Genomic DNA, 72,089 nt, shown 5'->3' with positions numbered 1-72,089 from the left:
TGACTGGCCCCTGTTTTTGGGGATCTGCTGTTCAACCCAGGGCCGGCTCCAGGCCTACTAGCACCCTGAGCGAAAACATGTAAAAGCGCCCCCCCCCCCGCTCCAGGAAAAGTGGGCGTGGCCTCTTGGAAAGTGGGCGTGGCCTCATAACTTCATATTATTAGACTATAAAATAAGAATTTACTTACCGATAATTCTATTTCTCGTAGTCCGTAGTGGATGCTGGGGACTCCGTAAGGACCATGGGGGATAGCGGCTCCGCAGGAGACAGGGCACAAAAGTAAAAGCTTTAGGATCAGGTGGTGTGCACTGGCTCCTCCCCCTATGACCCTCCTCCAAGCCTCAGTTAGGATACTGTGCCCGGACGAGCGTACACAATAAGGAAGGATTTTGAATCCCGGGTAAGACTCATACCAGCCACACCAATCACACTGTACAACCTGTGATCTGAACCCAGTTAACAGCATGATAACAGCGGAGCCTCTGAAAAGATGGCTCACAACAATAATAACCCGATTTTTGTAACAATAACTATGTACAAGTATTGCAGACAATCCGCACTTGGGATGGGCGCCCAGCATCCACTACGGACTACGAGAAATAGAATTATCGGTAAGTAAATTCTTATTTTCTCTGACGTCCTAAGTGGATGCTGGGGACTCCGTAAGGACCATGGGGATTATACCAGAGCTCCCAAACGGGCGGGAGAGTGCGGATGACTCTGCAGCACCGAATGAGAGAACTCCAGGTCCTCCTCAGCCAGGGTATCAAATTTGTAGAATTTTGCAAACGAGTTCGCCCCTGACCAAGTAGCAGCTCGGCAAAGTTGTAAAGCCGAGACCCCTCGGGCAGCCGCCAAAGATGAGCCCACCTTCCTTGTGGAATGGGCATTTACATATTTTGGCTGTGGCAGGCCTGCCACAGAATGTGCAAGCTGAATTGTACTACACATCCAACTAGCAATCGTCTGCTTAGAAGCAAGAGCACCCAGTTTGTTGGGTGCATACAGGATAACAGCAAGTCAGTTTTCCTGACTCCAGCCGTCCTGGAAACCTATATTTTCAGGGCCCTGACAACATCTAGCAACTTGGAGTCCTCCAAGTCCCTAGTAGCCGCAGGTACCACAATAAGCTGGTTCAGTTGAAACGCTGACACCACCTTAGGGAGAAACTGGGGACGAGTCCGCAGCTCTGCCCTGTCCGAATGGACAATCAGATATGTGCTTTTGTGAGACAAAGCCGCCAATTCTGACACTCGCCTGGCCGAGGCCAGGGCCAACAGCATGGTCACTTTCCATGTGAGATATTTCAAATCCACAGATTTGAGCGGTTTAAACCAATGTGATTTGAGGAATCCCAGAACTACGTTGAGATCCCACAGTGCCACTGGAGGCACAAAAGGGGGTTGTATATGCAGTACTCCCTTGACAAACATCTGGACTTCAGGAACTGAAGCCAATTCTTTCTGGAAGAAAATCGACAGGGCCGAAATTTGAACCTTAATGGACCCCAATTTGAGGCCCATAGACACTCCTGTTTGTAGGAAATGCAGGAATCGACCGAGTTGAAATTCCTCCGTGGGGGCCTTCTTGGCCTCACACCATGCAACATATTTTCGCCAAATGCGGTGATAATGTTGTGCGGTCACCTCCTTCCTGGCTCTGACCAGGGTAGGGATGACCTCTTCCGGAATGCCTTTTTCCCTTAGGATCCGGCGTTCAACCGCCATGCCGTCAAACGCAGCCGCGGTAAGTCTTGGAACAGACATGATCCTTGCTGAAGCAAGTCCCTTCTTAGTATCTCTTGAAGTTCCGGGTACCAAGTCCTTCTTGGCCAATCCGGAGCCACGAGTATAGTTCTTACTCCTCTCCGTCTTATAATTCTCAGTACCTTGGGTATGAGAGGCAGAGGAGGGAACACATACACCGACTGGTACACCCACGGTGTTACCAGAGCGTCCCAGCTATTGCCTGAGGTTCTCTTGACCTGGCGCAATACCTGTCCAGTTTTTTGTTCATACGGGACGCCATCATGTCCACCTTTGGTCTTTTCCAACGGTTCACAATCATGTGGAAGACTTCCAGATGAAGTCCCCACTCTCCCGGGTGGAGGTCGTGCCTGCTGAGGAAGTCTGCTTCCCAGTTGTCCACTCCCGGAATGAACACCGCTGACAGTGTTATCACATGATTTTTCGCCCCGCGAAGAATCCTTGCTGCCATTTCCCTCCTGCTTCTTGTGCCGCCCTGTCTGTTTACGTGGGCGACTGCCGTGATGTTGTCCGACTGGATCAGCACCGGTTGACTTTGAAGCAGAGGTCTTCCTAGGCTCAGAGCATTGTAAATTGCCCTTAGCTCCAGTATATTTATGTGGAGAGAAGTCTCCAGACTTGACCACACTCCTTGGAAATTTCTTCCCTGTGTGACTGCTCCCCAGCCTCTCAGGCTGGCATCCGTGGTCACCAGGACCCAGTCCTGAATGCCGAATCTGCTGCCCTCTAGTAGATGAGCACTCTGCAGCCACCACAGAAGAGACACCCTTGTCCTTGGAGACAGGATTATCCGCTGATGCATCTGAAGATGCGATCCGGACCATTCGTCCAGCAGATCCCACTGAAAAATTCTTGCGTGAAATCTGCCGAATGGAATCGCTTCGTAAGAAGCCACCATTTTTCCCAGGACTCTTGTGCATTGATGCACTGACACTTGGCCTGGTTTTAGGAGGTTTCTGACTAGCTCGGATAACTCCCTGGCTTTCTCCTCCGGGAGAAACACCTTTTTCTGGACTGTGTCCAGAATCATCCCTAGGAACAGCAGACGTGTCGTCGGAATCAGCTGCGATTTTGGAATATTTAGAATCCACCCGTGCTGTCGTAGAACTACTTGAGATAGTGCTACTCCGACCTCCAACTGTTCTCTGGACCTTGCCCTTATCAGGAGATCGTCCAAGTAAGGGATAATTAAGACGCCTTTTCTTTGAAGAAGAATCATCATTTCGGCCATTACCTTGGTAAAGACCCGGGGTGCCGTGGACAATCCAAACGGCAGCGTCTGAAACTGATAGTGACAGTTCTGTACCACGAACCTGAGGTACCCTTGGTGAGAAGGGCAAATTGGGACATGGAGGTAAGCATCCTTGATGTCCAGGGACACCATATAGTCCCCTTCTTCCTGGTTCGCTATCACTGCTCTGAGTGACTCCATCTTGATTTGAACCTTTGTATGTAAGTGTTCAAAGATTTCAGATTTAGAATAGGTCTCACCGAGCCGTCTGGCTTCAGTACCACAAATAGTGTGGAATAATACCCCTTTCCTTGTTGTAGGAGGGGTACTTTGATTCTCACCTGCTGGGAATACAGCTTGTGAATTGTTTCCAATACTGTCTCCCTGTCGGAGGGAGACGTTGGTAAAGCAGACTTCAGGAACCTGCGAGGGGGAGACGTCTCGAATTTCCAATCTGTACCCCTGGGATACTACTTGTAGGATCCAGGGGTCCACTTGCGAGTGAGCCCACTGCGTGCTGAAACTCTTGAGACGACCCCCCACCGCACCTGAGTCCGCTTGTACGGCCCCAGCGTCATGCTGAGGACTTGGCAGAAGCGGTGGAGGGCTTCTGTTCCTGGGAAGGGGCTGCCTGCTGCAGTCTTCTTCCCTTTCCTCTACCCCTGGGCAGATATGACTGGCCTTTGCCCGCTTGCCCTTATGGGGACGAAAGGACTGAGGCTGAAAAGACGGTGTCTTTTTCTGCTGAGATGTGACTTGGGGTAAAAAAGGTGGATTTTCCAGCTGTTGCCGTGGCCACCAGGTCCGATGGACCGACCCCAAATAACTCCTCCCCTTTATACGGCAATACTTCCATGTGCCGTTTGGAATCTGCATCACCTGACCACTGTCGTGTCCATAAACATCTTCTGGCAGACATGGACATCGCACTTACTCTTGATGCCAGAGTGCAAATATCCCTCTGTGCATCTCGCATATATAGAAATGCATCCTTTAAATGCTCTATAGTCAATAAAATACTGTCCCTGTCAAGGGTATCAATATTTTCAGTCAGGGAATCCGACCAATCCACCCCAGCGCTGCACATCCAGGCTGAGGCGATCGCTGGTCGCAGCATAACACCAGTATGTGTGTATATACTTTTTAGGATATTTTCCAGCCTCCTATCAGCTGGCTCCTTGAGGGCGGCCGTATCTGGAGACGGTAACGCCACTTGTTTTGATAAGCGTGTGAGAGCCTTATCCACCCTAGGGGGTGTTTCCCAACGCGCCCTAACTTCTGGCGGGAAAGGGTATAACGCCAATAATTTTCTATCGGGGGAAACCCACGCATCATCACACACTTCATTTAATTTATCTGATTCAGGAAAAACTACAGGTAGTTTTTTCACACCCCACATAATACCCTTTTTTGTGGTACTTGTAGTATCAGAAATATGTAACACCTCCTTCATTGCCCTTAACATGTAACGTGTGGCCCTAATGGAAAATACGTTTGTTTCTTCACCGTCGACACTGGAGTCAGTGTCCGTGTCTGTGTCTGTGTCGACCGACTGAGGTAATGAGCGTTTTAAAGCCCCTGACGGTGTTTGAGACGCCTGGACAGGTACTAATTGGTTTGCCGGCCGTCTCATGTCGTCAACCGACCTTGCAGCGTGTTGACATTATCACGTAATTCCCTAAATAAGCCATCCATTCCGGTGTCGACTCCCTAGAGAGTGACATCACCATTACAGGCAATTGCTCCGTCTCCTCACCAACATCGTCCTCATACATGTCGACACACACGTACCGACACACAGCACACACACAGGGAATGCTCTGATAGAGGACAGGACCCCACTAGCCCTTTGGGGAGACAGAGGGAGAGATTGCCAGCACACACCAAAACGCTATAATTATACAGGGACAACCTTATATAAGTGTTTTCCCTTATAGCATCTTAATATATAATAATATCGCCACATACAATGCCCCCCCTCTCTGTTTTAACCCTGTTTCTGTAGTGCAGTGCAGGGGAGAGCCTGGGAGCCTTCCTAGCAGCGGAGCTGTGTAGGAAAATGGCGCTGTGTGCTGAGGAGAATAGGCCCCGCCCCCTTTTCGGCGGGCTTCTTCTCCCGTTTTTCTGACAACCTGGCAGGGGTTAAATACATCCATATAGCCCCAGAGGCTATATGTGATGTATTTTTAGCCAGCATAGGTACTTTCATTGCTGCCCAGGGCGCCCCCCCCAGCGCCCTGCACCCTCAGTGACCGTTGGTGTGAAGTGTGCTGAGAGCAATGGCGCACAGCTGCAGTGCTGTGCGCTACCTCATGAAGACTGAGAAGTCTTCAGCCGCCGGTTTCTGGACCTCTTCTCTCTTCGGCATCTGCAAGGGGGTCGGCGGCGCGGCTCCGGTGACCCATCCAGGCTGTACCTGTGATCGTCCCTCTGGAGCTAGTGTCCAGTAGCCTAAGAAGCCAATCCATCCTGCACGCAGGTGAGTTCACTTCTTCTCCCCTAAGTCCCTCGTTGCAGTGAGCCTGTTGCCAGCAGGACTCACTGAAAATAAAAAACCTAACAAAACTTTTACTCTAAGCAGCTCTTTAGGAGAGCCACCTAGATTGCACCCTTCTCGGCCGGGCACAAAAACCTAACTGAGGCTTGGAGGAGGGTCATAGGGGGAGGAGCCAGTGCACACCACCTGATCCTAAAGCTTTTACTTTTGTGCCCTGTCTCCTGCGGAGCCGCTATCCCCCATGGTCCTTACGGAGTCCCCAGCATCCACTTAGGACGTCAGAGAAATAAATATGTTTTCACACCCCCTCTACGCACACAATTAGCAGCCTTACACATAACAGCCACAGTAGTGTTCCTTACACACAATGTCTCCAGTATAGTGTCAGATACACATAATGTCTCCAGTATAGTGCCAGATACACAATGTGCAGTGCCAGATAGACATGATATGCCCCCCAGCAGTGCCAGCTACACACAATATGCCCCCCAGCAGTGCCAGCTACACGATAGTGTTCACTTTTTAGGGCAGGGAGGGCACATTTTTAAGTTAGGAGGGCAAAATGATGTACATACTGTAATGCTTGGTGCTCATCTACCTACATGGTAAAGCATGGACAGTGCGCGCCGAAGCAAAAATTTAGGGGCGTTGCTTCGTGGGGAAGGTGCGTGGCCACATAATAGTGGCAATTCGCATGACACCACACAGTAGTGCAGTTAATACACACTGCACCAGGTAGAACCTCCTAGACACTTTGCGCCAGGCAGAGCACGTTAGACACTTTGCGCCAGGCAGAGCACGTTGGACACTTTGCGCCAGGCAGAGCACGTTAGACACTTTGCGCCAGGCAGAGCACGTTAGACACTTTGCGCCAGGCAGAGCACGTTAGACACTTTGCGCCAGGCAGAGCACGTTAGACACTTTGCGCCAGGCAGAGCACGTTAGACACTTTGCGCCAGGCAGAGCACGTTAGACACTTTGCGCCAGGCAGAGCACGTTAGACACTTTGCCTAGCCACAGACGCCTAACGGGAACACTACATGATATGCTCCCCAGCCGTGCTAGCTACACATGACATGCCCCCCAGCAGTGTCAGCAACACATGACATGCCCCCCAGCAATGCCAGATACATAAATGGCCACACAGTGCCAGATATGTAGATACAGAAAAGCCCCCACAGTGCTAGATAAATGCCCCCACAGTGCCAGATAAATGTCCCCACAGTGCCAGATAAATGCCCCCACAGTGCCAGATAAATGCCCCCACAGTGCTACATAAATGCCCCCACAGTGCTACATAAATGTCCCCACAGTGCCACATAAATGTCCCCACAGTGCCAAAATGTCCCCATAGTGCCACATAAATGCCCCCACAGTGCCAGATAAATGCCCCCACAGTGCCAAAATGTCCCCATAGTGCCAGATAAATGCCCCCACAGTGCCAGATAAATGCCCCCACAGTGCCAGATAAATGTCCCCACAGTGCCAGATAAATGCCCACAGTGCCAGATAAATGCCCCCAGTGCCAGATAAATGTCCCCACAGTGCCAGGTAAATGCCCCCACAGCCACAGTGCCAGATAAATGTCCCCACAGTGCCAGATAAATGTCCCCACACTGCCAGATAAATGCCCCCACAGTGCCAGATAAATGTCCCCACAGTGCCAGATAAATGCCCCCAGTGCCAGATAAATGTCCCCACAGTGCCAGGTAAATGCCCCCACAGTGCCAGATAAATGCCCCCAGTGCCACAGTGCCAGATAAATGTCCCCACAGTGCCAGATAAATGCCCCCAGTGCCAGATAAATGTCCCCACAGTGCCAGGTAAATGCCCCCACAGTGCCAGATAAATGCCCCCAGTGCCAGATAAATGTCCCCACAGTGCCAGATAAACGCCCCCACAGTGCCAGATAAATGCCCCCACAGTGCCATCCATAAATGATTCACTCAGCTGCCCCCCCCAAATACCTGCGGCGTTGGAGGGGGAGGAGTACTGCTGTCCGGGTGCGGCAGTGCAGGTCCGGGTGCGGGGGTGCTGGCGGGCGGGCGGCCAGGAAGCCTCCAAGTCCAAGGCGCTTGAGTGCGCTGTGCGTGCGGCGCCGGCGTCTGACGTTAGACACCGGCGCCGCTCAGCGCGTATAGCGCACTCAAGTCACACGATGCTGCAGAGCAGGGCCGGCTCCATGTTCGAATATGGCGGCGCCAGCGCGCGGCGCCCATTAAGGGTGGCGCCCTGCGCGGCCGCTCTATTCGAACATGCCTAGAGCCGGCCCTGGTTCAACCACCCATCTCCAGATGGTTTCAAAGGATCGATTTTTATATGGCCATGGAGGATCTTACTTCCTCCTTGAGTTTACCCTCCTCTAATTTCACAGCTACCTGGTCTGAATGGTTGAGCTACAAAGAAACTTACGAATTTCATGCCCATATGGTAACCCTCTCCCGTCCTGATGCTCTAAGTTGTGATGACGATGCTTTTTCTTTTCTTCTCCCTCTCTCTCTCTCTTCTCTTTATTCCTACTATTGTTATCTCTTTCCTTTCCGACTGTCAAGTTCTCTTCCATCTGTACTTACGGGGCTAATTCAGACCTGATCGCTAGCAGGCGATTTTTGCACTGCTGCGATCAGATAGTCGCCGTCTACAGGGTGTGGGTATTTTAGCTGTGCAAGTGTGCAAACGCATGTGTAGCAGAGCTGTACAAACAGATTTTGTGCATTCTCTGCGCAGCCCAGGACTTACTCAGCCGCTGCGATCACATCAGCCTGTCCGGGACCGGAATTGACGTCAGGAACCCTCCCTGCAAACGCTTGGACACTGCGTTTTTCCAGACACTCCCTGAAAACGGTCAGTTGACACCCACAAACGCCTTCTTCCTGTCAATCTCCTAGCGATCGGCTGTGCAAATGGATTCTTCGGAAAATCCATCGCTCAGCAATGATCCACTTTGTACCTGTACGACGCACCTGCGCATTGTGTTGCATACACATGCACAGTTTGGACCTGATCGCTCGCAGTGCGACAACGCACAGCAGCAATCAGGCCTGAATTACCCCCTTACATCACATATTTTCTTTTTTGCTACTTTTCATTGTTATTGTTACTTATACCTCTGTTACTGATATTTCTAGATGGCTCCAAAGCTTTGACATATATCAGACTGGTTTTAGAGCTTAAGTCAGACCTGATCGCAGCAGCAAAATCTTTCTGTAATGGGCATCTGACTTTATCTTCCATAGGCTGAGATATTAGCACTGTAGAATACCTCCAGATGCAAAGAGATGATCAAGAGCTCAGTATATGAACTCCAATTGTAAAATACAATGGAATATGATGCACTATATAAAAAACTTAATAAATAAATAATAATAATAATAATAATAATAATAATATGAACTGTGATGGCAAGGTAGGGAAGCATTCATATACCTATCTTTTTACAGGTGGGAAGTCATTATACATGTTTATAAAAGGAGCTATAAACATTATACAGATCTGGCCATAAACATGAGATGTGACCTGGGGGTAAATTTACTAAGATGGGAGTTCTATTTAAGATGGGATGTTGCCCATAGCAACCAATCAGATTCCAGGTATTATCTTCTAAAAGGTGCTAGATAAATGAGAAGTAGAATCTGATTGGTTGCTATGGGCAACATCCCATCTTAAATAGACCTCCCATCTTAGTAAATTTACCCCCAGGTCTGTATATTGGTACAGATGAATATCCTCATACAACTAGCCTCAGTTACGCCATGTGATGTGAGACATATTGGTGCGAGTGAGCTGCCAGGTCCCGTGCGGCTCTGCTAGTGTAGGGAATCTTTTTTGCTTTTTACCCAAAAATCTAAAGTCTAAAAGTAGTGCCACACTGGACAATATTTTAAACGATATTGCTCATTTTCACCCTTCTGAGCGACATTGTTTAAAATATTGACAGTGTGGCTGGTGTGAATGATGGGCCTGATTCAACATGAGTTGTAGTTTTGCTAACAGTAGCAAAACTACAACTCTTTTGGCTAGCATGCTGGGGTCCGCCCAGCATAGAGCAAGGCCTCCCCGCATGCCAAGTCCTGCTCCCCCCCGCTAACATGCAAGTGCATCGCTATACACCAATGTTCTCACATGATTAGGGTTGCCCACTGCCTATGCAGCCTAGCTGCAAAGGCAGTTGGAGGGCATCCATTTTTAGTGTTTTTGTGTGACTTCACGCAGTTGCCCAGGCCCATTTCGCAAATGGTCTGGACATGCCTGCGTTGTCCGGACCACGCCTCCCCAAACGGTGTGTCGACACCCACAAAACGTGACGACTATGCCCTGTCACTGGCCCCTCGCTGGCTCTTAAACTGCAAACACGTGTGATCGCAGTTTAGACCTCGTGCATGTGCGCACCGCCGTGCACATGCACAGAAGTGCGGAAATTGGCAGATAGTAATCGTTGAAGACACGGTGCCTATCGTTCAGTGTCTCCAGTGCGAACAATGAACAATTAGTGATGGCATGTAACTGCAGAACAAATATTTAAATAAAGGTGCCAAAACCGTAGTGTCAAACGATAGGCATATCTTTCAGACGTTCATGAAATCGCTCAGTGTGGCCGCTCTATCTCGTTCATTATCGTTTTATCCGGAAATCCGGGAAGTTCAAGGGAAAATAATGGGGGTCATTCCGAGTTGATCGCTCGCTAGATACATTTTGCAGCCGTGCAAATGCATAGTCGCCGCCCACAGGGGAGTGTATTTTAGCTTTGCAAGTGTGCAAATGCCTGAACAGCCGAGCACTACAAAAATAGTTTGTGCAGTTTCTGAGTAGGTCTGAACTTACTCAGCTACTGCGATCACTCAGCCTATCCGGTCCCGGAATTGACGTCAGACACCCGCCCTGCAAACGCTTGGACACGCCTGCGTTTTTCCAACCACTCCCTGAAAGCGGTCAGTTGACACCCATAAACGCCTTCTTCCTGTCAATCTTCTTGGGATCGGCTGTGCGCATGGATTCTTTGTTAAATCCATCGCCCAGCAACAATCTGCTTTGTACCCGTACGATGCGCCAGCGCAATGCGGTGCATACGCATGCGCAGTAGTGACCTGATCACTGCTCTGCGAAAAACGGCAGCGTGTTGTAACCCTCCCTTATCTGTTATCTAAATATATATATGTGGGCTACTAATCTATGAAACGTGCCTCCACCCAGACCCAGTGTTTAATTAGGGCTTGCCTGGGTAAACCCTATCTAATACCCCTTTCACACCGCAGCTTGAACCCGGTAATTTGCCATTTTAACTGGCTTCCTAAACGGTTCGAGCTGCGATGTGAAAGGGTCACCTTCAATTTACCGTTTACAAAATACCGGTATTTTGAAACGGTAAAAAAGCAGGGTCCTACTCGTTTCAGACCCGTTTCATTGTGCAGTGTGAAAGGGTCTGAAACGGTATTTGCAAGCCCCAGAAGGTGATAGGCTGTCTCCATGTGTGATGTCACCAGGCAGAAGCAGGAAATAAACATTTAAAATGACAACCACTGTTTTGTATGGGTGAAACGGGTTCAGTGTGAAAGGTACCAAAACGGTAATGAAATGGTAATATACTGGTTACAACATGCGATGTGAAGGGGGTTTAACTGCTCAGACCCAGTTTAAGAACCGTTTAAAGAACCGTTTCAAAAGCAGGTTTTGCGATGTGAAAGCAGCATAAGTAGTGTACCTTTCTGGTTAAGTGTTTTCTCCTTCTATTTGTGTAAACCTTTGCAATTTACCTCATACCCATTCTTCTTTTCTCTTTCAGGACTTCAAGAAGTTTCAACCAACATCAATTACGGTAAGTACATTAGTTGTAGTTTAATATAATTACTCTATACAATTTTATGTCAAAACATTTGGATTAACCTCACATAACATAGCCATTAACCTCATTACTACACTCCAACATATTCTTATAACTTCTATAAATACCCTTTAACAGTGTATTACAACAACTTTATAATGAGTTACCCGGGTAGTCTTTAACCTGGAAAATATGCGCAGTTGGGGCCCAATACAATAGTTGTAATCCAAATCGCATGTATGGTTCTTTTCCTTTACTTTAAGTCTGAAATCCCTCTCTCCATGCTATTAATGTTGAATTATGTCTCCTTCCTCTGTCTGAAGTTTATATTATTTTGTATCCAGTGCTTGTACAATAATGATACTTCCAGATAAATTGTATCTTTACTAGACACAATGTAGCCTCCTTACTGCTAGCAACCCTCCAGTAGGAATGGAAAAACTCTGATATCTCCTTTGTTATTAATTACACACACACACACACACACACACACACACACACACACACACACACACACACACACACACACACACACACACACACACACACACACACACACACACACACACAGTCTTTAAATGTGTCCAGGGATTATTCCTTCAAGGTAACCAATCTGTATTAATTCACCATTATGTATATAAATGTATATAATTACTATTTCCATTTCCTTAGCATATAGTGTCTTGCCCAGCTCCTGCTATTTTGTCTATTATTTTCTGTAGACTCTTTGTTGATCTATCTATTCAGGGCTGGTTGGGATACCACTGTACATATAACTGAAACTGTGCAAAATGTACAGATATTAGTTTTATTTTACTTGTAGATTTAAACCACCACTGTGCTTTTAGCAGTACGTCTAATAATATACCCCTTTGTCTATATCTCAGTTCATAGTCTCTAGTCTCTTAGGGGTTAAATCAGAGTTATGACTTGAATGATGCTATATCTTTTACCATCTCTTGAGTATTAATATATTTTCCTTTATCAAAGCTAATGTCAGACAGTGAGCATAAAATGTCGTTATATTAAATAGTGCTCAAAGCGTGGCCCACATATTATTCCTTCTTACCGATATAGGTATATATAGCATTGGCCAGTCACTGGGCTTCAAATACAATATGCCCACTATAGTCCCAGTTAATTCCACTATAAGCTTATCAATAGCTGCCACATATCTCTGTCATATGCTGCCTCATACTAATCATAGCATAGTGTCTTATGCAGTCTGATGCTGAGTGTGGTGTAGGTATTTAGTTGTTTCACTTACACCTTCCATGCTGCTCAGCGGCGTCTGTATGGTGCTCCCCCGACTCCTCCCTGAATGCTCTGATAGGCTTAATGGAACCGATCTGCCCCCGCTGCAGGCGGTTCTCTGGTCTGCAACACCCCGTCTGGGCTTGACAGGAGGTGACCTCACTTCAGCCCCCTTTGGTTGCTACGGAGCTATTTACGCTTCCCTCGGCCACCTTCAGCACAGGACACCCGGAGCAACTCCTGCCACCTCTTGCTGCCACCTCCAGTAGGCTCCCGTCAGTGGAACCTCCATGCTCCTGTCACCAGCACTTCTCGCTCCACCTCCGCCCCTAGTTACAGGTAAGCCCAGACAAGGTAGTGCTACCCAGCTCCAGTGGCACCGCTGTATGTCTACAGCATACAGCTCTTCAGGGGCGCGCTGGAGAACTGAGCGCACACCTCCGCCTCTGCCCCCGCTACAAGTAAGCCCGGTGTGGGTAGCACTACTCAGTCCCAACGGCACCGCTGTATGTTCACAGCATACAGCTCTTCAGCGGTGCGCCGGAGAACTGAGTGCGCACACTAACTGGGGAACAGCAGACTGGCTTCTGCTAGCGGGAGCGCCTTTTATATCCCTTGAAATACCCACTCGCGGACTCCCTCTCTGCACCCGGCACTCATTTACCGGCTCGCGGATCCCCTCCTATACTACCAGCGCGCGCGGGTCCCTTTCCTCTGCACACGGCCCCCTCCTTCTGCACACGGCTCTATTTACTGGCACGGGGACCTCTCTTATAACAACGGCAGCAGCATTTTAGCTTTAAGCGCCCTCCCTCTCTATTTTTCAATGTACACAAGAAATACATATCCCCTCCTTCTGAACCAACACAACCCCCCTTTCTAGTACATCCACAATTAAATATATTCATATATATTATTTCATATACATAGACAAGTGTATAATTGTTTATATATATATATATATATATATATATATATATATATATAGATTTATACATTAATTATATTAATATAATTTTATTTACACATTTATTAACTAAACCTAATATTAGGCTACAGTGTGATCAGGTCGGAATGACCCCCAATGAACAATATCATTCATCATTCATATCGTCCAGTGTGGCACTGCCTTTAGCCTCAATGCGATGCAAATAGAATGCACCAAGAGACTGCTGTTTAATTGTATATACACCACTTGTATATCTGTGTGCAAGTAATTTTGTATACAGAGCACAACAGAACTTGGAGTGGTAAAAAGCCACGGCTACTGCATCTTTGCACTTTGTATACAGATTCAGACTCAGTTGCACACAGGTTTACAAGTGTCTTATGACAGGTTAATCAACAGAGTGGTAGATTTATGAAAATACATTATGGGGGTGATGTGCTATTCACGCACATTATGTGCCGCAGATAGAGCATCCCCCAATGTATGAACACCGTGATGCATGTAGAAAGCTTGGGGCGATATGCGCCTCAGGCTTTATTGGCGCTTCTATCTGTGAGACAGAATAACAATATTCTACCTAAGGTATAAACAAAAATCACACCCAAAATTGTCTCTGGACCATGGTGGGCGCCATGTTTCCGGAGACCTGTGCATGCACTGATACTCCGGCACAATGCTGGAGCCAGCGGCATTGTGGGGAGGAGGGGGCCCACCCGGATTCTGCACACGGACCCCTTCCTTTCTTAAAACGCCGCTGACTGTCTGCTTGGTTTTTGTTGTTGTCTGTCAATAAACTTTATTGTTCTCATATATTAAAGCAGTAGCACCATCCCTCACCTCCCAACCTCTGTGCCACCGCTCTGTTCACCTCTGGCATCCTCATACATTGAACGCGCATGCACCAGTTCACAAGCGAAAGGACCCACATTTAAGGATCGATATTTCAGTTATAATAAATCTTCCCTACAGTCTCCGAGTCCTGGTGCACCCCAGTTGCATTGCGTTGCAATTATTATTATTATTATTATTATTATTATTAATAATAATAATAATAATAATAATAATAATCATTTTATTTATATAGCTCTTTACAGACATAAAACCCTGGGTGGAATAGGTCGCACCTAGAGTAGATTACACAAAATGTGGTGGTTGCAGTGTCCTAACACTCATAGTAGGGTCCTAATATAACCATCAGGTCCATTATTTTTCATCCCATCCACAAATGTACTAGGTGAGGCATCCATGTTGGTGCACTATAAAGATAACTGTGAGAAATAAGTCATACAAGGACACAAGTCATATATGGGAAAATTGACGTGTGTAATATGATATACTCTATTTGAATAGATCAATATGTGGTACACCCTGCCCATTTTCAGATAAAAAGACACAAAAATGACACCTGGTGCTAGCAGAGTCCCATGAGACCTCTGAATCGGGCACTCTGATTGGTTGCATTTTGTGGAGCCTGGTTCACAGAACATCACTGCCCAGGAAAAATTTGTTTGATGTGGACATTATTATTGATTATATTTTTGACCACCTTGATGCCTGCTTGTGGTTAGGAATTAGTACCTACAGCCCTATTTATTCAAAGCTTGCTGACGCCATGCAGTACAAGTCATCTCATCAACACATTTTGCATTAAGTCAATGCACTGGCGCCATTAGATCACCATGAACAAAACGTAGATCTCAGGCACAAAAGTCTGGCCACCCCTGTCTGCAGGCTGGCGCAGCTGTCCAGTCAATGCGCGCGGGGCCTGGAAGTAAGCAAAAAGGCTATAATTTATACAGTGCGGTCGCCGGGCCCCCCAAGATCCACCGGGCTCTAGGCAGCCGCTTGTGTTGCCTAGTGGTAAATGTACCTCTGTCAGGTGGTGTGGCCCACCCTGCTCCCAAGACCTTGGCCAGTACTCTGACATTAATCAAAATGGTCGGATGGCAGGCCAGGGTAAAACTTATTGCTGGTCTGAACAAAAGTGAGCTCCAGTTAGTCCCCAGTGGCCCCAGTGCAGTCACCTGCTGTTAGTCTGCCCTTGATCTTAACTATGGTGGAAACATGTATTATGGTTGAAGATATCTGCTATGTTCTCCTGTGTGGAATAGTAGTGTGTAACAGTCCATAGTGTGACAAAAATCCATCCAGAAATTAATATAACATTTCTGACTTACAGAGCCTTTAGTTCTGTGGGGAAAACAATAAGACCGCATGGATAATGGGGGGTCATTCTGACCCGTTCGCTCGCCGCCGTTTCGTGGGAGCAGTCCAGTCAACACAGGCGTGGCCGGACCAAACGGGGGACGGGCCTCAGCGGCTGCGTGATGTCACATGCAGCAGCTGCGGGCCGGGGAGCGATGAGTAGCTCCCGCCCAGCACGCTAAAGCTGCGCTTGCCAGGAGCTACTCTTGAAGTGCAAAGGCATCGCCGCTGTGTGATGCCTTTGCACTTCTGCGGGGGGGGGGGGGGGGGGGCAGCACTGACATGCGGGGCAGATTAGCCCTGTGCTGGGCATCCCCCCGAATGTCTGAGTTCATGATCGTAGCTGTGCTAAATTTAGCACAGCTACGATCAACTCGGAATGACCCCCAGTGTCTTACCCACTGGAGTTTGGGTTAAATAAGTTGTTTATTTTGGGATAAAATAAACAACTTAAGATAATACATTATTATTTAAAGAAACAATTGATTTGAAATGAGTGCGAAAGAAGGCAGTAAACAAATAAAGTACAGAGTCACAAGGGAAGTAAATCTAGGGGATGTGAAGAGGTGTATTTAATTGAAGGATTGAATGCTTTAAGTAACTATTAGTATCTTTCTTAATTAACTGTAAGGAATATAGGGTCCATTTATGATAGGGAAGCCCCTTTCTGGTGATAGTCTTTGCTTCCTACTTCTGGTGATAGCTCCCGATGCTGTGCTATTTGGTATGCAGTCAGTAGATCTACAGTGTCTAGTTAGACAGTCAATAGGTCAACACCATATGGTCGACATACTAAGGTCGACATGGTTGAAAAGTCAACATGGTCATTAGGTCGACCTATGAAAGGTCGACAGTGCTTATGGCCAACAGTTATAAAAGTTCAACAGGTTCAAATGGTAGACATGCCAATGGTCAACACACATATCGTCGACATGAGGTTTTTTTTCAACTCTTTCATACTTTACCATCCACGTTGACAACGATTGGAAATAGTAGCCTTCCTGAAGTATGGCGAGCAAAGCGAATCATGGTGGTCATTCCGAGTTGTTCGCTCGTTGCCGATTTTCTCTATATTGCGATTAGTTGCTTACTGCGCATGCGCAAGGTTTGCAGAGCGCATGCGCTTAGTTATTTTACACAAAAGTAAGGTATTTTACTCACGGAATAACGAGGATTTTTCATCATTCTGGTGATCGGAGTGTGATTGACAGGAAGTGGGTGTTTCTGGGCGGAAACTGGCCGTTTTCTGGGCGTGTGCGAAAAAACGCTGGCGTTTCTGGGAAAAACGCGTGAGTGTCTGCAGAAACGGGGGAGTGTCTGGGCGAACGCTGGGTGTGTTTGTGACGTCAAACCAGGAACGAAACTGACTGAACTGATCGCAATGGCTGAGTAAGTGTGGAGCTACTCAGAAACTGCTAAGAATTTTCTATTCGCAATTCTGCTAATCTTTCGTTCGCAATTCTGCTAAGCTAAGATACACTCCCAGAGGGCGGCGGCTTAGCATGTGCAATGCTGCTAAAAGCAGCTAGCGAGCGAACAACTCGGAATGAGGGCCCATGTGAGCAGACGATGTGCAATAATTGGGGGTCCATGTGCTCAGACATGAATGTTGTGTAAACCTTTTCCTGTGTCGACCATTTTCCATGTTGACCTGTCCATGTGTTGACCTTTTGTACATGTCGACTTTTTTCAGTGTCGACTTTTCATAGGTTGAACTAATGACCATGTGAACCTTTTGTCCATGTTGATCATTTCACTATCGACAATTTGGTGTCAACCCAATGATTGTAGACCTTCTAACTGTCTAGCTATTGATCCGTGACCGTAACCTCTTACTTAATAACAGGATGGCTATAGCAGAGGACTCACTGAAAAAACAAACAAAAGATCTTTAATTTATTTATTAATAGTTTCTTATATAGCGCAGCATATTCCATTGTGCTTTACAATTGGAACAACGGTAATAGAACAAAACTGGGTAACAACAGACAGACATAATTAAAACATATTTATCCTTTAAAAATTATATATTTGTTTTTACTAATAGTTATAGCTTTTTCTATTGTCTATCCAAATCTACTGCAAAACACTACTCGACTTCTCCAGCAAACTTTTATTGGTAAATTGCAGCAATAGACTTTTTATTGCTGCAACAATCGGTGATAGGAAATCTTTACTATCACCACAAATTATGACAAGACCCCTAAATGGCCAGTTAATCCGTTGAAGATGGATTTCACTATTGGGTAATCTCTATATTGTTCCTCCAGGGAGCTTCATTCCCTGCACCAAGATGGCCACCAACCTACGTACCATTTTGTCACTGTGTCAGAGCACCACAGTGGATTACAGTAGTCTTCCACTTGACTCCAGAGAGACCTGCAATTACCTTCCTTCCAAACACTTTGCAGTGATCCTGCACAGCTGTCATGACTGTAGTTTTGTGAACCCAGCGTATATGTGAAGTCCGTGCGGGTAACTGGAGGACTGTGTGTCAGGTCTGTGTAAATGTCTATTCCCGGAGGGGGCACTAGTGGGTCAGTGGTGGTAAGATGGATGAAACGAGGAGGCCGCAGTAAGTTCCTGCGCATGTGCGCAAAGATGTTTATAAAAGACACACAACAATATAATGATTACTGGAACAGGAATATCAAATACAGAAGATTCACAGCGTGGAAGCTGACATTGGTTCTTAGTACAGTCACGATGAATGAGCTGATCTGGAAACCAGCAGTAATTAGAGAACAGTAATGACCGGCCTGGGAGCCGATGGCAAACAATCGATGGTCGGTCTGGGAGCCGATGTGAAACAGAGTCTTCTATATCCAGAAGAGAAATTATGTCACAGAGGATCGGCCTGGAAACCGATGGAAGAACGTGATGGAACAACACAGGCAATCAGTAACTTGTGGTATTCAGTCTGGAAACCGTTAGCAACTTGCAATAGGTACACTACACAGAGTCAGTTAAATATGCACAGTGTCCACAGGGCCAAGCAAGGCTATAGCAGGAGACAGTTGGTAGTTTTAAGTGCTGGCTGCAACAGCACAATGCTAAATGCAGGATAACTACACACAGGTGAATATAGAAAGGCGGCACCTGGAGAGAGTCTCTTACTGCAGGTAAGGTGGTAGCAGACTGTGGAAGGAGCTGTAGCAAACTGTGGAAGGAGCAGTAGCAAGGCTGGATGGCTGGTGCCTGTAGTTACATGGAGAAGCTGAACTGGAAAACCTCAGGAGACCGAAAACTGGAGCCAGGAGACGCAGTGCATTAGATGTGACGCGTTGTTCAAGGCGATGAGACTGAGCCGGTGTTCTAGCCTTATACCTCCTGGTCAGCAGGGATTGAATGCTGGAATCATGTGTGCAGACACAGTGCAGGATTGGATGTTTACAGGTTAGCTGACCGCAAGTGTCATGGCGGTGCCTATGCAGTACAGATGGCGGGAAAACAGCGGGGTACACACCAGATGGAATTCAGGGGTGCACAGTAACAATGGGTACAGTGCACCATGGACAGAGTACTCATGCAGCATTAAGCTGGGGACATGACCTCCGGAGGCCCGTGCACCAGCGTGCTGGTAAGTGAGATACTGCTGAGCACTGATTCCTGACACTGTGTGTATATTGGCTGGTCTGTGGGAATCAGTGAGATGGAGAGCTCAAGGAAGTAGGTACAAAAAGTAAGATTTAATGGAGTAACGATAATTCACAGAGGCTGAGGTTACCCCAATGACTGAACTGAAGAATGGAGTTAATAACTGTAAAACGATGCTGTAGCACTCTGTATGAAGAACAATGACTGTGGCTGTGTCTTTAAGACGAAACTGAAGAATACTGTGACTGTGTCTTTAAGACGAGACTGAAGAATACTGCGGACGTGTTTTTAAGCTGAGACTGAAGGATACTGCGGCTGTGTCTTTAAGACGAGACTGAAGAATACTGCGGCTGTGTCTTTAAGACGAGATTGTAATCCGGGCTGGGTACCGGATATAACTGGTAATGCAACTGGAATCCGGAGGGGATAGCAAAGAGCAGAAGTTAACTCACACTGAGCTGTGTGACTCAACGAACTGTCAGCTTCTGTAACACAAGTCTCTTTACTTATACTTCCTGGTCCTTGGTGATTGGTGAACAGAGTCAGGTGATTCAGAGAGTCTCAGGCTGGCACAGGATTGGATATCTCCAGGTCAGGTGATCAGGCCCTGTCATGTCAGTACTCCAGTTCAGGCTCTGATGTGGAGTGAGGCCTAGCAGTCCGAAAAAACACTGAAGCCTGAACTTCTACAAATGAACAGAGGATGCTGCCTTTAGGCCTAAACTCCAGATTGCTGATCACAGTGAAGAATCAAATGCTGCTCACAGCTGAATACTGATTCCTCAGTGGAATTCCTACTCAGGTGGTTAATCAAAAAGCAACATAGATTTGCAGTCTTTATGCTGAGCTGAAGCAAATGCATGTTACAGGATATGCTGAGGTAAGCCACAGAATATGAGAAATACAGTCAGGATCATGACAACAGCTACACGCTACCTGCATACACTCACCAGTTGGTAAATTTATGACACCCCACTACGCTCAAGCTGTGCTCCCTCTACCAGTGTGTATAACAGTGAGTATGGCTGTAACTACTTTATCTACAGTAAAAGCACTACACTGGCTAAGTAACTCAGCTATTGGTTGTCTCAGGGGGATCCAGTCAGGAATCCCGACAGCTGGCATCCAGAACATAATTATTCCATGGCTGCTTAGCGTTAAGCCGGGATGGTGGTGGTGGGGGGTGGTTAGGTTTAGGGTGCAGGGAGTGGGTTAGAGGTAGGCTGCACGGGGGTGGGGGGGGTAGGGTTAGGCTGCACAGGTGGGAGGGTTAGGTTTAGGTTGCGGGATGGGGGTTATGTTTAGGCACCAGCCGAGTGGGTTAAGGTTAGGCCGTGGGGGGTGGGGTTAGATTTAGGCTGTGTGGCCGGGGGGGGGGGGGGTTAGGTTTAGGCACCATCAGGAAGGGTTAGGCTGCGGCGGTGTAAGGGTTTAGGGTCAGGTTACGGGAAGGGGGTTAGGGAGGTAGGAGTTTGGGATTAGTATAGTTACCCAGTTGGTGTTGGGATCCTGCCTGTCTTAGGGCATCTGCTGGTGTATATAGAAACTCTACAACATAATCAAGCATGAAAACACATATTTCCAGCTGGTTGTGTACATTGGATAGGAGAGATATTATTCAGTAGGAAGCAAGCTCTTTGTACAAAATGTTTGAGCTAACAGAAAATAATGAAACTGGAGTGTAAATCCATTTGCATTATGATGACAAAAAGGCAATAATAATATAATACATTGTACATGATAAAATGATGGGGCCCATTTATCAATGCGTTTTAGCTATTTAAAGCATGTTGCATATGGTAAATGGTGCTCTAGCCAATCAGCTTCTGTCATGTGTTTAAATAAGGACAGGAGCTCATTGGCTGGAGCACCATCGAAAATACTGTATATAATGAGTGATAACAAGAATATTACTCGTTGTTAAATCTGCCCCTATAATTCAAATTATTTGCAAAAATAGTAGTCTTTTTACCCACAGTAGGCAACTAATATGGATTCACTGCCCCTACACATGATTATAGGCTGAAACTGACCTGAAATACTTGGCATGTGCTTTTATTCATTCAGAAATGCAGAGGCTTACATAAAGAATAAAATAGCAGCCAGAGAACAAATCAACTTCTCAATGAGGGTAATTGTACCTCTTTCACTTGTAAGAAAGACCTTTACTCCAGAGGCTAATGCTCTTAATGCTGCAACTCTAATGAAATAAGCATGATCTCAAGTCATTTGGTCTTAGCCTGTGGTTTGCTAGTATTTAGATATTTATTTTCCACGTAGTTGTATAAGACGTGCTCAACTTTTCATGTTACTCGGTTACTCTTTGATAGTATCATTTTGTTTTGATTTTACAATTTAGCTTTTTTTACATTTGTTCTGAAAGCAAAATATTACATACAAAATTGTGTACTTTAGTAGTTTTTAGTTACAATAATATTTTGGCCTCGAAGTAATGGACATAGGCTGGCATTTATCCAACAGATTGTAATAGATATAGCAAAACAATGGGTGATCGGGCACAGGTCACGGTAATGCGATCATAGATGAAAAAAACAAATTTGGACAATTATACCCTTAATAATTGTGAAGAAAAAATTGTATGCAATTTTTTCTTTTTGATACTGTCCTAGTTGGTGGTGCGCCCAGAGCCAGAAAGTACATGTATTAGCAATGGGAGAGAGAGAAGGCTCTTGTGTGGGCGCACTCTTATACAATAAAGGAAGATTCCTGTAATATGTGAGAGAAAGTATTTAAAACATAATTTTTGTTGGTAAAGTTTAAAACATGATTACCCACTTAGGTGATCCATAAGAAATAAAGAAATTATGATTTATTTTTTTTAAATGTTCTGGTCTTTTATCACAAACAGTGATTAAAGGTTGTAGACACTTGGTTGTCTTACCCCCATTTCCCCTGACCAGTACAGAGTCTCTGTATTGATGGGACCAAGGAGTGGTCACGAAAATAATGATAGATATGTCCAAGTAGGACCACTTATATTAAGTCAATGCAGTAGAATTTATTGGTCACCAGTGATAAACACCTAACTGATGACTGGTACCACGTATGTTGATACAGACTGGACGTTGAGCTGCAGTAAGAAAGAATTATTGGATAAGGAAGAAGGGTAAAGTGGTGATACTGCTGTTGGTGTTACATTTCACATAGGAAGGAAATTAATTCCTACTCTACAACACCAGGTATTCGCAGGAAGTCTCCTCTCCAGGTACTAACCCGGCCCAACGCTGTTTGGCTTCCAAGATCGGACGAGATCGGGCATTGGCAGCGTGGTATGATAGTAGAGAATTTATGCGATCTGTATACCAATGAGAGTGCACCTATATAAGAAATTGGTAAAAGGTATAGATATATTTCTAGAAGAAAGGAAAGAGATATGAATAGGTAAGTTAGATAAAAATGTGTGGATCTGCTTTCTACATTGGCTACTTGTTATTATATTATATATGTATTAAATGTAATACTGAAATATAGGTGATATATAGCCAAACTAATATTTTCCCAGGGATCATACATTGGAGAGACTGCAGATCTCCAATGACATGGTGATACAGTCATAATATAGTAAGACACTTTATTCAGCAAAGTAACAATTGTATCCATTATAACATCCTACCAGGTACTAAATGATACTATATGTATCACTCAGAAATGACTGTAACATGTGATAAAACAGAAGTACAGAGGCAATATTAAGATTGAGAATTATTGTCCTCATTTAGTAATACAATGCTCGAATCCAATTAGGAGTGAATACTGTCAACACTAATTGAGCAAGGTTGTGATAGGTTTATGAAGGAATAAATTATTAACTAGGAATTGTTGTATTAATTATAAAAATACACATGTATATCCCAATTATATCTTCCCAAGTCATATAAGAGTGGAATACAATTTATATATAAGATATACATAATTGAGAAATAACAGGCAGCACACGGCTTTGTTTTTAATATTTTCTTTATTATTTGACACTAGGACAAAATAAAACTTTTCCTTTCTTTTGTCCATTTTTCTGATTCACGTCTAACTATCCTTTATTGTTTTTATATTTCACTGTTTACGGCCTTACTTAAGGGTCTTAATACTTCATATGGGATACTAATAAAGTTGATACATTCCATATGGGTATTGGTAAAAATGATCAATATAGTGTCGATTCATATATATAAAAGAAGTACAAAGACACGGATACAATAGCCAGGGCCGGCTCTAGGCATGTTCGAATAGAGCGGCCGCGCAGGGCACCACCCTTAATGGGAGCCGCGCGCTGGCGCCACCATATTCGAACATGGAGCCGGCCCTGTGCACTGCAGCATCGTCCTTGACTTGTGTGCGCTATACGCGCTGAGCGGCGCCGGTGTCTAACGTCAGAAGCCGGCGCCGCACAGCGCACAGCGCACACAAGCGCCTTGGACTTGGAGGCCTCCTGGCCACCCACCCGCACCCGGACCTGCACTGCACCCGTCCGCACCCGGACCTGCACCGCACCCGGACCTGCACCCGCCCGCCCGCACCCGGGCAGCAGTACTCCTCCCCCTCTAACGCCGCAGGTATGGGGGGGGGGTTGAATCATTTATCTGGCACTGTGGGGGCATTTATCTGGCACTGTGGGGGCATTTATCTGGCACTGTGGGGGCATTTATCTGGCACTGTGGGGACATTTATCTGGCACTGGGGGCATTTATCTGGCACTGTGGGGTCATATCTGGCACTGTGGGGGCATTTATGTAGCACTGTGGGGTCATATCTGGCACTGTGGGGTCATATCTGGCACTGTGGGGTCATTTATCTGGCACTGTGGGGTCATTTATCTGGCACTGTGGGGACATTTATCTGGCACTGGGGGCATTTATCTGGCACTGTGGGGGGCATATCTGGCACTGTGGGGGCATTTATCTGGCACTGTGGGGACATTTATCTGGCACTGTGGGCATTTATCTGGCACTGTGGGGGCATATCTGGCACTGTGGGGGCATATCTGGAACTGTGGGGGCATTTATCTGGCACTGTGGGGGCATTTATCTGGCACTGTGGGGGCATTTATCTGGCACTGTGGGGACATTTATCTGGCACTGCTGGCATTTATCTGGCACTGTGGGGGCATATCTGGCACTGTGGGGGCATATCTGGCACTGTGGGGGCATTTATGTAGCACTGTGGGGTCATATCTGGCACTGTGGGGTCATATCTGGCACTGTGGGGTCATTTATTTGGCACTGTGGGGTCATTTATCTTGCACTGTGGGGGCGTTTATCTGGCACTGTGGGGGCATTTCTGTATCTGGCACTGTAGGGGTATTTATGTAGGGACATATCTGGCACTGTGTGGCCATTTATGTATCTGGCATTGCTGGGGGGCATGTCATGTGTTGCTGGCACTGCTGGGGGCATATCTGGCACTGTGGGGGCATTTATCTGGCACTGTGGGGTCATATCTGGCACTGTGAGGGCATTTATGTAGCACTGTGGGGTCATATCTGGCACTGTGGGGGCATTTATCTGCCTGGCGCAAAGTGTCTGACGTGCTCTGCCTGGCGCAAAGTGTCTAACGTGCTCTGCCTGACGCAAAGTGTCTAACGTGCTCTGCCTGGCGCAAAGTGTCTAACGTGCTCTGCCTGGCGCAAAGTGTCTAACGTGCTCTGCCTGGCGCAAAGTGTCTAGGAGGTTCTACCTGGTGCAGTGTGTATTAACTGCACTACTGTGTGGTGTAATGCGAATTGCCACTATTATGTGGCCACGCACCTTCCCCACGCAGCAACGCCCCTAAATTTTTGATGCGCGCCTTCGGCGCGCACTGTCCATGCTTTCTAATGTAGGTAGATGAGCACCAAGCATTATAGTATGTACATCATTTTGCCCTCCTAACTTAAAAATGTGCCCTCCCTGCCCTAAAAAGTGAACACTATCGTGTAGCTGGCACTGCTGGGGGGCATATTGTGTGTAGCTGGCACTGCTGGGGGGCATATCATGTCTATCTGGCACTGCACATTGTGTATCTGGCACTATACTGGAGACATTATGTGTATCTGACACTATACTGGAGACATTGTGTGTAAGGAACACTACTGTGGCTGTTATGTGTAAGGCTGCTAATTGTGTGCGTAGAGGGGGGGTGAAAACATATTTATTTATAGTCTAATAATATGAAGTTTTGAGACCATGCCCACTTTCAAAGAGGCCACGCCCACTTTCCCTGGAGCGCGCCACACATAGGGGGGGGGCTCTTTTACATGTTTTCGCTCAGGGTGCTAGTAGGCCTGGAGCCAGCCCTGACAATAGCAATAACTCTTGTTGTTGATGGGAGTGAGTGCACCTAGAGAAACTGATCCCTTTTCTTTACCCTTTGCTGTCATGTCTCTGTTGGCTGTCACATGTGACAGCAATAGCCAATAAAAATCAGACTGATTCTTATTGGCTTGCTGTACAGTGAATCCGCAGCTTGTATATGCTGCATTACTGTGACTGACCTGTGTGGTAAAGACACTCACACCAGCGCACTGAGTTCCTGTAGAGAGGGAGTGCATGCATGTATGTTTAGAACAGCTCATAGCTGGTACCAGTGGTGTGTGCCTGCCAGGGCCGTAACTACGTGTGTGCCAAGTGGGCTTGGCACACAGCGCAGTTGCCCTGAGGGCGCAACGGCCAGCGGCATGTAATGAGTCAAATTGACTCATTACATGCCGCCTCTGTGTGCGCCGTGCGCGGCTGGAGGGAGAAGAGACCAGCGCCGGGTTCAAGGAGGAGGAGGGAGGGGGAGCAGGGAGCCGCAGCAGCGCTATTTGATTGGTAGTAAGCGCCGCTGCAGCATCCCCCTCTCCTTCTGTATTGGCTGCCCGGCGCTGCTATGGATGCTTGGATGCGGTTCCTTCATCCCAGTATCCATAGCAGCGCCGGGCAGCCAATACAGAAGGAGAGGGGGATGCTGCAGCGGCGCTTACTACCAATCAAATAGCGCTGCTGCGGCTCCCTGCTCCCCCTCCCTCCTCCTCCTTCTCATCTCACTGCCTGCACCGAGAGGGAGATCGATGCCAGCACGAGGAGCCTGTCAGCGGGGAGAAGGTAAGTATGTCCCTCTCTCTCTCTTTCTTTCTTTCTCTCTCTCTTTCTCTCTCTCTCTCTCTCTCTCTCTCTCTCAGGGGGACACCGTCTGCCGCAATGTGTAAAAAGGGGTCCTGGCTGCCGCAATGTATAAAAAGGGGGTCTGGCTGCCGTAATGTGTAAAAAGGGGGGGTCCTGGCTGCCGCAATGTGTAAAATGGGGTCCTGGCTGCCGCAATGTGTAAAAAGGGGGCCTGGCTGCCGCAATGTGTAAAGAGGGGGCCTGGCTGCCGCAATGTGTAAAATGGGGTCCTGGCTGCCGTAATGTGTAAAAAGGGGGGGTCCTGGCTGCCGCAATGTGTAAAATGGGGTCCTGGCTGCCGCAATGTGTAAAAAGGGGGCCTGGCTGCCGCAATGTGTAAAGAGGGGGCCTGGCTGCCGCAATGTGTAAAATGGGGTCCTGGCTGCCGCAATGTGTAAAAAGGGGGCCTGGCTGCCGCAATGTGTAAAGAGGGGGCCTGGCTGCCGCAATGTGTAAAAAGGGGTCCTTGCTGCCGCAATGTGTAAAAAGGGGGACTGGCTACCGTAATGTGTAAAAAGGGGTCCTGGCTGCCGCAATGTATAAAAAGGGGGTCTGGCTGCCGCAATGTGTAAAAAGGGGTCCTGGCTGCCGCAATGTGTAAAATGGGGTCCTGGCTGCCGCAATGTGTAAAAAGGGGGCCTGGCTGCCGCAATGTGTAAAGAGGGGGCCTGGCTTCCGCAATGTGTAAAAAGGGGTCCTGGCTGCCGCAATGTGTAAAATGGGGTCCTGGCTGCCGCAATGTGTAAAAAGGGGGCCTGGCTGCCGCAATGTGTAAAGTGGGGGCCTAGCTGCCGCAATGTGTAAAAAGGGGGACTGGCTGCCGTAATGTGTAAAAAGGGGGACGCTGTCTGCTGTAATGTATAAAAGGGGCTCTACCTGGTGTAGTGGCGCTACTGTGCAGCGTAATTTGAATAATGTAGACTACTGTGCACCGTAGTATGAATTGCTATTATTTTGTGGCCACGCCCCTTCCCTGTGAAGCCACGCCCCTATAAATTTTTGCGCGGCTACGGCGCGCACTGCCCCTATCTTACATGGGGGGGCGCCACTGTCGTTTCTTGCACACAGCGCTAAAATGCCTAGTTACGGCACTGGTGCCTGCTAGTGCTACCACAACTCTCTTGAGGCATCTTTGTCTCTTAGTGCCTCTTAATGTAGCTGTCCTTGTCTGATTTCTTACTTTTTCTGCCCTGGCAAAAAATAAATAGAGGAGGATTAAATTGAGGCTGTGCAAGAAATTATATAACTCGTATATAAATTCAGGTACTCCAATGAGTGTTCAACCTAGCAGCTGTGTAACAGGAGAAGTCAATCCCCCAAACCAAATTGGATAAATGAGAAAAGGATACAGTGCTAAATAATACTATATAATTACAATAAAAAAACATTTTTTAATACACTTTTTTTTTTAAAGCAAATATTCCAATGACATAATAAAAACGCATGAAAGTTACGTGAATGCAGCAAATATGAAAAATGAAAGAGGTGTTTAAATACCCTAGGCAGGGTTAGGTGACTGTTTCAATGGTAGGCTTTGTTTAGACTCAGTTCATTCATTCAATTTTTAGATATATATTACTGGCTCTGTGGTCCAGAAGTTAGATCACCAATGGCACTGGTTCCAGATAGCAACAGTGCACTATTTTATGGTGTCCTTAGGGCCTAATTCAGAACCAATCAGTGCTGTGTCGTTTTCACACAGCAGCCGATCAGGTCTGAACTGTGCATGCGCCGGTGCCGCAGTGCGCCGGTGCATGCCAGATCCAGTCGCCGACGGCCATCTCAGCCCTGCGATCGCCTCTGCCTGGTTGACACAGGCAGAGGCAGCCGCTGGGTGGGAGGGGGCGGGCCGGTGGTATTTGGCCGCTGCTTAGGGGGAGCGGTCCGGCCAACGCAGTCATGCCCGGGTCATGCGGGGGACAGGCCACGGAGGCTGCGTGACGTCACACGCAGCCACCGCGACCCTTACAGCGATGAGTAGCTCCCTGCCAATGCGCAGGGGCTGCACTGGTAGGGAGCTACTCCTAAAGTACAAAAGTATCGCTCCTGTGCGATGCTTTTGTACTTGTGCGGGGAGGGGTAGGGCCTGACATCCAGGGCGGACTAGCCCTGTGCTGGATGTCCCCCCGCATGTCAGTGTGGCTAATCATACGATCAGGTCTGTATTAGACCCACAGTCCACAGACGGTTCTCTGGAGTCATTATTTGAGTAAAAAGCCAGTTGAAGCAATGTCCAAAAGTTTTCTCTTTTGAGTTGAGGATACCAGGGTTATGTGTGCCTTACATCCTTGCAGGGACTGGCAACTTTTAGCCTGGGGACAAATGCAATCAAGCAGCCCTGGCTTCTCTACCAGCGCACTGTAATGGCAAAATGGATATGGCAGAAAAACTGCAGGTGAGGTTTATCTAATGGGGATGCAGTTTAAATGGAATACATATGTCTTACTGGCGGCCGGGATCCCGACTGTCATGATCACGACAGCGGGATTCCAGCCACCAATATGCCAGCAGCAGGGCGAGCGCTAGCCATAGGTTATTTTCTCCCTCTATGGGTGTCGTGGACACCCATAGAAAGAGACAAGTCTGTGGCGCTAGTATTCTGGTGGCGGCATTTCAGCGCCTGACGGGATTCCAGCGTCAGCATTGTGACCACCGAGATCCCGACATGCGGTCTCGTGATTGCATCCCATTTAAATGTGTAGTGAAAAATCAGAAAAAGCATTATGTCTAAGAACAATAATCAAATCCTTCGCCTACCAGCCCTGTCTGACAAATAGAAACTATTCTAATGACTGAAATAAAACATAGGAAACAATGGACCTAATTCAGATGTGGCTGTCACTTCCGTGGAAGCAGCAGTGATAGTGCTGTAGTATGGTGATGCAGCAGGAGGCACCTATTAGGCTGCCCTATGTGTACACCACAGGGAGCTCTCCTGCACCTCACTACCACAGGAGCCAGCTCTGTGGCTGCTCAGGCAGACCCCATGCATAACATTTGGAAGTCATATGGTGGAGGCAATGTAAGGACACCAACTCATTATAAATTGACTGCAGTGCTCCCTGCTATTGTTACTCTGCAGCATGGGCTGTACACTGATACACAATGAGCCTTCACCATTACCAGTGCACCACTTGGGCTGAAGTAAGGGATAGGGGCTAGGCATCCTACAGTGTACACAGGCAGGCAAGAAGGAATGATGGTAACCTTGCAGCTGAGAGTAACACATTATTATCCCCAGCCCATGGCAGTGGTAGTGTTCATGGAGCTAGTGGTACATGGCACAGAGAGGGAGGGTGCATGCAGCAGACAGCTGAGCAGCAATAGTACCTGCTAACAGTGGTGCTAAGAGGGGGGTGAATACAAATTACCTGGGCCCAGGTCTGATGGAGGGCCCCATTGGGGGCCCTGGGCTTCCTCCCCCTCAACTGGCAGCAGCAGCTGCAGCTTTTCTCCTAAGCCCAGCACACACTGCTGACTGCTGGGCTGGAATGTGGCCATGGTGGCGCTTAAAATATAATTTTTGGGGTATTTTTTCAAAGGGTGCATGACCACGCCTCCTGTGATAGGCAATGGCCCCTGAAAAGTACCTGGGCCCAGCCAGGCTTTCTACTGCCCTGTATGTGTGTGTGTGTGTGTGTGTGTGTGTGTGTGTGTGTGTGTGTGTAATATCTATCTATATACAGTGTGTGTGTGTGTGTGTGTGTGTGTGTGTGTGTGTGTGTGTGTGTGTGTCTATCTACCTATATCTATATGTATCATGGCTGGCACTCTGTCCAGAATACTGCACAATTTCCCGGGTGCCCTTAGTGGGATGACAGGTAGTATAAGCAGAAATACTGTGGCACTCTTGGGACTTACTAATGTAACAATATATTCTGGTGTAATGTACAAGGCAACATTTCAGTTTATTCAACTCTAATCATAGTAAGTCCTGAAAATTCCTTGGTATTTCTGCATATACTATATGTGTGTGTGTGTTTATATATGTGTGAGTGTGTTTATATGTGTGTGTGTGTGTGTGCGTGTGTGTGTATACAGCGATTGCACTTACACGCTATAGCGCATCCTTTTTCCTAAAATTACAATGGAGGATCCACTTTCATAAAATGATGGTGTTCCAGGGAATGCGCTCTGCAACCAATGCAGCTTTTATGTGACTGACCCACATCCTAATAGTGAACACTTTTGTCTGGACTGCTGGGAGGTATGTCATGCTCTTGTTAGTGGGTACTTCTTGTGTGCTAGACATGCCCACAAAGTGGTGCAGCCATGCAACTAACATGTAGGGGTGCCGGGGTGGCCCCGGGAAGTTACTGTACTCGGATTTCTCTTGGCAGCCCTGCCTGCTAATGCTGGTTCGGGGCTCTCACTCAGACTGCGGCTCCTGTACAGGGAGCCCATCATGCTTAGTTTGGTCGGTCACTGCAGGAAGTGTGAGTGCACTCCGCCGCTCTCTCGTATGCTGCTTCTGGAGGAGGTGAGAGCCGTGGGTGCTGCCTGATGACATCACCGGCTGCCTGGAGCTGCGTTCTCACATCATGGATGTCGGTGGAGTCCGAAGGGGTGTCTACACCGCTGAGAGGCAGCTGAACCGCCTCTGATTTTAACAATGATCAGGTCCCTGTTACAAGTAGATGCCTCCTGCTGCAGTAGTGATCTGACCTGCGACCTAGGATGCAGGCATCAGATCACTGACCTCCATGAAAAGTCCATGTACAGTAGGCCAAATTTAAGAAGGCTAGCATTGCTATGTAACAGTATACTAATCTGTATGTATTATACAGAACGTGACTTGTTCGACCCCTGGGGCAAACTTCAAACTAATGATGATGATGATGATGATGATGGTGATGATGAATCAGTTGCTTCTGACTGGCTGAGTGTTCCTGATCCCTTCGACAGATACTATTACTATTACTAATGTGGCTGCTACAGTTTATTCACATTATTTAATTGATATTTGCAATTTGTCTGCAGCACGAAAGCAACCAATAAGCTTCTAGTTCTCACTTATCTAGCACAGTCTATAAAATGACAGTTAGAAGCTGATTAGTTGTTATGTGCAACATCTCCACTTTATCTTTTTCAAAGGTTTGATATATTTCCCCCTAGATTTATTAAAGGGCAAAAACACGTTTTTAATTATTTTAACGTATTTAGTATTGTAATGTTGGGGATAGATTTAATTGTAGTTTAGATGGTAAATGCACTTTTATTGTTCATTAATAACACTGTCCAGAATTAGATGGACTGTATTGTGTTGGAACTGGGTACTGTAACTTTACATTTTTTTAGTAACATTGTACAGCCACATCTACTGGTAAACAGGTGCAAATACTACTGTATGATGTCTTCTTGCATCATTCTAGCACACAGGTTCTCAAACCCGTTCCTGGACCCCATGCATGTCATGTTTTCCAGGTCACGTGTGGATTTTTAATATGTACTAGTTGGTGATACACAGTGCACCTGCCAGATGACCTTGAAAATGTGAACTATGTGGGGTCCTGAGGACTGAGTTTGAGAACCACTGTTCTAGCATATATACCACTTTTCTTGGCTGACATAAAACTACTGCATATGCTATCTTGCATACAGAGCAAATTCCACCTTTATTTTTTGGGGGGCTCAATTTTGTTGTGGTTTGACGCAAACTGTGCCCAACTTTACATGATCCTCCACATACTGTATCATGATAATTAATTGTTAAGCAAAGACGAGTTGATCTACTAATTGGTCTTCATAAGCGTTATAATATGAAGTGGAAAAACATTTCTTAATAATACAGTACCCACACAATTTATACTTGTACATTTGCAAGAACATACCATATTGTGTCACGTTGCTCCTTCTAACACGGAAAATAAAATATAACCAAAATGTGAAAAAGTGTTTTTTGTTAAAATTTCAAGGTGTGCTAAAAGTAATTCTATATATATATATATATATATATCATTGGAGATCCGCACTCACATCAAAAGATACATAAATACATATTCAGGGTGCACCCAGTGAAACTGACAAAGTCAGCCACAAATACAAAACAGGGGTTCCACATAGGTGGAAGGGGCACTCACAATTAAATAATACATACAATTAAATTGCATAAAACATTCATAGTTTAATATTCAGTTGCACCAACTCGCCCTTGATCGACGTTTCGACCCCAAGATAGGCAGGTTCGGTTAACAATCAAGTAACTTTTAAAGGTATATACATAGTAACATCAGTGGAGATATTGAAACATCACTTAGGAGAAATGCCCTGACAACATCTATCCACTCAGCTGGAATGCAGCTCAAATGCTCCAGCAATTATACCGTCACAGGTAAATGCATGTAGGCTTCTAATAATGTAGTTCACGTAAAAATCATCTATATGCCAGCAGTCATTCCAGTCTGAATGCATCCAGATAAGCCACTAGTAGATTCCACAATGCATCATAAGCGATTAACAACCATGTTCACACAGTCAGAAGGCACCTGTTGTCAGGGCATTTCTCCTAAGTGATGTTTCAATATCTCCACTGATGTTACTATGTATATACCTTTAAAAGTTACTTGATTGTTAACCGAACCTGCCTATCTTGGGGTCGAAACGTCGATCAAGGGCGAGTTGGTGCAACTGAATATTAAACTATGAATGTTTTATGCAATTTAATTGTATGTATTATTTAATTGTGAGTGCCCCTTCCACCTATGTGGAACCCCTGTTTTATATATATATATATATATATATCAACAATAGGGGGGAGAATATTTGCGCCACTTGTGTACAACACCAAATAATCCACGATCCACGTATAGAAAATAAATGACACTCCCTAGGAATTAACACAGGGCGTCAGCTGTCCCCCAGAGACACAGGGATGGTAATTCCCTGAAACAACGAGTAATGCACACAGGGGGGGGGGGGGGATATAGCGACCGTCGGTGTCTTAAAACAGTTCAGTAAATATGGATCAAAAAAGTGTGTCTAAAAACGAGTAACCAGATCAGAAAAGTGATTTTTAAAAAAGGGGGGATGTTTATTTAGACACTAAAAACAGATATTAATCACATATAGAGCTAAAATCTAAACAGCAGTTCTTCTTAAAAAATGGGATTTAAAACAACATACACAATGCTTTAAAATACCAGTTAAAATATGTTAAAAATCTGTAAAACAATTTTAACTTAACTTGGTATAAGGTCACTGCCAGGTAGCCCAACGCGTTTCGTCCTTAAGACTTCATCAAGGGGTAAAGGCATAATGAGACTGGACTCCTATTTATACTAGTATTAATCACATAATGATTGTGACATCACTTCCTGTTAATTTAATCATCATATTGTGAAATGGGTTAAAAATTCATGTGCTGACAAATCTATTGTTTCAATTTACTGATATGTGTATATACATTCACAAGATATTATTTACTGAGCAGATTTGGTGTTAAAAACTTATAAAATTGACTTGTACAGGCGCCGGCGGTTCTTTGCCGCCCCACTTCCGGTTTTCGTCCGTCGCGTCACTTCCGCCCCACTTCCGGTATGCGACTGCGCATGCGCCCGCGGCTGCGGGCGTAAGAGAACGAACAACACTATGGCAGATGTTCTCTGAAAGTACATTGCGGCGGCCATCTTTGGGTGGATTTGTTCAATGTGAATCACATTCGGCAGCCATATTAGCGGAGACCAAGGATAGAGACATGGATTTCATTTCTCCAGTAAAGTGCATGAAAATAAATAGAATAAACGGAGATTAGTCACTGTTGATGTCAGTACAGTAACCTAAGCTTGTTACAGTGATAAATAAATATAAACTACATAGATATATGAATACATAAAAATATATATAAAATATATAGGGATATATATATATAATTAAATGCTTAAATCAATATAGAGTGCAAAGTGCAAACTAAAAGTGATAGTAAATAGTGTTAAGTGCTAGGTGCGAATCTTACTATGAATTTATTGGGATGCAGATAGTGTGATATATTATATCGACATGCTCATGTAGGCTATAATATCGTTAGTTTGGTTTACAGTACCTGATCTTCCCAGACGGTCTCCCTGGTCTGGTACTGTTCAGGCCCAACACTGCTTTGCTTCCAAGATCGGACGAGATTGGGCCTTTCCAGTGTGGTCTGACTGTAATAATCACTTTTTACCATACATGTGTCAATCTCAATATATCAATAAAATGAACGGTGATATTTTTCAACCAGAGATTGTTGATGGGAATAGGGTAGGAAGGGGGGGGGGGAGATGGGAAGGGAGTGGGGGGGGGGGGGGGGTGTGGGGGGGGGGGGTGTGGAGGGGGGGTGTGTGGAAAGTACTAGGTGTGGGTGGAGAAGGTTTAGTCTAGTTAAGGATCCAACCGTGATGATCCAGTAGTGTAGTTTTCACAGGAAAGGAGCGATTTCGTAATAGTCATTAAATCCCTTCGGATGGAGTGTTTGTAGTTGGAAGATCCAAAACATTTCTCTGCGTGAGAGTTTATTGGCCAGGTCGCCACCCCTTTCTCCCAGTTTCACAAGTTCAATCGCTTTAAAGGTTAATGCCTCCGGATTTGAGTTATGTACGAGATTGAAGTGTTTGGATACTGCATGATTTTCTATTTTATTTTTTATGTTGCGAACATGTTCCTGTATCCTTATTTTCAACGGTCTCTTTGTTTTGCCTACATATTGTTTACCACAGTCACATTCTAATAAATAAATTACGGATTGTGTATTGCAGTTTATGAAGTCCTTAATTTTGTATTCCTCCTTCTTTTCTGCATCCGAGAATGTTTTTCTTACTGGATGTAGGTACCTGCAGATGTTGCATCGGCCACATTTATAGGAACCGGTGCATCTTGGCATTCTTGGTTCTTGTTCAACTTCCTTATGTAGCATGCTGGGGGCCAGGATATCTTTAAGATTTTTGGATTTCCTGAAGATGATTTCAGGGCGTGGAGGTAGTATTTCTTTGAGAACCGGGTCCATTAGTAGGATTCCCCAGTTGTTGTTGAGTGAATCTCTAATGGTTTTCTCATGACGATTGAAGGTGGTGATAAATGGAACGGATTCTTTCCTGATTTTTTTGGGTTTATATTCCAACAGGGTCGATCTCTCCAGGGCCTTTGCTTTGAGTGCCGCTTCTTCCACGATGTTAGCCGGGTATTCTTTGTTCTTAAATCTTTCTTTATATTTCTCTATTTGGATGTCACATTCTTCCTGGTTGCTGCAGTTCCTCTTTATTCTATTAAATTGAGAGAAGGGAATGTTATTTTTCCACTTCTTCAGATGGTTACTCTTATAATGCAGGTAGCTATTTGTATCTACCTGTTTAATGTAATTCTTCGTTTCTACTCTTCCGTCTTTTCCTGTTAAAATCACATCAAGGAACTCAATAAATTCTTTATTGAGTTTAGAAGTAAAAATGAGATTCATCTCGTTGGTGCTCAGGAATTCCAGGAATTTGTAAAATTGTTCTTCAGTGCCATCCCAGATAATTAAAATGTCATCTATGTAACGACGATAAAAGGTGATGTGTTTCTTAAAATCATGGTTACCATAGATAAAATGCTTCTCCCAGCTACCCATAAAAAGATTAGCGAAACTCGGTGCAAAAATCGTACCCATTGCAGTCCCACAGCGTTGTAGATAAAATTGATCTAAAAACTTAAAATAGTTATGCTGAAGAATAAAATACATGATGTTACATAAAAAGTCTTTATGGATGGCTGTAAGCGAAGTGTCAGTTTCCATATATTCTTTGCATGCTGTTACACCTTTCTTATGGTCTATGCAAGTATAGAGTGATTGCACATCTATTGTTGCCCAGTAATAGGTGTCTTTCCATTCAAAGTCCTTCAGGGAGTTTAGTACAGTTGTGGTGTCTTTTAAATACGAGGGTAACTCCTTCACATAGGGTTTTAGGAAGACATCGACGTATTCTGATAGATTTGATGTGAGTGAGTCGATGCCCGCCACTATGGGCCTTCCGGGTGGATTAGTCAGGTTCTTATGGATTTTGGCAGGAAATAAAAAATTGGGGTAGTGGGGTCTGTTTTCATTAAAAATTGGAATTCATCCTTTGTAATTATCTCATTTCGTAGACCGTGTACTAATAGTGTTCTTAGTTCTCCGACGAATGCATCTTTGGGGTCGCCAGACAGTTTTGTATATGAGACATCATCCCCCAATAGTCTCAGTGCTTCATTCGTGTATTTCTCACGGTCCATGATAACCAGGCCCCCTGTGTTAATTCCTAGGGAGTGTCATTTATTTTCTATACGTGGATCGTGGATTATTTGGTGTTGTACACAAGTGGCGCAAATATTCTCCCCCCTATTGTTGAAATTCTTTGGTATTAATTTTTATTTGCGGCCTGGTGCACTACAACCCATTTTTAGAATGTGGAGAAACTCAGATCGGGCAACCAAGAGACAGAATTGGTGCCAAAAGATATTTAATGAAAAACAGCAAACTAGTGAACCCCCTCCACCTGGTGACTTAGATGAATTGTTTTGGGGCATAGAAAGACTCCTCACCAAAGAAGTTAAAACATGGTGGGATATAAAGGGCTTAGAGCATTATATTTCAGTCGACAGAATTCCAAGAGGGCTTAGACTGCTAAAACAACCTACATTTGGCAATCTAGACGCAGCCTTCTTAGAAAAATGGGACAAGACACTACACAATTGTTCCATTAACCTAATGAAACTGCTTATTGATGAAAAGAAGAACTCTCTCTTAGAAGTAGAGAAGAACATCAAAAGCAAAGAAAGTGAACTTGAACCCTTTAAAGACAAAGAGGATTACAAGATTAATGAAAAGGTATTATACAGAAAAATGGAACACATAGAAGAAGAGGTCACTAAAAATAAGGAGAAGAAATTTCTAAGGGATAAGACGGACTATGAGCAAGGCAAAATTAAAAACTGGAGCAGATTTGGAAATATGAATCAACAACCTAATCAAATCAAGAGACAATACTGGAAAACCATACCAACTAAAGGCAAATCACTACGGAATTCAGAAATAAATACACCATCCCCAACACTAAGGATGCAGAATAGATTTACAGCACTACAGAGACTTAACTCTAAAAGTGATCAGACTTTTTTAGCCCAAAGAACAGGAACACGACCAAAAGAAGCCACAAGAAACCCCCTGAAGGAAGATGTTCACCACGCTTCACCGCTCAAACGAAGATATACAGAAGAAGAGGAAAACGGGGCAGTAGGAGGGGACGAGAACAAAAAAAGAACAATCTAACGACAAAACAGAAGGATAACGGAATCTTCAATTTATCAGAACATAAACTGTCGGAACCAGAAATATCATTACTGAATAAAGGTTTGACTTTTGCACCCACGGGGGGGTCTCAATAAATTTGAGACCTTCATTGATCTCAACAAGTTTATCAGAAAACTAACACTTAAAAGACATTTCCTGAGGAAAGAGGATGCTGTGATCAGTAACTATGAGAACCAGTCAAAATCAGGTTTAAAACCAACCTCAAAATTTTATCCATTGGAGTCAAAGGGGAATAATCTAAGCATTTTTTATGAATTAGTCAAGAAAGACCTATGTGAGACCAACATGGAGAAGATTAAAGAGAAAAACATCACCAACCGGGAAAGCGAGGCCTTAAAAAAACTGCAGAAAAATAAGGGAATCGTTATAAAACAAGCTGATAAAGGGGGGGGCCTGGTTATCATGGACCGTGAGAAATACACGAATGAAGCACTGAGACTATTGGGGGATGATGTCTCATATACAAAACTGTCTGGCGACCCCAAAGATGCATTCGTCGGAGAACTAAGAACACTATTAGTACACGGTCTACGAAATGAGATAATTACAAAGGATGAATTCCAATTTTTAATGAAAACAGACCCCACTACCCCAATTTTTTATTTCCTGCCAAAAATCCATAAGAACCTGACTAATCCACCCGGAAGGCCCATAGTGGCGGGCATCGACTCACTCACATCAAATCTATCAGAATACGTCGATGTCTTCCTAAAACCCTATGTGAAGGAGTTACCCTCGTATTTAAAAGACACCACAACTGTACTAAACTCCCTGAAGGACTTTGAATGGAAAGACACCTATTACTGGGCAACAATAGATGTGCAATCACTCTATACTTGCATAGACCATAAGAAAGGTGTAACAGCATGCAAAGAATATATGGAAACTGACACTTCGCTTACAGCCATCCATAAAGACTTTTTATGTAACATCATGTATTTTATTCTTCAGCATAACTATTTTAAGTTTTTAGATCAATTTTATCTACAACGCTGTGGGACTGCAATGGGTACGATTTTTGCACCGAGTTTCGCTAATCTTTTTATGGGTAGCTGGGAGAAGCATTTTATCTATGGTAACCATGATTTTAAGAAACACATCACCTTTTATCGTCGTTACATAGATGACATTTTAATTATCTGGGATGGCACTGAAGAACAATTTTACAAATTCCTGGAATTCCTGAGCACCAACGAGATGAATCTCATTTTTACTTCTAAACTCAATAAAGAATTTATTGAGTTCCTTGATGTGATTTTAACAGGAAAAGACGGAAGAGTAGAAACGAAGAATTACATTAAACAGGTAGATACAAATAGCTACCTGCATTATAAGAGTAACCATCTGAAGAAGTGGAAAAATAACATTCCCTTCTCTCAATTTAATAGAATAAAGAGGAACTGCAGCAACCAGGAAGAATGTGACATCCAAATAGAGAAATATAAAGAAAGATTTAAGAACAAAGAATACCCGGCTAACATCGTGGAAGAAGCGGCACTCAAAGCAAAGGCCCTGGAGAGATCGACCCTGTTGGAATATAAACCCAAAAAAATCAGGAAAGAATCCGTTCCATTTATCACCACCTTCAATCGTCATGAGAAAACCATTAGAGATTCACTCAACAACAACTGGGGAATCCTACTAATGGACCCGGTTCTCAAAGAAATACTACCTCCACGCCCTGAAATCATCTTCAGGAAATCCAAAAATCTTAAAGATATCCTGGCCCCCAGCATGCTACATAAGGAAGTTGAACAAGAACCAAGAATGCCAAGATGCACCGGTTCCTATAAATGTGGCCGATGCAACATCTGCAGGTACCTACATCCAGTAAGAAAAACATTCTCGGATGCAGAAAAGAAGGAGGAATACAAAATTAAGGACTTCATAAACTGCAATACACAATCCGTAATTTATTTATTAGAATGTGACTGTGGTAAACAATATGTAGGCAAAACAAAGAGACCGTTGAAAATAAGGATACAGGAACATGTTCGCAACATAAAAAATAAAATAGAAAATCATGCAGTATCCAAACACTTCAATCTCGTACATAACTCAAATCCGGAGGCATTAACCTTTAAAGCGATTGAACTTGTGAAACTGGGAGAAAGGGGTGGCGACCTGGCCAATAAACTCTCACGCAGAGAAATGTTTTGGATCTTCCAACTACAAACACTCCATCCGAAGGGATTTAATGACTATTACGAAATCGCTCCTTTCCTGTGAAAACTACACTACTGGATCATCACGGTTGGATCCTTAACTAGACTAAACCTTCTCCACCCACACCTAGTACTTTCCACACACCCCCCCTGTCACAATCATTATGTGATTAATACTAGTATAAATAGGAGTCCAGTCTCATTATGCCTTTACCCCTTGATGAAGTCTTAAGGACGAAACGCGTTGGGCTACCTGGCAGTGACCTTATACCAAGTTAAGTTAAAATTGTTTTACAGATTTTTAACATATTTTAACTGGTATTTTAAAGCATTGTGTATGTTGTTTTAAATCCCATTTTTTAAGAAGAACTGCTGTTTAGATTTTAGCTCTATATGTGATTAATATCTGTTTTTAGTGTCTAAATAAACATCCCCCCTTTTTAAAAAATCACTTTTCTGATCTGGTTACTCGTTTTTAGACACACTTTTTTGATCCATATTTACTGAACTGTTTTAAGACACCGACGGTCGCTATATCCCCCACCCCCCTGTGTGCATATATATATATATATATATATATATATATATATTTTTTTTTTTTTTTTTTTTTTTTTTTAATCACCACAAATACATTGTAGTATTTGTTTTAGTCTAAATCCAACATTCCAAAATAGTAAAAAGCAGGATTCTACGTGCACATTTTCGTAGCAATGTCTGCACCGGAAAACAATGCATTTTTTTCTTTTGCTAATTTTTCGTTGTCTACTTTTAAACACTTACAAAGCATAGGAATAATATGGTAGACCAATAATTAATATAATTTATCTTAATCTAGGAAACCTGCTACATTAAATAAGGGGAATGCCTTTTTATTTAATTTGACACAAGATGAGGGAGATCTGGGCATTGGATCTCCACATGTGTGGGATATTTTATTTTATTTGTATTGTTTCAGTCATGAGGAGGGATATAATGGCATCGGAGTTTGCCGGAGGTGCAGGATACCGATGGAACAGATTTTTTTATTAAAGGGGCAGTCATTTACAAGGCATGGTTTTGTATTGGAAATGACTGTCGCTTTAAAAAAACGTCCACGTTCGGCCGGCATCCCACACCTCCGGCAAACTTGGACGCCAGTACAGCCCGCCTATTTTCTGATGATCACCAGAAAATAACGGGTGTGGTATGATTTGCTGTGTTGACATTCATCATGTAGACGCTGATAAAATGACTACCTTTTAGAATGTCAACATATCATCCCTGGTGGCCAAGAGTTGTCATTACCTGTTCTGATGGCTGAAGAGGCTCCAGCGCTGCTTCCGAGTCCTGGCAGCATGGCCGCTGTCAGGGGACTGCAGTACCCGGCCCAGACAGAGAGCGGCCCTGCCACCGCAGCTATGAAAGAGGATCTGTATAGAAATACCCTCAACAAAATGGCCACCGCCACGAAGGAGACAAAGAAATGACAATATGGACGAACAAATAGATAATACAAGGTAGAGTCACGTTTAACATAAGTCAGAGACAACGGTGTCTCCTACCTTTTTAAAGGAGAAGGGCTGCCACTGCTATTTACAGTTCACAGATGCTGAGACCCAGCGCATGCGCAGTAGTGGTGGCGGTACTGCGCATGCGCAAAACCACAGCTTCTATGAACTGCATCGGCTACAGCCCATAGAAGCTGGCTAGGACTGACAAGGCAGGGAGCTGGCTTCCTACAGGAAGCCAGCTCACTGCCTATAGTGGCCTGGTATGGCAGTCCTGGTGGGAGGAAACACCTCTGTGACTGGCAGGTAGAAAGTGTCTGTGAATGGGAGGTAGAAATTCCAATAGGAGGTTACTGCCTGTCACAGTGAAGCCAGTGCAGTCTCACTGACTGCATCTGCATGGCCGAAACTAGGGGGGGGGGGCTTAAGGGGGCATGTGACCCGGGTGCCGGATCAGAGGGGGCGCTGACAGGGCCCACTAGCGCACGCACCTGTCAGCCGCAGCACACTGATTTTTTTCCCACTTGTGAGAGACGGAGAGCTCAGCCTGGGAGGTCCGGGAGGCTGTGCTGTGATTTGAGCTGCTGCTCGCTCCTCCTCCCGGCCACTGAGTTGGTCAGACGGCTCCCAGGGGCTTTTGCATGACTTAGACAGGATGATTCACTTCACTTCCCAGCACGAGTCCCGGACAGCAGGTAATACTAAATTTGCCATTGCTACGTGTGCCTTCCTGGGAGTAGTAGGAAATAATCTGCAGTCAGTATCAGTGTGTGTTCTACAGTTGGAATGTATGGGGGGGAAGGGGACAGTGTGAGTCTGTGTGTGTGTGTGTGTGTGTGTGTGTGTGTGTGTGTGTGTGTGTTAATCTGCAGTCCAGTGTGTGTGGGGGAGGGCAGTGGACAGTGTGAGGCTGTGTGTGTGTTTGTGTGCGTAATCTGTCTACAGTCTGAGTGGGTGTGCATAGAGAAAAAGGGGAGGGCATTCTGTGTCATTTAAAGTCTCAGTGGGAGTGTGAGGGGGGCAGTCGGTATGGGTGTAGTACTGCTGACCGGCGGTCAGGAGCCTGCCGGTCAGCTTACCGACGCCGGGATCCCGGCAGCATACCGACGCCGGGATCCCGGCGGGGAGGGGCGAGTGCAGCAAGCGGTCGCCACGGGTTCTATTCCCACTCTATGGGTGTCGTGGACACCCACGAGTGGAAATAGTCCCTATTGGTCGGCATGCCGACCATCGGGATAGTGAGCCGTCAGGCTGGTGGAGGAGATCATGTGACTGTCGGTCAGCTGACCGGCGGTCACATGTATACCACCCGTCGGTATGTGTAATCTACAGTCTGACTGTGTTTGTGTGTGTGTGTGTTTATGTGTAAAGGGGGGGGGGGGGGCAGTCTATGTGTGTGTTTCATATTGGCAATACACCTATGCTACTTTACAGAATACATTGTAAAGAAAGGTACACATGTGAGAGGCATGTGTTGGTAATATATATATATATATATATATATATATATATATATACTGTGTGCATGTGCTGGAGCAGTGCAGTGTAACCCAGCCAGTATGTGTGTGCATGTTGAAGCTGTTCAGTGTAACCCAATGTGTGCGTGTGTGTGCTGGAGCCGTTCAGTGTAACCCATTGTGCGTGTGTGTGTAGGAGCAGTGTGGTGTAACATTTGGTACCCAGGTTGGGTACTTGGATGTGTGTATGTTATCACAGTATATTGGGGGGTATGTGTATATACAGGAGCATGTATATATGTTTATTGTGGTGGTATGTGTATATTAAGGGGCTGTGTATATATTTACTGTACTGTCTATTGATGGTGTGTTAACTAAACGGCTTCAGAACATCCTCGTTTTCGCCGCCACGCTTGACCCAAAGGGCACTACTATTGTGTGGCATTATGTGTATAAGGTACATTACTGCTGTGTGGCATAATATGTATAAGGGATACGACTGTGTGTCATAATGTGCTATAAAGGACATTACCACTGTGTGGCATATTGTGAATAAGGGGCACTATTGTGAGGTATAATATGTATAAGGGGTACTACTGTGTGGTATAGCGTAATAAGGGTCACTTTTGTGTGGCACAATGTGAATAAGGTTGCACTATTTTGTGGCGCAATTTATTCATTTATGTTTTGGAGGGGGGCGCCAAATTACAGCCTTGCCCCGGGTGCCAAAAATCCTAGTTTCGGCCCTGGCATCTGGCTTCACTGTCAGTGAGCTGGGTGGCGGATTTTACCTGTGTGTGTGTGTGTGTGTGTGGGGGGGGGGGGGCTGCAGTCCTGCTGCCCATAGGTAAAAACTGCAACTGGTCAGAGAAAAGGAAACATTATGTCTGCAGTATCATGGCAGACCAAGTAGCACACTGGGAAACTCCAGCTAACACTGACAGCAGTGTAAGACAGAGATGGACGGGGCAGGGCTGTGTATAAGTGTATGTGAGTGAGGTAGAGCTGCCATGAGGGTATTTATGTATCATTCTGAGGTGACTGAGGCATAGCTAGGGTATTTATATATGTGAGAGGTAGTTGGGGTATTCGTGTGTGAGAGGGAGGTGGCTGGGTCAGGACTTGGTTTATATGTGTGAGAGGTGGTTGGGGTGTGTGTGTGTGTCTGTGCGTGTGTCTGTGTGACAAGTGGAGCCGCCATGAGGTAGTTATGCAATTTTCTCTGACGTCCTAGTGGATGCTGGGACTCCGTAAGGACCATGGGGAATAGCGGCTCCGCAGGAGACAGGGCACAAAATAAAAGCTTAAGGATCAGGTGGTGTGCACTGGCTCCTCCCCCTATGACCCTCCTCCAAGCCTCAGTTAGATTTTTGTGCCCGGCCGAGAAGGGTGCAATCTAGGTGGCTCTCCTGAGCTGCTTAGAATAAAAGTTTAGTTAGGTTTTTTTATTTTCAGTGAGTCCTGCTGGCAACAGGCTCACTGCATCGTGGGACTAAGGGGAGAAGAAACGGACTCACCTGAGTGCAGAGTGGATCGGGTTTCTTAGGCTACTGGACACTAGCTCCAGAGGGACGATCACAGGTTCAGCCTGGATGGGTCACCGGAGCCGCGCCGCCGTCCCCCTTACAGAGCCAGAAGAGACGAAGAGGTCCGGTGAAATCGGCGGCAGAAGACATCCTGTCTTCAGACTAAGGTAGCGCACAGCACCGCAGCTGTGCGCCATTGCTCTCAGCACACTTCACACTCCGGTCACTGAGGGTGCAGGGCGCTGGGGGGGGAGCGCCCTGAGACGCAATATAACAGAATACCTTAGGTGGCAAAACAGAATACATCACATATAGCTCCTGGGCTATATGGATGTATTTTAATCCCCTGCCATTTTACACAAAAAAGCGGGAGATAAGGACGTCGTGAAGGGGCGGAGCCTATCTCCTCAGCACACAAGCGCCATTTTCCCTCACAGCTCCGCTGGAAGGACGGCTCCCTGACTCTCCCCTGCAGTCCTGCTTCAGAATCAGGGTAAAAAAGAGAAGGGGGGGGCACGTTTGGCAGCAAATAAATATATTAACAGCAGCTATAAGGGAGTAACACTTATATAAGGTTATCCCTGTATATATATATAGCGCTGGGTGTGTGCTGGCAGACTCTCCCTCTGTCTCTCCAAAGGGCTAAGTGGGGTCCTGTCCTCTATCAGAGCATTCCCGGTGTGTGTGCTGTGTGTCGGTACGCGTGTGTCGACATGTATGAGGAGGAAAATGATGTGGAGGCGGAGCAGTTGCCTGTGTTGGTGATGTCACCCCCTAGGGAGTCGACACCTGACTGGATGATTGTATTTAAACAATTAAGTGATAATGTCAGCAATTTGCAAAAAACTGTTGACGACATGAGACAGCCGGCAAATCAATTAGTGCCTGTCCAGGCGTCTCAAACACCGTCAGGGGCGCTAAAACGCCCGTTACCTCAGTGGGTCGACACAGACCCTGACACAGATACTGAGTCTAGTGTCGACGGTGACGAGACAAACGTAATGTCCAGTAGGGCCACACGTTACATGATCACGGCAATGAAAGAGGCATTGAACCTTCTGACACTACAAGTACCACAAAGAAGGGTATTATGTGGGGTGAGAAAAAACTACCAATATTTTTTCCTGAGTCAGAGGAAATAAATGAGGTGTGTGAAAAAGCGTGGGTTTCCCCCGATAAAAAACAGCTAATTTCTAAAAAATTATTAGCATTATATCCTTTCCCGCCAGAGGTTAGGGCGCGTTGGGAAACACCCCCTAGGGTAGATAAGGCGCTCACACGTTTATCAAAACAAGTAGCGTTACCGTCTCCTGATACGGCTACCCTCAAAGAACCAGCTGATAGAAGGCTGGAAAATATCCTAAAAAGTATATACACACATACTGGTGTTATACTGAGACCAGCAATCGCCTCAGCCTGGATGTGCAGTGCTGGAGTCGCATGGTCGGATTCCCTGACCGAGAATATTGATACCCTGGATAGGGACAATATTTTGTTAACTATAGAACATTTAAAGGATGCATTACTATATATGCGTGATGCACAGAGGGATATTTGCACCCTGGCATCAAGAGTAAGTGCTATGTCCATCTCTGCCAGAAGAGCGTTATGGACGCGACAGTGGTCAGGGGATGCGGATTCCAAACGGCACATGGAAGTATTGCCGTATAAAGGGGAGGAGTTATTTGGGGCTGGTCTATCGGACCTGGTGGCCACGGCAACGGCTGGAAAATCCACCTTTTTACCCCAGGTCACTCCACATCAGCAGAAAAAGACACCGTCTTTTCAAACTCAGTCCTTTCGTTCCCATAAGTACAAGCGAGCAAAAGGCCATTCTTTTCTGCCCCGGGGCAGAGGAAGAGGAAAAAGACTGCACCATGCAGCCGCTTCACAGGAGCAGAAGCCCTCCCCTGCTTCTGCCAAGTCTTCAGCATGACGCTGGGGCTTTACAAGCAGACTCAGATATGGTGGGGGCCCGTCTCAAGAATTTCAACGCGCAGTGGGCTCACTCGCAAGTGGATCCCTGGATTCTACAGGTAGTATCGCAGGGGTACAAACTGGAATTCGAGGCGTTTCCCCCTCGTCGTTTCCTGAAGTCTGCTTTACCAAAGTCTCCCTCCGACAGGGAGGCAGTTTTGGAAGCCATTCACAAGCTGTATTCCCAGCAGGTGATAATCAAGGTACCCCTCCTGCAACAAGGAAAGGGGTATTATTCCACGCTGTTTGTGGTACCGAAGCCGGACGGCTCGGTGAGACCAATTTTAAATCTGAAATCCTTGAACACTTACATAAAAAGGTTCAAATTCAAGATGGAGTCACTCAGAGCAGTGATAGCAAACCTGGAAGAAGGGGACTATATGGTGTCTCTGGACATCAAAGATGCTTATCTCCACGTCCCGATATACCCTTCTCACCAAGGGTACCTCAGGTTTGTAGTACAAAACTGTCATTATCAGTTTCAGACGCTGCCGTTTGGATTGTCCACGGCACCTCGGGTCTTTACCAAGGTAATGGCCGAAATGATGATTCTTCTACGAAGAAAAGGCATTTTAATTATCCCTTACTTGGACGATCTCCTGATAAGGGCAAGATCCAGGGAACAGTTAGAAGTCGGAGTAGCACTATCTCAGGTAGTGTTACGTCAGCACGGGTGGATTCTAAATATTCCAAAATCGCAGCTGATTCCAACGACACGTCTACTGTTCCTAGGAATGATTCTGGACACAGTCCAGAAGATGGTGTTTCTCCCGGAGGAGAAGGCCAGGGAGTTATCCGAGCTAGTCAGGAACCTCCTAAAACCAGGACAGGTCTCAGTGCATCAGTGCACGAGGGTCCTGGGGAAAATGGTGGCTTCTTACGAAGCGATTCCATTCGGAAGATTCCATGCAAGAACATTTCAGTGGGATCTACTGGACAAATGGTCCGGATCGCATCTGCAGATGCATCAGCGGATAACCCTGTCGCCAAGGACAAGGGTGTCTCTCCTGTGGTGGCTGCAGAGTGCTCATCTACTAGAGGGCCGCAGATTTGGCATTCAGGATTGGATCCTGGTAACCACGGATGCCAGCCTGAGAGGCTGGGGAGCAGTCACACAGGGAAGGAATTTCCAGGGCCTGTGGTCAAGCTTGGAAACGTCTCTTCATATAAACATTCTGGAACTAAGGGCCATTTACAATGCCCTAAGTCAAGCAAAACCTCTGCTTCAGGGTCAGGCGGTGTTGATCCAATCGGACAACATCACGTCAGTCGCCCACGTAAACAGACAGGGCGGCACGAGAAGCAGGAGGGCAATGGCAGAAGCTGCAAGGATTCTTCGCTGGGCGGAAAATCATGTGATAGCACTGTCAGCAGTATTCATTCCGGGAGTGGACAACTGGGAAGCAGACTTCCTCAGCAGACACGACCTTCACCCGGGAGAGTGGGGACTTCACCCAGAAGTCTTCCACCTGATTGTAAACCGTTGGGAAAAACCAAAGGTGGACATGATGGCGTCACGTCTAAACAAAAAACTGGACAGATATTGCGCCAGGTCAAGGGACCCTCAGGCAATAGCAGTGGACGCTCTGGTAACGCCGTGGGTGTACCAGTCAGTGTATGTGTTCCCTCCTCTGCCTCTCATACCAAAAGTACTGAGAATCATAAGAAGGAGAGGAGTAAGAACTATACTCGTGGTTCCGGATTGGCCAAGACGGACTTGGTACCCGGAACTTCAAGAGATGCTCACGGACGAACCGTGGCCTCTACCTCTAAGAAAGGACCTGCTACTGCAGGGGCCTTGTCTGTTCCAGGACTTACCGCGGCTGCGTTTGACGGCATGGCGGTTGAACGCCGGATCCTGAGGGAAAAAGGCATTCCAGAAGAAGTCATCCCTACTCTGGTCAAAGCCAGGAAGGACGTAACCGCAAAACATTATCACCGCATTTGGCGTAAATATGTTGCGTGGTGTGAGGCCAAGAAGGCCCCTACAGAGGAATTTCAACTGGGTCGTTTCCTTCATTTCCTGCAAACAGGACTGTCTATGGGCCTAAAATTAGGGTCCATTAAGGTTCAAATTTCGGCCCTGTCGATTTTCTTCCAGAAAGAACTGGCTTCAGTACCTGAAGTTCAGACATTTGTAAAAGGGGTGCTGCATACAACCTCCTTTTGTGCCTCCAGTGGCACCTTGGGATCTCAATGTGGTGTTGAGTTTTCTAAAGTCACATTGGTTTGAACCACTTTCCACTGTGGACTTAAAATATCTCACATGGAAGGTGTCGATGCTGTTAGCCTTGGCTTCAGCCAGGCGTGTGTCAGAATTGGCGGCTTTATCATATAAAAGCCCTTACTTAATTTTTCATTCTGACAGGGCGGAATTGAGGACTCGTCCTCAATTTCTACCTAAGGTGGTTTCTGCATTTCACATGAACCAACCTATTGTGGTACCTGCGGCTACCAGGGACTTAGAGGACTCTAAGTTGCTTGACGTTGTCAGGGCCTTGAAAATATATGTTTCCAGGACGGCTGGAGTCAGAAAATCTGACTCGCTGTTTATCCTGTATGCACCCAACAAGCTGGGTGCTCCTGCTTCTAAGCAGACGATTGCTCGTTGGATTTGTAGTACAATTCAGCTTGCACATTCTGTGGCAGGATTGCCACAGCCAAAATCAGTAAAAGCCCATTCCACAAGGAAAGTGGGCTCATCTTGGGCGGCTGCCCGAGGGGTCTCGGCTTTACAACTTTGCCGAGCAGCTACTTGGTCAGGGGCAAACACGTTTGCAAAATTCTACAAATTTGATACCCTGGCTGAGGAGGACCTGGAGTTCTCTCATTCGGTGCTGCAGAGTCATCCGCACTCTCCCGCCCGTTTGGGAGCTTTGGTATAATCCCCATGGTCCTTACGGAGTCCCAGCATCCACTAGGACGTCAGAGAAAATAAGATTTTACTTACCGATAAATCTATTTCTCGTAGTCCGTAGTGGATGCTGGGCGCCCATCCCTAGTGCGGATTGTCTGCAATACTTGTATATAGTTATTGTTACAAAGATTCGGGTTATTATTGTTGTGAGCCATCTTTTCAGAGGCTCCTTTGCGTTTATCATACTGTTAACTGGGTTCAGATCACAAGTTGTACGGTGTGATTGGTGTGGCTGGTATGAGTCTTACCCGGGATTCAATATCCTTCCTTATTATGTACGCTCGTCCGGGCACAGTATCCTAACTGAGGCTTGGAGGAGGGTCATAGGGGGAGGAGCCAGTGCACACCACCTGATCCTTAAGCTTTTATTTTGTGCCCTGTCTCCTGCGGAGCCGCTATTCCCCATGGTCCTTACGGAGTCCCAGCATCCACTACGGACTACGAGAAATAGATTTATCGGTAAGTAAAATCTTATTATGTATCTAACTGAGGTGGCTGAGGTAGGGCTAGGCTATCATATCATTTATATAATAGATTGACACGCTATAATAACACCCACCCCCACAGCCCAAACTTTGACAATTTAAAAAAAAATCTGGTTTATGCACTAATTGATGCCCCACACCAACTGTAGCTCCACCCTCATTATCTGCATACCCCCAGGGCAGCCCTGGATATTTTGTCAGTCCCTGGCCCCACAATTTCTGATGGCAGCCCAGCCTGGCAGTCATGTGATCCTCCAGTGTTACAGTGACAGGTGGGACCCGCCCTCTGTAGTTTTGATGTATATGCGGAGGAGGATCCCACTCGTCCGCCACAGCGAAGCGGTAAAATGTATAGAGCTTCAAAAATACAAGCATGCCAGACTATCATTTTTAATATTTTTCAGTTTCAATATTTCTAGTATATAGTTCCTTCTTTAATAGTATATGCAGACACAACAGTCACATTTCTCAGCACAAGTGAGGAGCTAACACTAAAGCTAATTACTGACCTTTGGAAGCGCAAAAGAACAAGGACCAAAAGAACAAGGATGTTTTTAATGTTCAGTTTTAACTACAGTATTTCAATTATAATTTTTGCCTACATCTAGAAGATAATTGGGAGAATCTGTTTGTTTTCTACCGACAACATCTCCTCTACTATAAATCTGCACTTTAGTAAATATACCCCTTAGTGCCGTGGTTCTCAAACTGTGTGCCTAAGCACTCTGGGGTTCCTTAGGGCACTTGCCGGGGTGCCTTGGATTGGTGGTCCAGAACCAATTCAAATTATTTATGGTCAATGTAATAGGCAAAACCAGTGCTGGTGGCTGCCAATCATAACATATGTGGACAAACAGAAGCAAATCTTGTACCTCACCACACAATTGAACCTAAGGATGACATATAAACACAATTTACTTATACCCCTTTCACACAGAGGGGCAGATGTATTAAGCCTGGAGAAGGCATAAGGAAGTGATAAACCAGTGATAAATGCAAAGTGATAAACGCACCAGCCAATCAGCTCCTAACTGTTAATTTACATATTGGAGCTGATTGGCTGGTGCATTATCACCTTGCATTTATCACTGGTTTATCACTTCCTTATGCCTTCTCCAGGTTAATACATCTGCCCCAGAATGTGAAATTACTGGGTGAAAAAGTTCCACCCGGTAATTTGACAATTAACACGGGTCCTTTTTCTGTGTGAAAGGGTCAACCCGGGTTGACCCTTTCACACAGGCAAAATACCCGTGTTAATCCACAAATTACCGGGTAGAAATTCTTGACCTGGTAATTTGCTTGAGCTCAGAACCACTTGGCTCATCTAGTCTGCCCCTTTTTTATTTTAATCTCAACCCTTTTTGAACCTAAGTTCTTTGTAAGGATATTCATATGCCTATCCCAAGCATGTGTAAATTGATCTACTGTCTTAGCCTCTATCACCTCTGATGGGAGGCTATTCCACTTATCTACTACACTTTCTGTGAAGTAATTTTTCCTTAAATTTCACATACTGGGGGAAATTTACTAAGCTCCCGATTTTGACCGAGATGGCGTTTTTTCTTCAAAGTGTCATCTCGGTAATTTACTAAACACTAATCACGGCAGTGATGAGGGCATTCGTAATTTTTTGCAAGTCCAAGTAAAAAATTACGAATGAATACACCATCGGTCAAATTACGCCTGTTTAGATATGAATCTCGGTCATTTACTAACTATTCGTAATTGTAATTGCTGCCGCGAAAATGCATTCGCGGCCGCGATAAATTACAAATCGTATTTTTTTCCTAAAAAAAAACGCGCCAGCATTTGAAAACCGCGTTTACATGTGTACTCAATTATCCATTACTCACACCTGAATGTTTGGCCCTATAAAAGTGTTCCAGGCACATTCTGAACTTCTCTCACTCTGAAATGGCGGCTGTGGTGTGTGGCAATGATTTTTTGTTTGCTGTGGGATACCTTAGACTGCTCCATGAGGCTTCCAGGAATCAGGCCCAGGTAAGTGAACATGGTCAACAGGTTGTCCAGGTACCGCGGAGGCTGCGCCAGCCTCGTTTTTTTAGAGGGCGTTTAAACTTAAATGCATTGTCCGATGATAGGGTCATACAGATGTTCCGCCTAAATAGAAACAACATTTTCCACCTGTATGACCTTGTCAAACTGGGCATAGACCCTGAGACAGCACGCTCTCGCTCTGTCTCAGGCCTACACAAACTCCTGGCTGTGTTACACTTTATGGCTACTGGGAGCTTCCAGGCTGTGGCAGGCGACGTCATTGGTATCTCACAGCCCACCTTTTCCAGATATTTGATTCAGGTGAGTCTAAAAATACATATGCGGTTATGTCTAAGTGTTGCTTCTGTAAGTACAAACAACACAGTATTGTAGAGAATACCTAACATGACACTCACCTTAGCTTCTTTAATGTCCACTCAGGTTTTGGATGTGTTGGAGCCACACATTAAAGCCTCAATCTGCTTCCCTACCGAGGAGTCGGAGTGGAGTGCTGTCAGGGTAGCTTTCTATGAGCTTGCTGGCATGCCCAATGTGCTGGGGGCCATAGATTGCACACACGTTCAGCTGAGATCACCTAAGGGCCGCCAATATATATATACTAATAGGCATCTGGCACAATCAACTAATGTCCAGGTGGTCTGTGATGCAAACTTAAAAATTATGAGTGTTGTTGCAGGTTACCCTGGTGGCTGCCATGACTCCTTCATCCTCAGTCAGTCATCGCTCTTCGATAAATTTGAGGAGGGACAAATGCCTGATGGCTGGCTGTTGGGTATGTTTAAAATGTTTTGTGTGTATGTCTTTTAACCACAAACTCGAGTTTTGATGAGGTGAAAGAATAATCTAACATATGTACTAATGTTGACTATATATGTTTTTCAGGTGATGGGGGTTACGGCTGCTACTCTTGGCTCCTTACTCCATTGTCCCAACCTGATTCTCCTGCTGAACACAGTTACAATCATGCACATAAGGCTACGCGGAATGTGATAGAAAGATGTTTTGGTGTGCTGAAGTCACGGTTTCGGTGTCTGGATAAATCTGCAGGCCTTTTGTTGTATAGTCCCTCAAAGGTGACTAGAATTGTGTTCTGCTGCTGTTTTCTCCATAATCTGTGTTTAAGTCAACATCTGGCACATGATGAGGGAGAAAGCAGTCAGCAAGCAGAGGAGTTAGAACCATCTGGTGACAGTGTGAGTACAAATGTAGGGAGGCAGGTACGGCAAGAAGTGATCCTGCGCTATTTTTCAGGTCAGTTTTATTAGGCTGTAATTATCCTTGACTAAACACTTTGCACTACTTTCTATTGTGTGTTATGTTACTTACTGTTTGTTGTTTTTAGTGGTGTGTACATTGTGCTTAGTTTATGCTAAAAATACATTTTCAGTCATTACCCATGAAAAACATACATACATACAGAGCAGCTTCGACAATGTTGGAGACGGACACAGGAAGTTGTGTGTTTGTCAAATACAAATTTTTATTTTTCAAATTACATTGTGGTTATTTTTTGCGCTTGTGTGTGCTGGGTGCTGGCTCACTGGCACGTGCTCTTGAGGATCGCCGAACAGGGGAGGTTACTGGCGTTTGGATAGGGGTCGTGGTCCCCGAGCTGGAGGTTACTTGGTGAGCTCCCATCAATGAAATATTGCTGCTCAAATTATTAAGGCTTGCAATCAGCTGAGTGTTGGTTGCAGTGTGGCTGGCTACAATCCTGGATAACGACTCATTCACCACTTGGTTGTGCTGAATGAGCTGAACGAGTGCCTGCTGATGGCGCTGTTGCTCATCTATGATGCGCGATAAATGTGCAACCATTTGGCTGTTGTCAGCCCTTATTTGCTCCATTGAGGTAGCCATTCGCCCTACTTGTACTATCAGTCTGCCCGAGTTGCGACTAATACGCGGTAGATGATGGGGCAGACTGGCAAGGTGTTGTGTATGTGCGGTCAGGCTGGCATTGCTTTGGGCCTGTTGGCTTGTCCAACTGGCCCAAAAATCATCTGGTATTTGGCTTGGGGGCGGAGCTTGTGCCAGTTGTGGACTGATGGAGGCTTGGGGGATATCCTGCAACTGTATTGGCTGGCTTGGGTCAACAGGTGTAAGTTGCAGTGTGATGGTTGCCTGTTGGTCTTGTCCCTGCTGGTCCACGTCGGCCATCAAGCTGGGCTCTGTATGGGGTGGGCAACATGCAATGTTTATTTGTAAATTTATTTCAAGGCTAATTCTACACATTACTACATTCATAATACTCCATTTTTAATCTTTTTGGCGTTGATTTTATAAACTTATAATGTTTTTTATGTTCTAAAACATATATACCAACACAGGCGGAAACATAGACAGATTTGCATAATCCTCACCTAACTAACTCCCCTCCACAGCATTACACTGTTAGATTCCCTCCCCTGACCACGATATCGACTACTTACCTGGATAGTCCAGAGGAGCGGAGCAAGTAAGCCATCTACATACTGGACAGGGGAGATGTGTGAACACTCTAATGTTGTGGATAGTGTTTTTTATATTTAATTGTATTCATATTTTATTTAAATGTGCACGTGTGTGGGCCCAATTTTAATATAAATCTTTTTTTTGTAAAAAAATGATGTTGTCGAGAACATCCACTAAGACCTTATATAATAAATTTTTAGCACCTTTAGCAATTGAAGACGTAACAACACATTGCTTGTTCTGGAAAACATGTAATCTCCAAACCAACTAACAACATATTAACTGTACTGTGTATATTATTGCTTATGTGTTTAATTTCTGTTTTAACTCACCAGATAACTGAGGGGATCGGGGCTCATCACTCTGAGAACTCGCCAATAGTGCCAGTGGTGGCTGGGGTGACACTGCCGAAAGTCGTCGCCTGGGTGGGGATGATGGAGCCGCAGATTCCGAGCCAAGACGCCGTGTCTTACTTGGCCTCCTGGGTAAGTGGGCCAAGCCCTGTGATGGGCGCCTTACAGGAGGTCGGCTTCCAGAAGCAGAACCTATGTGAAAATAAAAACATTAATATTTTGTACTTCTATGTGTTTTCAGAATATGTGACTACAGTGAAGACTTACCTGCAATCCCAGCCTCATCCTGACTTGTCTGAGGCCTGTCTGGCCGGCTGGTCTGTGTGACTGTTGAAAAAGTGTACCAAACATTATTACCATGCTTTGTGTAAAAATAACCACTGCAAAGCCTTATTGTACTGTAACCATCTATTAGGTATTGGTTAACCAAATAATTTCAGCTTAAGAGCTTCTAGCTTCATTATTTTGTGTTGTATATCCAAATGTACGTGATGTGGCACACAATAAATATGTTACATTTTTGAATTATGCCTCAGATATTGCAGAGATTGACTACTTGCAAATGTTTTTAAAATGTAATGTTGCAAAAATTGCACCGCTTTTCAGAAGTAAAAAAAAACAACAACCTTTTTTAAATAAGCAGACAACACAGATGTCCAAGCATTATCGCCAAAAAAAAATATTTTTTAGTTTAAATAAAAAAAAAACATTGCACATGTTTTTGCGCAATATTTAATTTAACAAACAGCCAATGCAAGGTGAAAAAAGCATATTCTAAACACAAACACACCTTAAGGGAGCATAGGCCTGCAATATGTGAAACACAATTTATGCATCCTTTACCCTTTAAAAATGACATTTACAACATTTAGCGGACATTTAAAAAACAATATAACAAATCAAACTTACCATCCTGCGTGGGTCAGTCCGAATCCCGGACATGAGTAGCAGACACCACTTCTGCAGGAATCAATGCCCGCACAGGCTCCTCCCAGTCCCGATAGCTTGCACGGAAAGGTGGGCCACCTCCGGTTTTACGTGCAGATTTGGCCTCTTTGGCCATCTTGGCCTTGACACGCCGCTTAATATCATAAAACCTCTTGCGGCACGTGTCCTCAGTCCGCCTCACCACACCCTCACTATTCACAGCAAGTATTACTTGCCCCCACAGGACAGACTTCCTGCGGGAGGACACCTTGCCAGCATCCTGACCAAACAATTGGCGATGGTGCTTCATCAGCTCACGCACCAAAGCCATGTTTTCAGCATAGCTGAACTTTATATTCCTGCCAGTCTTGGTAGTGGTGCGTGGCTGCGGAGCCACAACACCATCACTATCACTGGAAAATACAGCAACAGGCACCCCCTCCTCCTCCTCCTCACTAACCTCCTCCCTCTCACTACCCCCCTCCACCTCACTAACAGCCTCCACCTCACTACCAGCCTCCACCTCACTACCAGCCTCCACCTCACTACCAGCCTCCACCTCACTAACCTCCGCCACCACACTGACCTCTGAGTCGGACATGACAAACAACAAAAAACACTGAAAAATCAAAACACAAAACACACTCCTCAACTACTCCTACTACTACACACCACACAGCCAACACACACGCTCACTCACTCACTCACAAACAATGACAAAAGACTGTAAAAAAAAAACAAGGACAAAAAAATTGACAAACTGTGAAAAAACAATACTACAAATATGACAAGACTACTTACACACACAGTACAGCACTCAACAATCACCAAACTCCGCTCCAAATCCACCAAAAACTCCACCAAACTCACCAACTCCAAATACACCTTCCTCTCTCCTCTCCACTAGCTAAACCCACGAGGTGCGGTGTGTTTGGGGCGGTTTTATAGTAATATGCACAGACACTCCTCCTTCACGAATACAACCAATCACGGCCGCGTGACGTAAACGAAACTTAGGAGTAAAAACGCGGCAGCAATTTCCAAATCACTGCCGTAACAGACATGTGACGCAGTCGTTTAAAAAACCATCAACGCGGCCGCGAAATAGCAAACACGGCCGCAATCTACATCAGAAAAGCACGAATGACATCGACATCGGAAGAAACGAAAAATACGAATACGACAGCTTAGTAAATTAGTCGTAATCAATTCAAAAAGTTGCAATTTTACACTGTCGATGTCATTCGTGATTGAACTTGGACATGATTCTGGAAAATACGAATCTTAGTAAATTTACCCCACTGTATATGATTTGGTGGTGAGTTTTGACTATAAAAATTATTAGAATAATTCAAAGATGACATTTATAATTTCTAAATATATTTTTTGTATTCTAATCATTTTTAAAGTCAAAACTCTGGAGTGTAGTGGAGTATGACAGGTGACGCTCTGCCTACACTGAACACAAATCACTGTCGTGCAAACAATGGCTTGGGACATGGATAATGATTGTGTGTGTCTTCACTTTGCATTTCAGATCCATTTGTGTGCTTATTATCTGCACTATCCTGCCATTAAATGTAATGTGTTTCCATTAAGTGTTGTGATTCTTAGTATTTTTAGTAGTCCTAGTGAAACCACAACTCCTGTCGCATTCCAGTTGCATCTGACCCAGGTACAAGAAAGGAAGGAGCTGCAGCTACAAACCTGCAAATGTGACTATCTCTGAATAAGTAACAAAAATCTGACTGTTTTGAGTCACATTTTGCAATTTTGCTTGTGTACAATTCTTGTCATGTGAAAATATGGCAAAAACTGAAACTGCTGTTGCAATAAAGAGGGAATATGGGAGAAGGTGCAGGTGGTACAAAGAAGGGTAACTAAAATGGTGCATGCTCTACATTACAAAACTTATCCAGAAAGACTGAAAGATCTTAATACTGTATGTATAGTTTGGAGTAGAGAAGGGAAAGGGGGGACATGATAGAAACTTTCAAATATATCAAGTGTTTTATGAAGATACAGGAGGAAGACATTCTTCAAAGGAAGAGACGAATTAGACCATGTGGACATGCACTGACATTGGAGGGAGGTAGGTTCAAAAGAAATATGAGGAAAAAATACTTCACAGAAAGGGTAGTGGATAAGTGGAATAGCCTCCTATCAGAGGTGTTAGAGACTAAGACAATAGAGCAATTTAAATATGCTTGGGATAGACATAAGAATATACTTATAAAAACTAAGGAACAAAATGATAAAAGAACAGGACAGATTGAATGGGCAAAATCTAGGGTGGTCTTCTGGTTGCCGAATGTCGGGATCCCGGCGCACAGTATACCGGCGCCGGAATCCCGACACCCAGCATACCGACACATATTCTTCTTCGTGGGGGTCCACGAGCTCCCTGGAGGGAGAATAAATAGCGCCCGCAAGGGTCTCATTTGCACTCGCCACGCTGTCGGTATGCCGGCGGTAGTGCTCCCGGCGCCGGTATGCTGGTCTACACCCCAAAATCTACTGTCAAATGCTGTTTCTGTGGTTGGATCAAGATGCTAGCTATGCCCTCTATGTCAGTGGACACACTCATATGAACTGGCCATGTCCACACACCACCACTACTACTTAAAATACGTACCTGTGTGGACAGAATTGCATGACAGGCAGAATTGTGCATATTGTATGCAGTTACCAGTGAGATGCGGTGAGGTCAATGGCTGGGGAGGCACTGGCTAGTATCAGACACAGATTTACCCACAAATATATTATTTGGTGATGAGTTTTGACTATAAAAATGATTAGAATAACACAAAGATGATATGAATAATACAATGATAATATTTATAGGTTATTAATATCATCATTGTATTACCTTTAGAATGTAAGCTCTCACGAGCAGGGCCCTCTTCCCTCATGTGCTTAACCTTTCTTACTTTAATAATCTTCAACTGCACCAATTCCATCAGTCTTCTGCCACCTGATACTTATTCCAGTGTCATCTGCTGATGTAACTATGTTTATTTACCCTGTACTTGTCCTATACTGTCATCAACTGTAAGTTGCTGTTTTCGTGTTTGATTATTTGTTTATGTACTCTGTAATTGGGCGCTGCGGAACCCTTGTGGCGCCATATAAATAAAGGATAATAATAATAATAATAATAATTGTAATCATTTTTATAGTCAAAACTCTGGAGTGTACTTAAGTATGACAGATAAAGCTCTGCCTCCCCTGCTACTCTGACTACACGTCACTGGCAGATGCACCTAACATAGTAACATAGTAACATAGTATCTAAGGTTGAAAAAAGACAATTTGTCCATCGAGTTCAACCTATTTGTGGTCTCCTATGCAGGATTATTTGGCATAAAATTTTGATTGATGCTGATGTCTGCCGTTACGTTTTATCCCTCTTTTTTACAATAACTATAGTGCGTGACTATGCACCATAACCCTGGATATCCTTATCCATTAGGAATTTATCTAATCCATTCTTAAAGGTGTTGACTGAGTCTGCCATTACAACTCCCTCAGGCAGGGAATTCCAAACACGTATCGTCCTTACCGTAAAAAAGCCTTTACGCCGTATTGTGCGGAATCTCCTCTCCTCTAACCTGAGCTAGTATCCACGAGTTCTCTGTGTTGATCTAACCAAAAACAGGTCCTGCGCAAGATCTGTGTAATGTCCCCTATATTTGTAGATGTTGATCATGTCCCCTCTTAGTCTCCTCTTTTCCAGTGTAAACATGCCTAGCCTTGCAAGCCTTTCCTCGTATTCCAGCGTCTCCATGCCCTCAATTAGTTTGGTCACCCGCCTCTGAACCTTTTCTAGCTCCAGGATATCCTTTTTGTAGTATGGTGCCCAGAATTGTACACAGTATTCAATGTGTGGCCTCAGTAGTGATTTATACAACGGGAGTACAACACTCGTCCCTAGCATCAATTCCCCGTTTTAAGCATGCTAATATCTTATTAGCCTTCTTTGCTGCAACCCTACTTTGGGTACTAATGCTTAGTTTGCTGTCTATGAGGACACCTAAGTCCTTTTCCAGTACAGAATCCCCTAATTTTACCCCATTTAGTATGTAGGTGTTATTTTTGTTCTTGTTACCACAGTGCATTACCTTACACTTGTCTGTATTGAAGCGCATTCTCCATTTCGCTGCCCATGCTTCTAATTTAACCTGAAGTCACATATCCCTTTTACACCAAGGATGGGGTGAATGCAAACGACTGCTAAAAGTGACGATGGATACTTTCACAAGCAGATGGATAGGGGCAGTGTAGCTGCATAAATGCATCCAACTCTGACTTAAAAGATCAACATTTATATCTGAGTATGCAAAGTGGGTGCCTCTGTGGACATGTTTTGTGCAATTCTGAATACCCCTGAAGTTTCCATGTACCTTAAGGTACCAATGTGTTGTGCATGAACTCTAGCAATGGCATAAAACAATTGTGTCATGTTCTGAAAATGCTCCATTTTAGTTCCATGAGAAATAGACCAGATCTGAGGATTTTGGAAAAATGCTGCTTTAACACTTTGTATTATACATGGGTGTGGTTCATAGGGTCGACCACACTTAGGTGGACAGTGTCTAGGTAGACCACTATTGGTCGACAGTAACTAAGTCAACACCCAAAATAGGTCAACACAAGCATTAGGTCGACATGAGCAAGGTCGACATGAGTTTTTTAAAAAATAAAAATTAGTGTAGCTTTCTTCATAGATTGGGAATCACAATTAGTGCACCGTGTCCCTTCGCATGGCTCGCTTCGTTCGGCATGCTTCAGGCAAGGTGTCTCACTCCGCTACCGCTGTGCTTGGCACAGGTTACCGTTCCCAATTGTAGTCCATGTGGATCATAAAGTATGAAAAAGTTCAAAAATTTAAAAAAATTGTGAAAAACTCATGTCGACCTTTTGTCATGTCGACCTAGAAACCCAGTCGACCTAATGCATGTTGACCAATAGTGGTCGACCTAATGACTGTCGACCTAAGTGTGGTCGACCTAGAGACCGGATACCATTATAGATCATTTTAATCCAACATCTTCTGATAAGACTTTACCACTACTACAAAGTTAACCCAAGCCCTTAGGTAATGCACACCAGCCAATGCTTCTTTTTGGGCTAGTGAATCTGGGTAGTCTGATTGGCACACATCATGCTGCACACCTACTTCCTGCACTTGAGAGGTGGTTCCCCAAACTAGCAGTGTGCATATGGTAGGTGCAAAGTGGGAATATTAGAAGAGGAGCACTGTGGAAAGGTGGAAAAGTCACACCCATGTCCTACTTTCAATCACTTTAATTCCACGTCTTTTCTCATAAACTACTGATTCATTTTGCTTCATTTATGCCTTAAATGAACCTTGAGGGTGAGACAGCATTGGAAATGCGTTTATTACCTGGTGCAATGTGATATATTTGTGTGAAGGGTTTTATTAGATTACTCAGACTACCTGTGAAAATGCAATAGGAGGAGACCCATATACTCCCAGATCTAACTTGGCAGAGTGTAACAGCTGGGGCAAAGTGCATCTTTATCTTATCAGTAACTATGTAGCACACATGAGCTCATGTGCATACTTTGCAAGAAATACCCTCCCTTCGCCCAACTCCAGGAAGTGCCACCATATTGCTTCATAAACCTCTGCCCTGTGGCAGAAATCTATGCTCATTGTTCAAGCTCATCTGATTGGCGTGGCCACATTACTCTACACCCCATATTGGACTTCTGCACTTACTAAATGCACTCCTTTGTGTTTCTTATGAACACTAAAATGTGTAAATGCTGTAATACCATGGACCAATCGCAAATGTTGAATTATGTTTTCCGGATATCATGTGAGATTAAAAAAACAACAACATAGGAACATGCATATAATAATGAGGTGACCTTATATGTAACGTCTGTGATGTGTCTATATGGAATATATATCTCTTTGTGGTCTCATTCAGTGCTGCTGAGGACATGGAAATTGGACATTTGAATGGCAGTAGAGGTGAATTCCCAGAATAGCCTCCTTTTCATTAGTCCAAATCTTTTCTTCCAGCTGCCCAGCTCATGTAATGAGATTCTTTTAAGCTCTACAAGCCCCTTAAAATATTGCATCCTCATCATTGGGGAAACTTTAGTTTTTTAACCATTACTACATATCTGTTAGTATTCAAATCCCGGGTCTCTGAAAGGGGAACCCTTGCTCTATTCTTGCTCAATGCACTCCTCAGTTCATATAATTCTCTGGCCTTTTGATGTGCCACAATGCACGTTACGCCCAAAGATTGTCTCTTTGGGCCAATCTACAACGCTTGGCTTGATGCTTGAAAGTGGAATTGACAGCAAGGATATTGGTGCTCCCACGCCTAAGCCAGAGCAGGGACCTGCAGTAGCCCTCTAGGACAGAAAACAAGATATTTCAGACAAATACAAACTCCTGTTTAGCATGATCCCTATGCATTGATCAGTTATATTTGCATTTGTGCTGTCCTTGTATTTTACTCATCGGGGACGATTTTCCCCCTGCACAACCCTCCTATATGACCCATGGGTAGAGAAATTAATATTGCAGCTGTTCTTCTGATTAATGAGAGATAATTGCTCATGAAAAGTCACCCCTGTGGTATTTTGTTGTGTCCCGGATCTTTGTTCCTTTGCACTATTATTGAGGACTTTTTGAAGGCTTCTTTTCAGGGTTTTTTTTGGTATTCACAAAGTGTTGCCTGGTAACAGATAATGAGGAAATCTCAGCCTATATTGGGTAAGATGTGCAACAGACAGCAATATCACAATGACCCTCCTAAACAGCGATAGATACAAGTTAACGATCCGCTTTCAATGATACATTAATAGGCTTGTTCACGCTCTCTGTAATTACCTCGTTAGTAAAGGGAAGTAATCCTGGCTTCTTACACGACAAGGAGCAGAATAAAGTACATATACTGTATATAACACACATATAAATGAAATACATTGGGATACACAGACAACGCACTGTCTACACTTAATAATAGCAGTATTAATACCACCTAGTATCCCTATATATACTGTATAATGTTCACTTTAAACACACTTTAAACACAATTTCACGTGTAGTCACTGAATTACTACATTTTACCGATATATACACTATGATTGTTATCAATAAATGGTGTATGATCAGACTCAGTGTACTTGTGGTTTAGGGGTCTATTTACTAAGCCTTGGATGGAGATAAAGTGGTCGGAGATAAAGTACCAGCCGATCACCTCCTAACTGCCACGTCACAGGCTGGGTTTGAAAAATGACAGTTAGGAGATGATTGGCTGGTACTTTATCTCCGTCCACTTTATATCCGTCCAAGGCTTAGGACGGAGATAATTAGTAAATAGACCCCTTAATTCTGTTTCACTGATTTAGGTTTATATATATATATATATATATACATACATATATATATATATATATATATATATATATATATATATAGGCAAGGTATGGTTACATTGTTCATTGTTTCATATTAACATTAAAATATATATACTGTATGACATAACTATATGTCCTTACAAGTCAGTGTATATTTTCCCTTTGGTGTTTACTTTATGTACACGTTTTAAATGTATTTTAATGTGAGTGTACTGTGCAATAGAAATGTTTATATATAAGTTTACTATTTCTCTTTGTTCTTTTGATATGCTACCGTAGATTCTAATATACAGTAATTGTAATAATAATATTTAATATGGATTCAGTCTTATATATGTGTTTAATAGGATGCTTCTCTTTTAAAATTATATAATAGTAGATCGTGTAAGTAACAGTATTATGGGTCACCCTTCTTAAATGCTGCACAGTTTATGTATGCCGAAGTAGAAGTATATATTTACATAAGTACACTGTAAATTGATACTGTTCAAATGATGTTATATATACTTTTAATATGAGTACTTTTGTAATGTAAGCGTTTATTAGAATTATAATATAGATTTTATTCTGAGTACACCAGTGATTAGTAGTAGCAGGACACCAATTAAATACTGTATAGTGATATATATATATATATATATATATACATACACACACACATATATATATATATATAAAATATATATATATATATATACGTGTGTGTGTGTGTGTGTGTGTGTGTGTGTGTGTGTGTAAATATGTATGAGTACTTTTCTAGTTTAAGTGTTTAGTGGGATTCTATTATAGTGTATTAGGAGTGCACTGCAGTGATTAGCAGAAGGACGCTGTGGAACGGGCATATACTCTGTTACATAGTTTAGCTTGGCTAGTTTGATGTTCTTTTGAACTGTTCTCATAATAAAAGGGGCAATTTTGTTACATTCCTATTTGTTCCACTGTCTTGAGCTGAGGCACACAAAGCTATACTCTGTCACCCCTAGTAGAATGAAGGGAATCAAAGGATTTTCCCTTAAAAGGACTAATTTTCTCCTTGAATTATGAAAGTAATGGCTAGGTAACAGCCTGTGCTCTGTACCCAACTGCTTAATACCTCCTAAATCCTTCCACGTGGCCCGACTAGTCGCAGCAATTACAGCTCATTATAGGCTCATAAGAGTCCTCATTTTAGGGATTACTTAATGGCCAATGAAATTTTATCAGACAGAATTATGGAAAAAAATCAAATAGTAACGAGGAGTATGTGGTGTGGGCACACGCCTTGCATCATTCCGCCTGGCTGCGAACATCTCTCCCTTCAAATCCCTTCTGTGTCTTTATCAGTGCACATACTTTGTTATCCCAATTACTCATCCAGAACCTGATGTGTGACTTTTATTATATCTGACTTTCTGCTACAGGAAAAAGAAAGAAATAGGCTTTAGATGAGATCACACCCTCGTGTCTGCTGTAGTACAGGCTTAGGTGACCTGTGGCTCTCCAGCTGATGTGGAATCATAAGTCTCAGCATGCCTACTGCCATATTAAGGCTGGGAGACAGGCATGGACTTGTAGTTCCATATCAGCTGGAAAGCCTCACGTGGACTGGTTTCAAAAATATACACTCTTTGTAGAGAACATCATGTGTGTCTTCTATGCAGGCTGTACTTATAGTCCGTGGCCACCTTTAGACGTCACAATGATTTAAACTATTTTAACACGTTTGAAATCTATTTTCTATGTCTCCAAGTAATTTATTCACTACAGTAGCTAATTTTTATCTATTGCAGCCCATATTTAATTAACTCGGTGACTACTTATACTTGTAGATCTCATGGAGATACTGATATAATTCTCAAAGTAGCTTACTATGTAGACGGGTGGTATTCATGTGACCGACGGTCGGGAGACCGACGGTCACGTGACCTCCTCCAGCATCCCGACCCCCACTATCCCGATGGTCGGCATGCCGACCAACAGGGACTATTTCCAGGTCTACACCCATATAGACATATATGACAATCTAGGACAGCAGTAAATATGAGTTAACTTATACATCATTTTAAATACGAACTGTTCTAATGGAGATGTAAATGTGTAAGTGAAAGGTTAATGTAGATGCACTAAAATACATGACCCTGAATAAACACTGTACTATTAGAGCAGGGGGTCAACCTCTGGCAGACTAGATCAAATACTTTTCCCGTCGCTTTACGGTTCATACTGAGCTTCCCTGAGCCCAGAACGTGCTAATTGTTGTCACAAGATGCTGGATTAGCACATTTCTGGAATAACTCTCTGTTTACAATCCACACATCCACTTTCCAGTAACCACTTTCTAATGGAATCCTAATCACATCCAAATAGCTCAATAACCACTCTCAGAAGTCTAATTGCCGTCCATAAATCCTTAGCTGGTGGAGTTTCAGCGCTATCATAACGCCTCATATAACCGGGGCCAGTGCTGTTACACCAAGCAGGTTACATTGCACAGAGTTAATGGGGTTCGGTTAGGGCACTTCAGAGTTCCAATCACTGTATTTCATGTGCCTTGGGAGTGATAATAAAATCAATTATTCGTGTATCTTGGTATTATAGAAGGATATTGGTGCTGTATATAGTTTACAAATAATCAGTAAATGATACATATTATTGCTCTTGCCATATCCCAAAGTGTTCAACGCTCCATTGCAAAGTCCAGTAACCTCCAGTACTCTATAATGAGTGATAGTATGAGTGATAATACGTTGTATAAAGTTGTATGTCTGGATCACTAATTAGTAAACCCTAATGGATGCCTGGAACAGGATGTGCTGTTACAGCAATTTTAAATCTGGTCACTGCAGTTTAGAAATAGGTGGATATCAAAGCATCTGTTCACTCTTTGTTATATGAGAATAAATAATTAGAACAGGTAATATATTTATAACAGGTAGTATTAATCATTTTTGTAACTAATTTTATATACACACACACACACACACACACACACACACACACACACACACACACACACACACACACACACACACACACACAATTAATGGAGGGTATATTTTATCAATACAGTAACTGAGATGTTACTGGGTACTCGGCGCTAGCTGTCCCATGCCTTCCTACCCCAATACCCCATTCACGGTTCTGCAAATATTATTGTCAAATGTAAACCAATCAATTGAATGTCACGGATTTAAAGCGCAATACCTCCAGCGGTGCAGTGAATCGTTATAAAATGGTGATAATTAGCTTGAAGCCAGCATATTCTATTTTTAATTAATTTAATTAGTATAATTAAAAGCTATCATTGTTATTTGCATTACTATTAGGCAGGAATCATCATAATGATCTAATTATCTTTATTGAAAAGAAAACCATAATGAAAGTTTAAAGCGAAATTTTGCAGTTTGTATTTAAAACTTCATATATTGCTAATAAATTATATGAACAGAGAGAAATAATGACTGATCGCTCATTATTATTATGTGCTAGCTGTTGATGTTAATTTATTAGAGGTTTATGCATGGTAAAAATCCACATACAGCTGCTTCTCCCTAGAAAGTATCTTTCTTGAAGCACAATGAATCCACAGTAAAATTAACAAACAAAACACTTTCCAAAGTTTCCTTTACCCCTTGTTTTGTTAACTTGGACAAGCTATCAAGTGGGTTCAATCAAGTGGATGAGATTTAGAAGCGCATTTGTTTCAGCTGTGACGTGTGAGGGGTCTGTGTAAAATCCCAGGCTGGGGTACACGTGGGTGACGCTAGGACCAGCCCTCTCCAGGGACCCTTTTGTTTAGCTATTCAACATAAGCACCTTCTCAGCCACTGTGAGCTTCAGAGGAAGCCTAAACTGCAGATGAAAGAGAGTTAAGTTCTGTCTGTCTGTACAAGGGATCTAACATGTCCAGGTCTTTTTATGTCGACTCTTTAATAATTAAGGACTCACCAAGACCTGCTCCATCCCTACCTGATCACCATCATCATCACCACCATGGACAAGAATTCCTACTGCCCATCAGCATGTCATCCCCTACTGTCATGTCTGTCTCTGCACCGGTGTGTCCTTCCAGGAAAAGTGGCAGCTTCTGTGTCTGTCCCATCTGTGTCACCTCTCACCTGCACGCCTCCAGGACCAGCATCCCTTTACTCAAGAGCCATTTCCAAAGTGGGGATGCCCAGTACTGCCAGAGGGTGAGCCAACAGCCAGCCCCAGCCATGGTGCACCCAGGGCACGCACCTGTCTGCAATCCAGCCTACAACGTTACAGACCCACGAAGATTCCACTGTCTGTCAATGGGTATGTGATCTATTTTCTACACATTGCACCACATTTTATTATCTTAGATCTGGGTACTTCTGCAATCGTGTGCGCCAGAGAGGGCACTGGCATCAATGTGGCATTTCCTTCATGCATAAAAAAGACAATCCATGCAGAAAGTGCTCAATAGTCCAGTCTAAGCGCTGCTGAATTGTCAACCTAATGTTCTAATGGAAGGAATCAGTGATATGAAATAATCTGTGCTAATTATATAGGATGATACATACCAGAATGTCACTTTAATGGTTGTTTTATGAGTTCTTTATACACCAGATTAAGCACGTCCTATTTTGTGACCTACTGTATGGTATGTTTCCCTTTTTTTTTTAAAGCCTTTTTATGTAAAAAATAAATAAAATAAAAATCTTATTTTTAACCCTTTGTTTTCCCTCTTCTCAGGCAGTGCTGAAAATGGGCAGATACAGAATGGCAAAAGGATGAGGACAGCTTTCACCAGCACCCAGCTCTTGGAGTTGGAGAGGGAGTTCTCCTCCAATATGTACCTCTCCAGGCTGAGGAGGATTGAGATAGCTACTTACCTGAACCTGTCTGAGAAGCAGGTGAAAATCTGGTTCCAAAACAGGAGGGTGAAGCACAAGAAAGAAAACAAGGGGTCACAGAGGAACAATCACGGGGGCTGTAAATGTACTAGCGGCCAGGGGCATTATCCTGGCTCAGAAGATGAAGATTCCTTATCACCAGCCTCCACCACCGAGGACAAGGCGATCTCACCTTTATAGGAGACTCTTACACCTGACTGTATCATATACTGCACTTGTGATCTACAAGCAACAAAGAAGTAACTGCTGTTATGCAGAGATTATAACTGCACCTCATTCAGTGGACAATAGATTAATGCTGAAATAGGCACCTTGTGGCGCTGCAACGGCTGAAGAACTACAAGTTCCTGCGTGCCTTGCCCTGTGTTTGGCGTGGCATGCTAGTACTTGTCATTCTATAGCAAATGGAGAATCCTAGGTTGCCTAAACCCGGACTGATGTACAGTACTGTTCCCTTTTGTATTTGGAAGTATAGTATAGTTATGTGCATTGGGTTGGGAGCAGACACAAGTTTCCTTATCGTTCCTTTATCTGATGCAGACCATCATTTAGCTCACCTTGTAGATACTATTGTCAGCGCGTGTAAATAGCTTAATCTCACTACTGTGTGCAATATCGCATGCATGTGAATAGTTTTATACAAAACAACAGTATATTTATATTTATTTAAATAAATAAATAAAAAAATCAGTTACTTGTGTATTGATTCAAGTATTTTTATATTATGAAAGATTGATTTGCTTGATTTCGCTTTCTCATTCCTAGACAAGAGAACAGATGACTTGACTAACCACAATATGGTAAATACAAATATAAATACAAATTATCATTATTTTTTTTATTTTATTCTTGCAATTGATAATACTACACTAACTGGAGTTATGGCTAAAGTAGCCCAGAAGCAACGTAGGGCAGACCATAGTTACTGCAAGGTTCCTGCAAGCCTCCAGCTGTAGCCTGTTATGTTGATGTCCAATATATATATATATATATATATATATATATATATATATATATTATTCGTTCTACAGAATCTTTTACATGAATGTGTGTTCTTTCTATACTATATGCCTTTATTCACAACCTTACGTATTTTAAGTGTTTAATAGCAATAGCCTTGGGAGTAAAATGATCTGATGATGCAAAATATTCAATTATATAATTTGCTATGCCTATAGTTGTGATCTCCTGCTCACAACTATTTCATCTATTTTGCATTCATTTAATTTCATGTAGATTAACGGGAAACGAATGTCATGTAAACCATACAGTGTATTTCTAGCTGACAATTTAGGCCATACACTATGCAGCCCTGTCAGGAAGAAGGAATAATGATGGTGCTATCTGCAGAAGTGCATTCTACGGTCTCTGACACCCAGTCTCTACTGACTCTTTGAAGGATCTGATGACAGTCATTGATATGAATAGGTCTGAGCATTGCTACCAATAGTCCCTTTCTAACAGAGGGCAGGGATCAGGATGAGGTAACAAAGAGGGCTCAAGTGTTACATGACATTATCTTGGGTGGGATATACTATCCTTCCATTAAATAATGAAACACTGTCACTTATTACCTTATTGTACACGCTAACTTATGTACACGCTATCATTGGAGAGCTCATTGTGTCACCTGGATACGAAATACACTTTATCTACCGCTTTAGGGACCCAGTGAAAGGAAAACAAGTAACAACTAGGGAATGCTACAATCTGACACTACGTTATTATGTTACATTTGTCAAGAGTGTATGCGGTGTCAATATTCCTTGAAAGCATGTCTGATAGTTCTCCAGGGAATACCTGATGTGATGACCTGTAAAATATACTGACATATATAATATATCACTCAGAAAAACTAGGGCAACAAGACATTAGAACTACTCTTACCCAAATAAATTGAAATACAGAATATGGGCCATATTTAATAAGGAGTGATATTCTTATCACTTGTTACTAATCTTGAATGGTGCTCCAACCAATCAGCTCTTGTCATGTGTTTGGAAAATGACAGTTAGGATCTGATTGGTTGGAGCATGATTTAAGATTAGTAACAAGTGATAACAAGAACATCACTCCTCATTAAATATGCCCCATAGATTCTTCTCTTATTGCTGCTGCATGCAATATCTGTACAATTAAAGGAGCAAATGATTTATTTTAGCATATGGCATTGCCTGTAGAGTGTCCGAAAACCAGCCCTAATATGACATCACTGGCCCCATCCCCACTAGCTGGCTAAGGTAACCTACAGTGAGGCTACTGCTGTCCTCAAATTCAATTATTAAGAACTAATTAGCAACCAAATCTTGAAATCCAAATATTGCGTGACAGCCTCAATATAGGAATAAAATTATATTTATGCTACGATCAGAGCAAACTATTTCATTTCATTCACTTCATCCTGCCTTCTTGTAGAGTGTAAGCTCCTGTGACCAAGAGCCCTTAGCTTTTTCTCGGAGTGACAGACGATTCAATGTCCTTTTGCGTGTCAAAACTAACATAAGTTGTTTTTCAACATTGTATTCTGTAATATTCCATACACAATCACTTCAGCGACCTTCAGTATTTCCCTTCTGAGTAATAGCCCCTGAAGGTTGTGCTGGGTAATACAGCCCTTACGTCATGATATTACCTGTCTAGTCCATAATATGAGAAGAGTTCGGTAGAGTGAGTAGGACAAAATATGCCCACGGATAAGACATTTCGTTTAATGAATAAGTGCTCTGTGTATCTTACAACTGTTTATTTGCTGCATTGTTCTTATGCTCTGGGAATAGTTAAATGACTGTTCCACTTTGTAGAGATCAGTGCAGTCACCAACCCTTTCCCAGAGGTATACCATTAGCAAAGGTTATGCTTGACAACCTCCAGTTGAGCTTCCTTTTTGAGCTAATGATGAACCTTTGCACAGAACAAAATGGCACCAGAGCTTATTTAGAAGTGCAAGACTCTAGGTTGTCAGGGGACTGTTCACAGAGGATAACAAGACACTAAAGCCCCTTAATCCCTTCACTAATATAACACCCAGCCTTTAATAGCACTGTAACTATCCAATGGATGAGGTGTCACCTCTGTGTGCCTTGCTAACCAGTCTTACAGATGAATGAAGCATTGACAATTTCAGTCTGTTTAAGTGTGGAGGTTGGCACTGCCAAGTGCTGAGCATGGGGAGGTGGCCAGGCTATGTTTTATCTAGACCCCCATTTCTCCCCACTTTCCGAACAGGAGACAAAGATTTATAGAAGGACATTGAAAAGGGAAAGGAGTATTTCAAGCAGTTCAAGAAAGAGCCTGTCACTTTGCCACAAGAACCATACAGCTTTGATGACTTTGTATTAGTTGCTGGGTTATAAAACTACGACAGTCTTCACAAATAGCATTATGTTAAACTTATTTGGGACAGTCTGAATCTAGATATTTTTTTCTTCTTCCAGGAGTACTGCATTGTAATCCTTGTTTAAATATAAGTAAGACCAAGTTATTATCTACAATTCAGGACAAATATAGCTATCAAGGGCATGTTAATCACCTGTGGATGCATGTATAGGGTGTAGTAACGTGTCTCACATTCAGGATCTTTATGTGAGTAGAGTACTTAAGAGATCTAGAGGTATATTAGCTGATCCCAGTCATCCCAATTGTATGGTTTTTGAGAGGTTACCATCTAATACCCCTGTTACACCGAGCTTTTGACCCGGATTATTGTTGGGTCTAACCAGGTCACAGTTTTGTGTAAAAAGGGTCCTCGAAAAATAATCCAGGTCGAGTGACCAGGGAATCAGACCCTGGTAGCTACCAGGTTTGGTCCCATGTAACTATGCAGTGTAATACCCCTTTCACACCGCCACCCCTGAACGGGTGTGGTATGGAAGGTAGATAGAAACTAGGTTGACAGTAACTAGGTCCTGTCGACCTAGTTACTATTGGTCAACAGTAGCTAGGTCAACAGGATCTCTAGGTCGACATGTTCTGGGTCCACAGATCAAAAGGTTGACATGAGTTTTTTATGTTTTTTTGGTGTCGTTTTCTTCGTAGAGTGATCGGGCACCCCAATTAGTGCACCGTGTCCCCTCGCATGGCTCACTTTGCTCGTCATGCTTCAGGCAAGGTGCCTTGCTCCACTACGCTAGGCACAGGTTACTATTCCCAATCACGGCCCGCGTGGATCGTATGAAATGGTTAAAAAAAAGGAAAAAATTGAGAAAAACTCATGTCGACCTTTTGACCTGTCAACCTAGAACATGTTAGCCTAGAGACCCTGTCGACCTAGAAACCCTGTCGACCTAGTTACTGTCAACCA

At 44.2% G+C, this 72,089-nt stretch overlaps 1 protein-coding gene and 2 pseudogenes across 1 annotated transcript; 1 reads left to right on the top strand and 2 right to left on the bottom strand.

Moving 5' to 3' along the window:
• Window positions 1–22,503: 22,503 nt before the first annotated feature.
• Window positions 22,504–22,622, bottom strand: LOC134932661 (5S ribosomal RNA; annotated as a pseudogene).
• Window positions 22,623–34,483: 11,861 nt separating this feature from the next.
• LOC134941405 (5S ribosomal RNA) lies at window positions 34,484–34,603 on the bottom strand (annotated as a pseudogene).
• A 32,194-nt stretch (window positions 34,604–66,797) lies between these two features.
• On the top strand, window positions 66,798–68,432 carry GSX2 (GS homeobox 2). The gene is made up of 2 exons (XM_063950598.1): window positions 66,798–67,208; window positions 67,629–68,432. Exons 1-2 carry the CDS (start codon window positions 66,812–66,814, stop codon window positions 67,967–67,969), a joined length of 738 nt encoding a protein of 245 aa, XP_063806668.1. The 5' UTR covers window positions 66,798–66,811; the 3' UTR covers window positions 67,970–68,432.
• The last annotated feature ends 3,657 nt before the right edge of the window (window positions 68,433–72,089 follow it).

The sequence above is a fragment of the Pseudophryne corroboree genome, chromosome 1 (genome assembly GCF_028390025.1).
Source record: "Pseudophryne corroboree isolate aPseCor3 chromosome 1, aPseCor3.hap2, whole genome shotgun sequence".
Taxonomy (NCBI): Eukaryota; Metazoa; Chordata; class Amphibia; order Anura; family Myobatrachidae; genus Pseudophryne; species Pseudophryne corroboree.
The sequence above is the reverse complement of the archived record's forward strand: the minus strand, read 5'-3'. Positions and strand labels throughout refer to the sequence as shown.

Excerpts from the sequence above, each read along its gene's own strand:
- GSX2 (XM_063950598.1), top strand. The coding sequence starts at position 66,812 with ATGTCCAGGTCTTTTTATGTCGACTCTTTAATAATTAAGGACTCACCA. Across the intron at positions 67,209-67,628 it reads ATTCCACTGTCTGTCAATGG|GCAGTGCTGAAAATGGGCAG; the intron begins GTATGTGATCTA and ends CCCTCTTCTCAG.